The sequence below is a fragment of the Lactuca virosa genome, chromosome 5 (genome assembly GCF_052849685.1).
Source record: "Lactuca virosa cultivar CGN04683 chromosome 5, Lactuca_virosa_CGN04683_v6, whole genome shotgun sequence".
Classification (NCBI taxonomy): domain Eukaryota; kingdom Viridiplantae; phylum Streptophyta; class Magnoliopsida; order Asterales; family Asteraceae; genus Lactuca; species Lactuca virosa.
In genome coordinates this window covers 194512173-194584261 of record NC_136430.1, presented here as the reverse complement: position 1 = coordinate 194584261, position 72089 = coordinate 194512173, and positions in this window count along the sequence as shown.

Sequence of the window (72089 nt, the reverse complement as noted above, 5' to 3'; positions counted from 1 at the left end):
TCAAATCAATGAGGGTCACGTCGTGAATGATCGTGTAGTACTCTCTTACGAACTCACTATACGAATCAGTAAGTGACTGAAGAACCCAGTCAACAGCCAACATCTATGAGATATCGACACCCAACATCCTTAACCTATCAATGAGTGACTTCATCTCTAAGACGTGTGCACACACAGGTTTCCCATCTTCGTGCTTACTTGCCAATAGGGATTGAGTGAGCTTGAACGTTTCAAGCCTTTGAACTTGTGGGTCAGGGAGAACAATTGTAGGAGGTGGAGGAAGTGAAGCATGACTCTCATTTCCTTGATCGTATCTTGGAATGCCATCTTCATTTGGAAAGCTTGTTCCAATGGATTTTGGAAGACCATTGTTAGATTCAGACATCTAGAAAACGGGAGAAATTCAAGTCAAGTTGATTAGAATCCTTGATGTAACACCCAAACGAAACATCAAGGCTAGGATCCAACACAATACTCTTCAACCTAGAAGAGGGATGTCGTAATCTAGTTGCAGAATATTTGAAGGTAGGTAAATGACGATTTACCAATTTCCACCATGAAAAACGAAAAAGAAATTTAAGTTTTAAATGAATTGAAACTCCTAGATCTTTTGAGATTCATTGAACTTTTCAATGGCGTGTTTAATCTCGATTATGCCCTTCAGGTTTGCGACTGGGATGCCGAGGATCACAAACAAGGTGTGAATAACCGTGCGAATCACATGGTGCACCCAATGCTACTATCACCTAATCAATGTGCCGGTTAGTGACACACGCTCCATTGATCTACGATAAACACCGAGCCACCCTTCACCACCAATGTCAATCCCAAATTAGTGTGCCGGTTAACCACACACGCTCCACTAACGTTTGACAAGGGTACGAAGTGTAATTCCATCGATTAGCATACAATTTCACATTTTGCCTAAAGTAACTAGAATTTGGGAATTTGTAAAAGCATGTAGTTACTTTGTACTTCATTATACTTATAATGGAAGGTTTCGTCCTATCCTACCCGTTCGGCTAACGACCCTCCACTAGTCAAGTGTGCGGTGGGTAAGAGTGGATACTCATTCAATCGCCATTTTATAGGCAATTTCCTTAAATACCCCTTATAGACCAGCTTCGTGAATGAGGCCTACTAACGGTAAGACTGACTGTTTACTTATACATATATAATATTAGACTTTTAATGTCATATATACATAGTATAGGGTGTATTTTACACTTTTAAAATACTAGGTGGTCTAATTTAATAAATTATACTTTTAATTTAATTAAATGTAAATCAAAACTTTATGGATTTATTAACTCTCTTTTAGTTATACACTTTAATTAATTAACAAAACCATAAGGGTGTAATTTGACCTTTTCAAAATGCGAGGGTTTTAGAATTTAACATTTCAAAATCAAACTTTTAATCAACTTTTAAATTCCAAAACTTGAGGGCATGTTTTGAAACTTTTCAAAACATTTGGGATTAGAATTTAAATATTTCAAAATTAACTTTTAATCAAAAATTTAAATTCCAAAACTTGAGGGCAAGTTTTGAAACATTTCAAAACATTAGGGTTTAACTATTCAAATTTCAAAAAGAAAACTTTAAGGTCAAACTTAAACTATCAAACCTAAAGGGGAAAATTGAAACTTTTTCACAAGATAATTCAAATCTAAATTACAAATAATCAATCTTTATCCAATAAAACAAAAGATTATCTAAATTTTGACAATTATCTTCTATTTTGGCAAGGATAATGTCCAAATATTGATAAAAATTGGATATTATTAATAAAAAACGTTTTAGGTAATTATCCACAACCAAAACAGGTCAAAATCCCGATATCAGCTCCATCTGACTCTCTGACTCGTCGAGTCAGGCTTGGACTCATCGAGTTCACTATAGACTCGGCGAGTCAGCCAGTTGACTCGGCGAGTCAAGTCGAAAAACCTCAAAATTTTTGATTTTCAGCCATTTTTCGATCAAATAAGCATCAAATTCACTAACAAACAACCCTAGGCTCTGATACCACTGATGGGTTTTGAGCAATACATCAATCCTATGCTGTACATGCAAACCCTAATAGCTTTGGATCTAGTTTGTCTAGTGAACATGCAATTGATAATCCAAAGCCATAAAACCTAGATCTAATAAACTATATAACAGAAATTAGGGTTTAGATCTTACCTTTGATTGTCATATAGCAATAACAATCAATCCTTGGCTTTAGAAAGCTTAGTGCCTCAAGTGTTGCACCTCTAATGGAGTCACAAACACCACTAAGCAACTTGGATGAAGAGGAAGGAGAGAGGAGGCACCAAAAACGGATGGAAACCCTAAAGGAAGTATTCACCACGTTTTTGGGGCCATAGGGGTTCCTTACATATGTTGGCTATTAGGGTTAACAGCTAGGAAACCCTAATCTGACTGCTTAAGCCCTAAGCAGCCTATGGACTCCCTCTTTAGAAGCCTTGGACGATTTCTAATGGGTTTCCCCATAGAATTCGTCCACTCCAACTTCTATGGAGTCCATTAGCCCATCTATGTAATTATCTTATAATTATACAATAAGTCCCTTAAGTTTAATTAATCTCTTTTAGCCACAAAATTAATTCTTAATTAATTCTTGACTAATAATTAAACAATATGATTTCTCCTTTAATATATTATTCTCATAATATATTAATAAATCATAATTAAACCTTTCTCTTCTTAATTCATCCTATATATTGCTATGGTGAAGGCAACCCAAAAGGACCATGCTCATAATCGCGTCAAGTACATACCAAAATAGTTATGGACTTAGACACTAATCCAACAAAAGGCGTTGTTATAAGTCAATGGAATTTGTAATCCGAATTCCGCCAGGTCCTTCCGCTAGAGATAGATGTGACCTAACCGTACATACTTAAGATCTTTAGAGATGGTTGACTGTAGGGTTCTGTCCCAATCCCTATTCAGCCCAGGGACAGAAAGTAAGGCGGAATCGCATGGTCTTAGCTTGTGGAATCCTAACTATATACGATGCCAACATTCATATAGGACCATTCATGGTCCATTAGTAAGGATTCTCTAGCTTCCAGTGATTTACAGGATTGGCTCTAACGAGAAAAATAGTTTTTGGATTATATTTTTAATTAACAAAAACTTTTGTGATAGTTCGATGCTTAAGTTTATCGTGGAACATACCAAAAGCTGCAGTAGGGTTCCTTGTCATCAACTCATGTCTAGTCGTCGACTCCTTCGTTAGTCATCTCTGTTGGACAATCTCTCTTAAGATGTCCTGTTGCACCGCACTTGTGACAAGTTGGGCTTACTTCTGGGTTGGGAGTTGGGGTGACGCATGGGGCCGGGGCCCTACAATAGCGGGAGGTGCGCCCCATCTTGTTGCATCTTCTGCAACGAAATTTACGACAGGCTCCCCAATGATGGTATTTGCATTTTTTGCGGGGTGGATGGTTCCCAAGGTATGGTTGTATCGATGTGGGAGGAGTAGGGTTGGTAGGGGTAGGGACTGATCCCGCTTGTTGCCTTTTAGTAAGCCTCTGAGTTGAACTTCCTTCTTTTTCGTTTCCGATCTTTCGTTTCTTGTTGTTAGATTTAGGTTTTTGAGTGCATTTGTGAGTTGTCCTTCGTTGGTTTCCTTGGTTGTTGTTATGGTTGAAATTACTGACACTGCTTCCAACTTCGTTTGTGTTGTTGGCATCAAAGTATGCCATGGCGGCTGCCACAGCGGCTGTTACAGTGGCTTGGAATGTGGTAGGGTCTATTTGCAATACCGGTGCATCGTCAGGGTACTGGTTGTCTCCATGGGAAGATGTGACCCTGTTGCGCACGAAAGGTGAGCTCGTATGTACTTGTAGCTAGTTTCAAGTGGGTTTACTCCTATAATCTTAACGTACTGGTACTAATTGTGTCAACCTACATCCTCATGATGCAGTTACGGTATTGAGTGGGAACATGTATTGTCTAATGTAAAGTCCGTCAAAATAGCACATAGCTAGCACTATAGTTAACGGATTCGGTTGTATGGATTCTTGGAGGATGTACTCCTCTTGGTTACTACTACTGGTTGCGATTAAGGGCATTATGGACCTAAGGCGAGTAGTGTGGTGATCCTCTTTTGGCGCACAAAGTGCTTGGCCATTTCACTTATATTAAGGGTGCCCTTTTTGTGTTCCTTACGCTACTAAGGCCGTCCTAGCCTCGATAGCTATTAGTTGTGGTCTCCAAATGACCATTTCCTCTTTTAAGGAGTGTACATGGTCTGCCTAGTTTTCTGGTCCTACTTGTGGGTTTCCCAAAGGCTTTTGGAATGGTGTTCTTGTTACTTCTTGGGGGATCGGATTTACATTTCCATATATCGGGCTTTGTTTATGGTCTCCATTACTCCATGACAGAGGGTTGGAAACCGGGAGTCACTTTGGGTTACTAGTGGTTTAAACGGATGTCTGATTCGTGAGGGCGTTGGCTATCGGAGTTCGGTGCACATCGATTGTGGATCTGGTGTCTTTCGTGGGGATACACCTTAAATGGGGTAGGAGCCAATTTATCAACTTGTGTTTGCGTGGGTATCATTTTGTTTCTAGGTATGTCTATTCCAGGAGTACCTATATCGAGTGTTTATGTATCTGGGAAAAGAAAGGTGAAAGGGTCTCTGATCTACTATCAATTGGGTGGAGCTTCGCCAAGGGTTTCCTCGGCGCTTTTATCCTTGCTGGGTTCTTGTCGGAATTCTCCCTTTCACGATTCATCCCTTGGTGTTCCTTAGGATCCACTTCTGGATTTTTCCTCATGGACTTCCTCTGGTCTCTCCTTGCCCCATCTGTAATTTACCGTGACAAGGCAGTAGAAGTCTTGGCGAGGAATTTCAACTACTAGTTTGTGCGAGAATCGAGGTACGAGATATACGGGGAAAGTTTAGGTGTGGGAGGGGTTTATAGTGTCCTAAAATACTCCTATAGTATTTTAAACTTGATGTTCGATTCTAGTATTCTCTTGTACGCATGGTTGTTAGGTTTTAGGTTCGTTGCAACACCACCATCACTCCCAAGCACATGTTGGTCATATCTCAAATAAATATAGTTGATCAGGCTATATTGATCCCAGATTTGACTGTAGTATTCAACCTTTAGTTACTTTTGGTTTCTTCTCGTTATGATACTGTGTTAGTAGTTACGTATACTTTTATAGAATACTTGTCTTTTTAAAGTATACTTTCAGGCAGAGTTTGTTTTAGTCCCATTGTATTTATAGTTGTATATCTTGTATGGCTAGATATACCAGTTCACTATAAAAAATGCTCTGATACCAATCTGTCACACCCCCGGACCAGACGGCGGAAACGTCCGGAGGCGGGTGACTTCATTGTGCAGTATCATAACAATTGAATATAAATGAAACAAAGCAATCCAAACATCATACGTTGAGATAACAAACTTACATTGTTTACATATTGTATTTGTTCTTCGAGTTACATAAAAGAGACATAACCAGAATATAATCCAAGCTACAGCTAAAAGTCTTGCATCTGCGTCCCTTGTTACCTGCTTACTAGATCCCTGAGAATACAAGTCGTTTTGAAAAGCATCAACTAAAAAGTTGGTGAGTTCATAAGCATTTTTGTATAAAATCGTTTACACTTGTTTAGAATCGTTCTTATCGTAAATTCAGAAAATCCGATATTTTCTTTGAAATCGTTTGAAGTCTTGCCTTGAAAATCATGGATATGTGTGTGTATGACATCACTTTTGTTCATCCTTATAAGGAGTGATTTTGAAAAGTACTGTGATTTGTAAAAGCGTGTTGTGTCTGAGAATAGTTCTTTTGAATGGTAACAATCAACCGTTTCAAGAAAAATCCCTTATTTTCAAAAAGGAAATATGGTTGAAAATCTTGTTCCTCTTATCGAGTAAAATTGAGTTTGTGCGTTCTAGTTTATCGTTATCGATATCGTAGAAAAATCGTTTTCCCCAGAAAATCCTATATTTTCTGCTATAAAATAATCGTAAGTTCTAGTTTCCAACTATGTATATGTGTGGGTTAGTTTATCGTTATCAAATCGTTTACAAACGTTTTCCATAGAGTCCTACGCTTTTTAATTTGTAAAAATAGCAGTATTACGACTCTATACTTGTATGAGAAAGAATCAATATGGCTATTGTGGACATTCTACGCGATGAAGAAGGACAGTCAACACAACAAATGCGGAGCATCACCTATCACGTGTAGGACAGTCAACACAACGTGCCAAAATTTATTTATGAGGTTTTCCTTACATAAATTTCTAGTTAGTATAACATATTCTAGTGAGTCGTTATAACATACTAATCTGACGAAGTGCCTGTTTTGGCGTTTCTCAGGCGCCATCGGTTTGGATAAAGACATTTGTCACCCTAGACTGGCCTGTCTAGCTGTAGCAAACAGCGAAGGTGCGGGGTGTCAACCCCGTATAGATCTATACACAAATTCCGACTCTCCCTCCAGGAGACTCTGGCTAAACTCCTTACAGGACTTAGACGTACACTAATATTTTTATATTTAGGTACTTTTGAGATTTGTCTGACTAGAATATTAACAAACTTTTGAGAAATCGTTAGAGATCCATTATTTGTTAGATAAATAATGAAACTCGTACGCATTGAATACAAATATCGTTCTCGTTCCATATCGTTGATTGTGGTCGTTAACTAGGTGCTCGTGTTCGTTCCTTTTCGTTTATTGAAAAATAAGACATTTTAATCAAGAGAAAAAGTGTCAAGTTATAATTTATATAAAATTTATAACTACCGGTTATGACACGCATTTTCTGTTTTATGACATATATAACATCACTTATGTTCTTGGAGGTTTTATGACAGCAGTTTATGACATGAAAATATTTCTGTCATAAAGGCTCTATTTGTGTATTTTCTTGACGCAAACTTTTATATTGAATATTTTTAAAATACCCCCTGACAGTTTGCAAAATAGTTATAAAGTTCCCATTTTCGAAAATCACTAGAATAAGTGTCAACTTATCAAGGTTCCTTTTTATAAGTTTTATTTCTAGACATGAAAGCATAGATAAAGGGCTTAACTTGGACAGATCCAATAGTCGGGAGGCTCTTTTGTACAAAGTATCCTCTGTTCTCTATGAAATTGGGAATTCTTACGTTCATGAGTATATTACTAAAATATTAATTTAATAATATTTCACACACACATACAAACATGCGTATATAAGCAATCATTTAAGGATTTAGGCAAGATTTGACTTGTACTCTCCCCCAAAAATATTAAAACATTGAAAAGGTGGGGTATGAAGCTCACCTTGGTTTGTTTGTTGGGTGATTCGAAGAGTGATGAGGAAGTTTCCAAGCTCCAAACTTGAATGATTCTTAAATCTCTAGAGTATTCTAAGAACAATTTTCACGTGTAAATATGATGAAATCTTAGAATAATGTGAAGAATAATTGTTTTAAAGAGGATAAAATAATCACCCAAGAATTCTGGGAATTTCTCTTGAAGAGATGAACTTGAAGCTTGAAGGAGTTGAGAGCACTCTTAGAAGTTTGCTGGAGGTGAAAAATGAGAAGTGGGGAAAAGGAAGAAGAGGAGTTCACGTATTCTAAGTGGAGGGATAAGAGTGATATGACACTTGCTTGGAGGACCGGTGTACAATGCTTGGTTATCCATGGATATTTTGTGTTTAACTGAGATTTGTATGGGAAATGAGGAATTTCATCAAATCACAAAGTCAATCCCTTTGTCCTTTTCTTGATTTAGGATAAGGTTTTCCTAAATCCCAAACATTAATTTTTATGAAAAATATGCTTAAAATAATTAATTTTAGCATAAAATAAGGGTTTTAGGGGTCTTAGTTAAGAAAAACACGAGTTTGGGGGGATTCCCGACCTCAAAATACCTTAAAATGATAAAAAGGTCCGGAATAGTCCAAAATCCAGAGCTAAAAGGTAAAGTCATGAGCCATTATGCGAATTCCGAAGTCCTTATGGAATTTCTGGAGTAAAAATGCGATTTCCGGAGTAGGGAGCATTTTCCGAAGCAAACAGCACTTTTCCGGAGTCATCAGGCGGAGTTCCGAAGGCGCTGGGCGATCAGTGGTCCGGACCGAGGTGCGAAGAGGCTAGCAATTCCGAAGCGGTCACGATGTCTTCCGGAGCCATGGAGCTCTGAGGTGCGAGATTGTCTGGAGCCAGGAGTTCCGAGATTGAGAGATGGTCCGGATGAGAGGCTTACGAGATGAGCTTCCTCTTGGCTTCTTTAGGAGACATTCAGGACTAAGAGGTTTCGGACCAGAAGGGTTCCGGACAAAGAGGGTTCCGGCCAAGAGGTTCAGGACCAAGAGGAGTCCGGACCAAGAGGGTTCCGGCCAAGAGGTTCAGGACCAAGAGGAGTCCGGACCAAGAGGGTTCCGGACCGAGAGGTTCCGGACCAAGAGGTTCCGGACCAAAAGGGTCCTTTTGGGGGTTTCCTCTTCCGGTTTTGAGTTGTTTTCGACTAAGGAAGGTACTTAGGGAGATTTGAGAGAGATTTGAGATACGTGGAGAGATTTGAGAGAGATTTCACATACTTGGAGAGATTTGGGAGAGATTTCACAAACTTGGAGAGATTTGGGAGAGAATTCACATGCTTGGAGAGATTTGGGAGAGATTCACTATTCTTGGAGAGATTTCGCATACTGTAACATCCGGATTCCCAGGTATCCTATTTTAAGTATTTTATATTGGGTTTTAGAGGGGGGACTCGGCGAGTAGGCGCCCAGACTCGCCGAGTTGGATCGCGATGTGTTGGCCTGATTTAATGAAGGACTCGGCGAGTCCATGCTGTTTAATGTAACCCTAATTCCTCGGGTTTGGGACCTATTTAAGGACCCTTATAGCCACCGTTTGCGGCTACCAGACCCTTGAGAGAAACCCAAATAATGCTTGAGCGTTTGAGAGAGAGAAGAAGCCATTATTGGACCTTTGTGGGTTGATTTTGCAAGAAGAAGTTGATTCCAGCTTAGAGGTGGCCAAGGAGGTTGCACATCTGTGGTTTTCAAGCAAAGGGCATCATCTTTGAGGTAGCATATCGATCCTCTTTCTGTTTTGATAAAGAATCCATGGATCTAGGGTTTTCTATACCCTTTATTGGGATGATTTGTTGGAGTTATGGTCCCTTATCATGTTTAGGCTTCAGATCTGGACCCATAATGGTCCAGAGGAACTTATCCATCTTGCTTTATGATGAGATATGAAAGAAATGGACTTAGGATGTTGTATTTAGGTATAAATCATCAAGTAGAGTCATTTGGACGTTGCGTGAGTATCAAGTTCGAACCTTTATGTGTTTATTGAGCTTGGGAAGGTTAGATTTATGGATTAGAGGAACAGATATGACCTTAGAAGGTCATTTGAGTGTGAGCATGGAATGAACTCGCCGAGTCCATGAGCAGACTCGACGAGTCGACTCGGGTTGTCCCGCGACTCGCGACATGTGATGACCCGTGGAGTATAAGGTTGACTCAGCGAGTCAAGGGAGGACCAGGGGCGTAGAGGGCAGGCGTGTACTCGCCGAGTCACCCTAGTGCACTCGGCGAGTCGGGTCAAAGTTGACCGTTGACTTTAGGGTTCTGGTCAAGGCTGATTCAGGAGAGTTCAGGGAAGGGTAGAATGACCTTCTACCCAGTCTGTAGAGATGAGATCATGAGAGAGTATTGATCGGGAATGTTATTTGAATAATAGGAGGAGGCTAAGTCGGGACGTTGAGCACGAGAGGTTATCCGACTTTATTGAGGTGAGTTTTCTCACTATACTGTACCTGGAAGGGTACCTATGTGTGACCGGAAGGTCTTGTATGCTATGATGTATGTGCTATATGCGGTTATGTGATATGTATGTGTTATGTATGCTATGAATGATAAGGACCGGAAGGTCAAGATGATATGTATGTATGTGCTATGTATGTTACGTATGGTAAGGACCGGAAGGTCGAGATGATATGGGCCGGAAGGTCAAGAGGGTACGGACCGGAAGGTCTACCAGGATTTGGGACGGAAGTCCCTTGAGACACACGGATCGGAAGATCCTACAGAGTTGTGGCCTGGAAAGGCGTATGTGGGGTATGAGGTATTTTGGGGAACTCACTAAGCGTTTATGCTTACAGTTGTTGTGTGATGTGTTTCAGGAACTAGCGAGGATCGCGGGAAGGCGCCGGCATGATCCGTACACACTTATGGAGTTTATGATATCGAGATCTTGGGACATGTTTTGTTATGTTACAGTGGACACATTATGTTTTTATGATTATCGTGGGAATAAATGAATGTTTTTAAATGAAAAATTGTTTTGAAAAATTACGTTGTTACAAGTTGGTATCAGAGCCTTGGTTTGAGGGATTCGGGTGCATCTTCGGATGAATCTGAACTCAAACTGAGGAATTAAGGAAGTTTTTCATAAAATAAACAATTTTTCTAAAAGAGTAAAAGATTTTGAGAAAGGCAGAAGGAAGCAGTGTGTACGATCAGCCAGCGCCCGAACGGTGATTTCCCAAAATACCCTTACATTATGTGTTATGAGACATGTTATGATATGATATGCATGCTAGAGTTGGCTAGGTATTCATATTAGGACTAGAGTGGCCTGATTTTCTGATGCCTTCGCCTAGGAAGGATTTTGCTGCTATGTAATGCTTGAGAGCGAGTAGGTAGCAGTGAGGAGCTGATGAGAGGTCTATCGAAGGGTAGCCTATGCCAGTGAGATATAGAGTACTTGTGATTTGGGATCCAAGGAGGAGGACTTAGGGTGAATACTAATGCGGTGTGGACGGTAGTATAGGGCCCGTACTACTGAAGACACCGGAGCAGTGCGCACTCTAAGTAAGAATCCATTGGGTACCAAGGAACAAGTAGGGTTGAGTTATCGAGTGCGAGTATGCTCGAGCGAGTCTCTGATATTCTTATGTTGTATTTCAGAGACATCATGGTTGGGACACGCCACAGACCTGAGTCGAGCGGCGTGAGTGACGAGGAGCTCCGTCATATGATCCACGATGAGGTGGCGGCGGCGATCAGGGCCGAGATTCCGGAGATGTTTGGGTCTATCAAGACGACACTGCTTGAGACTTTCGATGAGCAGTACGCCGCGGTGACTGAGGCTGCTGCTGCTGCAGCTACTGCAGCTATGGTTGTTGCCAGACCTCAGGGAGGTGACTCGTTATTGCTTCGAGAGTTCAGCAACACGAAGCCACCAGAGTTTGATGGGACGCAGGATCCGATCGCTGGGATGAGATGGTTTGCTGATATCGAGGGATGCTTCTACAGGTGTTCATGTCTGGAGCATCTGAGGGTACGGTTCGCATTGAACCAGCTTCGCTTGAGAGCGAAGGAGTGGTGGAAGTTCGTGACGGCGAGCTTCACTCTTATAGAGGTTTCAGCGGTGACCTGGGAGAGGTTCACCACCATGTTCAGAGACGAGTATGTTCCCCTGGTGGAGAGGGAATGGTTGGTACAGGAGTTCTTGACCCTCAAGCAGGGTACTGATTCGGTTACTGTGGTTACGAGGAAGTTTCATGAGAGGGCGGTGTTCTGCCCTGAGCAGGTGTCTTCTGAGCAGGCACGTATGAGCCGGTATTTGGGCGTTTTGAGGAGGGATATATGGGAGTTCGTGTCGAACTCGACTTACCGGACATTACTGAGCTTCAGGCAAATGCCCGGAAGAGGGAGATTGAGTTGGAGACTCAGGCCAGGGAGGAGGCCGAGTCTCAGAGGATAGATCGGCGGCCAGCACAGTCTCAGCCGGCAGCCAAGCGGACCAAGTCCGCTGATACGAGATCTGGAGGCCAGAAGGGCCGCACTTGCGGAAAGTACGGCAAGGGACATGATGGGGTCTGTCGATCGGGTGCTTGCTACAAATGTGGCAAGGAGGGGCATATCGCCAAGGATTGCCCCAAGGGATTTATGGTTTGCTTTCATTGCAACCAGACTGGCCATCGGAAGGCCGAGTGCCCGCAGTTACATCAGGGATCAGCATAGGGATCTGCCCCTGCTGCTAGGGTTACCGAGGTTCGGCCAGTGAAGGCTGACGCACCGAAGGCTCGTGGGAGAGCTTTCCAGTTGACAGCGGAGGAGGTCCGCGCAGCGCCCGATGTTGTGGCTGGTACGTATTCCTTATTTATTTATGTTACGTTGAGATATTGTGCTTATATGATGATATGTGTAGGTACTTTTCTTGTGAGTTCTGTACCTGCCTTAGTGTTATTTGACTCGGGTGCGAGTCGATCGTTTGTGTCGATAGCGTTTAGTCGGCACATCAGTAGCAGGCGAGAGGCGTCGAGTCGACCTCTGCGAGTTTCCATAGCTGACGAGCGAGCGGTGTATGCTACGGAGGTGATTCGAGGATGTGTACTCAAGATCTTTGGTGTTGAGTTCCCGATAGATCTGGTCCCGTTAGCGATGGGCGACGTGTGTGTCATAGTGGGCATGGATTGGTTGATCCGATTTGGGGCTGTGATAGACTACGAGCGACAGTTGGTGACGATACGAGACCCTAGTGGGGGAGTACTTACGGTGTACGACAAGGGTACCCGATGTGGGTCAGCGTTCTGTTCGGCTGCCAGAGCGAGATAGAGTTTACAGCATGGCTGCAGCGGGTTTGTAGCCTATGTGTTGGACACAGGAGAGGCCGCTGGGAGGCCGAGTTCGATGGATGACGTTCCAATAGCGTGCGAGTTCCCGGATGTTTTTCCCGAGGAGTTGTCGGGGGTGCCTCCGGAGAGGCAGGTATAGTTCCGCATTGATTTGGTTCCGGGGGCAGCACCTATTGCCAAGGCGCCTTATCGCCTTGCACCGCCAGAGATGCAGGAGTTATCCTCGCAGCTTCAGGAGCTGCTGGGGAAGGGGTTTATTCGACCGAGTAGCTCGCCATGGGGAGCGCCGATCCTTTTTGTCAAGAAAAAGGATGGTTCACACCGGATGTGTATTGATTACCGGGAGTTGAACAAGCTGACGGTCAAGAACCGTTATCCATTACCGAGGATCGACGATTTGTTCGATCAGTTGCAGGGAGCGTCTTGGTTCTCCAAGATTGATCTGAGGTCTGGATATCATCAGATGAGAGTCCGTGATGAGGATATCCAGAAGACGGCGTTCAGGACTCGTTATGGGCATTACGAGTTCGTGGTGATGCCTTTCGGGCTCACCAATGCACCAGCAGCGTTCATGGATCTCATGAACAGGGTGTGTAGACCGATGTTGGATCGTTCGGTGATCGTGTTCATCGACGATATACTGGTGTATTCGAGAACTAGAGAGCAGCACGAGGAGAATCTAAGAGAGATTCTCGGGGTATTGAGGACGGAGAGGCTTTATGCCAAATTCTCCAAGTGCGAGTTCTGGTTATGGGAGGTCCAGTTCTTGGGACATCTCGTCAACCAGGATGGGATTTTGGTCGATCCGGCCAAGATTGAGGCGGTTATGAGTTGGGAGGTGCCGAGATCTCCCACCGAGATCAGGATTTTTCTAGGACTGGCCGGCTACTATCGGATATTTATCAGAGATTTCTCCAAGATTGGCGTGCCTCTCACCAGGTTGACACGGAAGGGTGTTGCTTTTTCATGGGGTCCGGAGCAGCAGACCTCGTTTGAGACACTTCGCCAGAGATTGTGCGAAGCCCCTATGTTAGCCCTCCCGGAAGGGATGGAGGATTTTGTGGTGTATTGTGACGCATCGATATCGGGGTTGGGTGCGGTGCTTATGCAGAGAGGGCATGTAATAGCGTATGCATCGAGGCAGCTGAAGCCTCATGAGACGAGGTATCCCACCCACGATCTGGAGTTGGGGGCAGTAGTGTTCGCCCTCAAGATTTGGCGTCACTATTTGTATGGGGTTCGGTGTACCATTTATACGGACCATAAGAGTTTGAAGTATCTGATGGATCAGCCCAATCTGAACATGCGTCAGAGAAGATGGTTGGATGTGGTAAAGGATTATGATTGTGAGATCCTGTACCACCCGGGAAAAGCTAATGTGGTAGCCGATGCGCTAAGCCGTAGGGCGGAGAGTGCCCCGATTCGAGGCACTTGTATGAGGTTGACAGTGATGACCCTGGTGTTGGACACTATTCGGGAGGCCCAGGCAGAGGCCGTGATACCAGAGAACCGCAAGAGGGAGCGGGTGATCCGGCAGGTGTCCAAGTTCGTGATGGATAGTCGAGGGCTGATGACCTTTCAGGGTCAGATTTGGGTGCCGTATGCAGGCGGGGCACGTACCATTCTGATGGAGGAGGCGCATAGATCGAGGTTCTCGGTCCATCCCGGGGCCACGAAGATGTATTTGGACCTGAAGAAAGATTATTGGTGGCCCTGTATGAAGAGGGATGTCACGTGGTTTGTTGAGAGGTGCTTGACCTGTCGCAAGGTTAAGGCCGAGCACCAGCGTCTGCATGGCAAGTTGCAGCCGCTTGAGGTTCCCCAGTGGAAGTGGGAACAGATTTCCACGGATTTCATCACCAAATTGCTAAGGATCGCAAGGGGTGTTGATGCAATTTGGGTGATCGTCGACCGGCTGACGAAGAGCGTGCATTTTCTTGCTATCAGTGAGGGCTCTTCTGCTGAGAAGTTGGCTGAGTTGTATGTGAGAGAGGTGGTATCGCGTCATGGAGTTCCGATCTTGATTGTGTTTGATCGAGATGTACATTTCACTTCCAGGTTCTGGAAGAAGTTCCACGAGGAGTTGGGTACGAGATTGCATTTCAGTACCGCCTACCACCCACAGACGGACGGGCAGAGTGAGCGGACGATTCAGACGCTCGAGAACATGCTTCGAGCATGTGTGATGGACTTCGGAGGAAGTTGGGACACGTATCTGCCATTGGCTGAATTTTCCTACAACAACAGCCACCATTCTAGTATTGGTATGCCTCCTTTCGAGTTGTTGTATGGGAGGAGGTGTCGGACTCCCAAGTGGGAGACTTCGTACTCCTGAAAGTATCTCCTTGGAAAGGAGTGATCCGATTCAGGAAGAGGGACAAGCTGGGGCCCCGGTACATCGGTCCATTCAGGGTGACCGCGAGGGTGGGCAAGGTAGCATATCGGTTAGAGCTACATGCGGAGTTGAGCCAGATTCATGATACCTTCCAAGTGTCCCAGTTGAGGAAGTGTATAGCCGATGAGTCGGCGATGGTACCACTGGAGGATATTTAAGTGGATGCGAGCCTGAATAATGCGGAGAGGCCAATCGCGATTCGGGATCGGAAGATCAAGGTTCTGAGGAACAAGGAGGTGTCACTGGTGCAGGTCCAGTGGCAACATCGGAAAGGGTCCGAGCTGACCTGGGAGCCGGAGTTGGAGATGCGGGAGCAACATCCGGAGTTGTTTGTCGAGCAGGACTTCGAGGGCTAAGTCTGATCCTAGTGGGGGAGAATTGTAACATCCGGATTCCCAGGTATCCTATTTTAAGTATTTTATATTGGGTTTTAGAGGGGGGACTCGGCGAGTAGGCACCCAGACTTAAAGAGTTGGATCGCGATGTGTTGGCCTGATTTAATGAAGGACTCGGCGAGTCCATTCATGGACTCGGCGAGTCCACTCTGTTTAATGTAACCCTAATTCCTCGGGTTTGGGACCTATTTAAGGACCCTTATAGCCACCGTTTGCGGCTACCAGACCCTTGAGAGAAACCCTAATAGTGCTTGAGCGTTTGAGAGAGAGAAGAAGCCATTATTGGACCTTTGTGGGTTGATTTTGCAAGAAGAAGTTGATTCCAGCTTAGAGGAGGCCAAGGAGGTTGCACATCTGTGGTTTTCAAGCAAAGGGCATCATCTTTGAGGTAGCATATCGATCCTCTTTCTGTTTTGATAAAGAATCCATGGATCTAGGGTTTTCTATACCCTTTATTGGGATGATTTTTTGGAATTATGGTCCCTTATCATGTTTAGGCTTCAGATCTGGACCCATAGTGGTCCAGAGGACCTTATCCATCTTGCTTTATGATGAGATATGAAAGAAATGGACTTAGGATGTTGTATTTGGGGCTAAATCATCAAGTAGAGTCATTTGGACGTTGCCTGAGTATCAAGTTCGAACCTTTACGTGTTTATTGAGCTTGGGAAGGTTAGATCTATGGATTAGAGGAACAGATCTGACCTCAGAAGGTCATTTGAGTGTGAGCATGGAACGAACTCGCCGAGTCCATGAGCAGACTCGACGAGTCGAGTCGGGTTGCCCCGCGACTCGCGACCTGTGATGACCCGTGGAGTATAAGGTTGACTCAGCGAGTCAAGGGAGGACCAGGGGCGTAGAGGGCAGGCGTGTACTCGCCGAGTCACCCTAGTGCACTCGGCGAGTCGGGTCAAAGTTGACCGTTGACTTTCGTTGACTTTAGGGTTCTGGTCAAGGCTGATTCAGGAGAGTTCAGGGAAGGGTTGAATGGCCTTCTACCCAGTCTGTAGAGATGATATCATGAGAGAGTATTGATCGGGAATGTTATTTAAATAATAGGAGGAGGCTAAGTCGGGACGTTGAGCATGAGAGGTTATCCGACTTCATTGAGGTGAGTTTTCTCACTATACTGTACCTGGAAGGGTACCTATGTGTGACCGGAAGGTCTTGTATGCTATGATGTATGTGCTATATGTGGTTATGTGATATGTATGTGTTATGTATGTTATGAATGATAAGGACCGGAAGGTCAAGATGATATGTATGTATGTGCTATGTATGTTACGTATGGTAAGGACCGGAAGGTCGAGATGATATGGGTCGGAAGGTCAAGAGGGTACGGACCGGAAGGTCTACCAGGATTTGGGACGGAAGTCCCCTGAAACACACGGATCGGAAGATCCTACAGAGTTGTGGCCAGGAAAGGCGTATGTGGGGTATGAGGTATTTTGGGGAACTCACTAACCGTTTATGCTTACAGTTGTTGTGTGATGTGTTTTAGGTACTAGCGAGGATCGCGGGAAGGCGCCGGCATGATCCGTACACACTTATGGAGTTTATGATATCGAGATCTTGGGACATGTTTTGTTATGTTACAGTGGACACATTATGTTTTTATGATTATCGTGGGAATGAATGAATGTTTTTAAATGAATAATTGTTTTGAAAAATTACGTTGTTACACATACTTAGAGAGATTTGGGAGAGATTCACTATTCTTGGTGAGATTTCGCATACTTAGAGAGATTTGGGAGAGATTCACTATTCTTGGAGAGATTTCGCATACTTAGGGAGATTTGGGAGAGATTCACTATTCTTGGAGAGATTTCGCATACTTACAGAGATTTGGGAGAGATTTCACATATTTGGAGAGATTTGGGAGAGATTCACTATACTTGGAGAGATTTGGGAGAGATTCACTATACTTGGAGAGATTTGGGAGAGATTCACTATACTTGGAGAGATTTGCATTTTAATACTTTCTGGCTCCTTAGGAACTCATATTGAACACTTAGGAGTGTTAGTACAATCTCACAATAGTCCTTACTTACCTGAGGACGGAGTTTCCTAGCCAAAAGTGCTAGTTGTGACATTAATTAGGTCGAGCACCACCCACTGCCACCTCCGGCGGTGATGGTCGACGGTGGCACCTGGCGGCAGCCACCACCTCACGGTGGTGGTTATGTTTCTAGTCCAATCATGTCCAAGCATCCCAAAAGCAATTTAAACACATGCAAAGCACACCGCCACCCAACACGGCGGCTGGTGACGGCTGATAGCAGCAGCCACCACCTCACGGTAGTGGTTACGAATTTCTTGATTATTCCAGTCACCAATGACAATATACAACACCATACAAATTAACAAACACACACACACACAAAATATAACACACACCCACACTCAGCCACTCTTGTGGCGGCCGGCGGTAGTAGAGAGTGAGAGCTACCACCTTACGGTGGTGGTGGTGGCGTTTCTCGTGAAATCCGGCCAAGCAACACCCAAACATCACACACACATGCTTTCTTCTTGCAAAATGGACCCAGCCACCCACCTGGTGGTGCACGATGAGGCCAGCAGCAGCAGCACTAGCGGGAACAACGACGGTCATGGCATTTGGCAGCAATGACGATAGCAATGACGATACCCAATAGCAGCAAACTCGACTGGTCTTCCCACGATCACAGCGTTGGTCTCTGTGGTTTTTCCCCAGCTACACACGACGTCCTGCAGCAGGAGCTGGAAGTAGAAGAAGATAAGGCGGCGAAGAAATAAGGGCAGCAATCGATCACAATCGTTCTGAGCCTCGAAGACTTCCCTTGCAGTGCTAATCGTCGCCGGTAGAAGAATGGTCGTGGTGGTCGGAGCCGATAGCAGCGGCTGGAGAATGAGGGTAGTGAGGGTGGCGGCTGGAGTGTAACGAACGACGGCCAATACGACGCCACTTCTTCTCCGGTCTTCAATTGATGCAGTGTCATCCCCTGGATTACCATCGGTCTTCGCTATAGCCGGCACAAGAGTCACCGGCGGCTGGAGGGGAGCGGGAGGTATAAGGTGGTGGCAGTTGTGTATCTTTTAGGGTTACGGTTACCGGGGTGACGGATTATATACCCCGATCCCCCATAAACTTCACTCCGTAATTACAACATTGGTCCCTCCCTTCTGAAATAATTTCGATTTAGCTCCAATATTTACCCATTATACCCCTGCTCCCATAATTCCTTTCATAATATGTCCAACAGTTACCAAACAGCCCCTCATTTACAAATTATTTTCAACTGAAGTCCATATATTACCATTCAGCCCCTTCGCCTCCAAAATCTCTTCAAATTAAGTCCCAATAATTTACCAAGCCGTCCCTGCCTTCATAAATATCTAGAAAACCAATCTGAAACTTACACTTATAACCCCCAACTTCTAAAATTATGATAGTTAACTCCTCGAAATCAACACCTTGCTAAATTATTATTGATTTTAGGGCTACTATTCATTCATAAATTTGTCTATTTATTTATTTAATAAACAGGGTGTTACAACTCTCCCCCACTTAAATTAGATTTCGTCCTCGAAATCATTCCTTACCACTCCTGACACGCCAAACAACTTGAGTAACATGACCGCAACCATAAGCATACCCTAGCCTTTCCAAGGAAACTAAAACCAACCTTCACAAGGTTCTAAACCCGAAGATGAACGAATTCCCTGCAACATGATCACATATACTCTGTATGAAATCTTGTTGGGTTTTAAGCACTATAACACTCCTATGGTGCACATGCAACTCTAAATGCTTTGGATCTATGTTTTCTCTAAATATACATGCATTTTGTTTTTTCCAAAGCATTCACCCTAGCTTGCATACAATTAAAGCTATATAATAAAAACTTAGTTTGGATGCTTACCTCATGAGTAGGGTAGAGTTCTTGACCTTTGAAAGCTTGAGCACCTCAAGTGTTATGCATCTAATGGTTCACAAACGCCAATATGAAAGAGGAGGATTTAAGAGAAGAAGTTACTTATCTTAAAGAGATGGGGTAACCGATTTTGGCTCATCAGGGTTCTATTTATAGTGTGGCAAATGCTAGGGTTACACTTTGTAAACCCTAATGCTCCATTACTTTCCACATTCTTATGCTCCATGGGTTTAACCTCCATGGACTATCCATACATTAAATTATTGGTTTAGCCCATCTAAATAATCATGGATCATTGGCCCACACTGCAAGAAGCATTGATTTACATAATCAATCCCCATATATTTAATTACTCTCTTTTGACCACAAAATTAATTCCAAATTAATTCTTCATTAATACTAATTAAATAATATGATTCCATATATTAATATATTATACTTGTAATATATTAATAAATAATAAATAACCTTATTCTCAAAAGAACATCCTATCAAATTACACTCGTGAAGGCAACCCAAAAGGACCATGCTACTATCGGGTCAAGTACATACCGGTTATAGTTATGGGCTTAGACACCAAATCCAATAATCTCCCACTTGGATAAGTCTAATAACTATAGCTGCCAATGTAACTTCAGGATCCGACTTAGCAATCGTAAGCTTTCAAAAGCCGTTGTCAACTCTGACCCAGTCAGTGATACATCCTTTAGATAAGGGATCATATAATCCTCTGTTCTCAAGATATTAGCTGGACGAATACATGGAACAATGTCATACTAATTGTCCAGCAGTTTGTTTCCCGATTTCCGATTCGTCTGACATAGAACATAACTAAACACATCAATTTAGTTCTTACTGGGCCCGACACATAAGTCAAAACAGAATCATCGAGGGGCCCAACATATCACTTTTAATCCTCTTAGGATAAAAGGGAACAAATAAACTTGGACATTTTATGCTTGTACTAAGTACTCATCAAATCATGCACAACGACACGTTTTATAAGACCAAGTTACTGATGTGTTTTTGTGCGATCAATGAACAACCAACTCGTAGTCAACAACTTATATATCTTGGTTTGAAGACTTATATGATATTATCTTCTCACGATCACTCGTGATAAATTGCATGAAGTGATTCAAGTGAGCGCGAGTTGATCCAATACTCAAATCTTATTTCTGAAGTACTCATGAATGGTGTAGCAAACTGTTGATATGCCTAACGCCTTAGACAATCTACGAGCCAACTCACGACAGTCTTCTTTCATACTTACTTCCAACGTATGATCGAACTGTGGATAGTTTAAATAAATCTTATTATTCTGGAAGTCAAAACATGCAAAGTGAAATAATAGTAAACGATTGACACAAGACAGTAACTTTACTTATAAATAAAACTCCTTTTATTCAATCATCAAATGTCAATTACAATTTAGCGATTACAAGTTTCAGTTTATCTAATCACTAAAACTAATATCGTCTGTTAGCCCAATGCCCCTTGCATGCTGCAAGTGCTTAATCCTGGTCAGTCCCTTTATAAGGGGATCTGTTGGGTTGTCCTTTGATGATATCCTCTTCACCACGAGGTGTCCTTCTTCTACATGATGTCTTATGAAGTGGTATTTTCTGTCAATATGCCTGGATCTTCCATGATCTCTCGGTTCCTAGGTTAAGGCAACCGCCCCTTCAATATCGCAGAAAATCTCCATTGGCTCCTTTATGGATGGAATGACTCCAAGGACACCGATGAAGGTTTTCAACTATATCGCCTCCATCGTTGATTCGCTTGCTGATATATATATTCTGATTCACACGTTGAATCAACTACAGTCTCCTGCTTGGCACTTTTCCATGTCATTGCTCCTCTATTCAAGGTAAATATCCAGCCCAACTGAGAGCGGAAATTATCTATGTCGGTCTGAAAGCTAGCATCGCTATACCCTGTCATTCTCAAGTCATCACTCCCACCGAGGGCAAGGACCCAATCCTTAGTCCTCCGTAGGTACTTAAGAATGTTCTTAACCGCATTCCATTGAGATTTACCAGGATTCCCTTGATATCTGCTGATCATGCTCAAAGAAAAGGCCACATCAGGGCGAGTACAAGTCATAGAATACATGATCGAGCCAACTGCAGAAGAATATGGTATTCGACTCATCTCTGCTATCTCAGCCTCTGTACTCGGACTCTGAGTCTTACTCAGTTTGGCATTGCCTTGGATAGGTAAGTCACCTTTCTTGGAGTTCTCCATGCTAAAGCGCCTCAACACCTTGTCCAAGTAGGTACTTTGACTATGTCCTATTAGTCTTTTACTCCTGTTTCTCAATATCGTTATCCCTAGCATGTAAGCAGCTTCCCCAAGGTCCTTCATAGAGAAACACTTCCCAATCCAAGACTTAACCTCCTACAAGGTTCGGATGTCATTTCCTATGAGTAGTATGTCATCCACATATAACACGAGAAATCTAACTATACTCCCACTAACCTTGACATACACACAGGACTCATCCTCGCTTCTCGAAAATCCAAACTCTTTGACTTTCTCATCGAAACAAAGATTCCATCTGCGAGATGCTTGTTTCAATCCATAAATGGATTTCTCAAGCTTACACACTCTATTAGGGTAATTTGCATTGAAAAAACCCTCTGGCTGACTCATGTAAACATCCTCAGCCAACTTTCCATTAAGGAAAGCGGTTTTGACATCCATTCGCCATATGTCATAATCATGAAATGCAGCTATGGCCAACATAACCCTTATTGATTTAATCTTCGCTACTGGTGAGAAGGTCTCATCATAGTCAACTCTATGAGTTTGAGTAAAGCCCTTCGCAACCAGTCGCGCCTTATATGTGTGTACTTTCCCATCCATGTCTGTCTTCTTCTTGAAGATCCATTTGCACCCGACTGTCTTACGACCCGGTACATTGTCAACCAAGTTCAAAACTTTATTGTCGTACATGGACTGAATCTCGCTGTCCATAGCCTCTTTCCATTTTGCAGACTTGGGGCCTACCATGGCTTCCTTGTAATTGTTAGATTCATCCAGATTTACCAGTGTGGTATCACTGATAAATGTATCACCTTCAGTAGTAATATGGAAACCATAAAACTCATGTGTATTTCTAACTTTACTGGAACGCCTCAGAGGTAAGGACTTGTCAATTGGATCAACTGGAGTTTCCTCCTAAGTTTGATTGCTAGTGCTTGAGGTTCCTTCACCGTTTGACTCTTGAATCTCGTCAAGGTCAATTTGCCTCCCACTGTTTCCTTGGCCTATAAGTTCTCTCTCACGAAAGACTCCTCTCCTCGCAACGAAGACAACATTGTCACTCGGTCTGTACAAGAGATATTCAAAGGATTTCTGTGGGTAGCCGATGAATATACATCACTCACTCCGAGGTTCGAGCTTGTCGTGAGTTTCTTTTCTCACAAAAGCCTCGCAACCCCAAACTTTGATGTGGTCTAATGTGGGAACTTTCCATGTCCACATCTCGTGAGGTGTTTTGGAAACCTTTTTGGTAGGGACTAGATTAAGGATATGGGTGGCAGTCCCTAAGGCATACCCCCAGAATGAGATAGGTAACGAAGCTCAACTCATCATGGAACGAACCATGTATAGAAAGGTTCTATTGTGCCTCTCAGCAACACCGTTGATATGTTGTGTCCTAGGTGGCGTCAATTGTCAAACAATTCCACATTCCTTAAGATAGTCAAGGAACTCGATACTAAGATCCTCTCCTCCATGATCGAATCGCAACATCTTTATCTTCCTGCCCAATTGATTCTCCACTTCTTGCTTAAACTCTTTGAACTTTTCAAAGGTTTCTGACTTATGCTTGATTAAGTAAATATATCCATATCTACTATAATCATAAGTAAAAGTCACATAGAAGCGGTTAGCATCTCTTGTTGCGGTTCTGAATGGTCTACACACATCAGTGTGTATGAGATCCAACAAACATTCACCCCTTTCACACGTACCAGTGAAGGGTGACTTGGTCATCTTTCCAAGTAAAAAAGATTCGCAAGTGTCATCCGACTTCAAGTCGAATGACTCCAAAACTCCATCCTTTTGGAGTTGGGCTATGCGCTTCTTGTTGACATGTCCAAGTCGACAATGCCACAAGCATGCTTTGTCCAAATCATTAGAAGAATCAATATTCAACACATTATTTTCTAAGTTATCTACAACCATCACAGTTTCATATATACCATTGCAAGGTAATGCTTCAAAATAAAATACACCATTACAATAAGCATAAATCCCACCATTTTCATTATTAAAAGAAAGGTAAAACCTTGTTTATACACACTGTGAAAGGAAATAACATTTCTCGCCATATCGGCCGAGTAACAACAATTATTCAAATCTAAATTTAAACCATTACTAAGCAATAAAGAATAAACTCCAATCTTGGTTACAAGTGACACTTTCCTATTTCCCATGATCAAGGTTATTTTCCCATGCTCCACATCCCTACTTCTTTTTAGTCCATGCAAATCAGAACAAATGTGAATACCACAACCTGTATCACGGACCCAAAAATTAGCATGTGATGAGTTATTAGACTGAATAGTGTAAATACCTCCAAAAGAGGGCTTGATCTTGCCATCATTTATGTCCTGCAAGTATTTGGGGCAGCTTCGTTTCCAGTGCCCTTTTTCATGACAATGGAAGCAGTCAGCATCCTTCGGATTGGAAGAGGGATTAGCAGAACCAGCCTTGGTCCCACTAGAAGAGGATCCATCAAGAGACTTTCCCTTGCGGCTCTTGGAGGGAGCCTTCCTCTTCTTTCCCTTCCCATGTCCGATTGCCAGAACATGGGCAGACATACTAGGAGTACGAGTAGACACAACCGCTTTGCCTTTCAGGTTGTTTTCTGCAGTCCTTAGAAGGCCTTGAGGCTTGCTAAAAGTGACCTCCTCCTTGTTCATATGATAGGTCATACGAAACTGATCATAACAAGAAGGTAAAGAGTGTAGAATAATATCTATGGCCAACTATTCATCAAAATTGACATTCAATTTTATCAAGCGGTCCACGAATCTTTGCATCTTCTGCAAGTGGGCCGTGATGGGTTCACCATCCTTTATTTTGGTTGTGATCATGGAGGCAATGATCTCATACCTCTCCTACCGAGCACTTTGATGGTATCTTTCCATCAAATCATGATACATTTCATAGGGATAGTAGTCCTCATAGGACTTATGCAGCTCAGCAGTCATGGTAGCAATCATTAGGCACGACACCTTTGTCGCATCCCTCTCATGAGTAGTGTGTTCAGCGATTTGTTCAGGAGTAGCAGTGGTGACATCAATCTCCTTGAGCTCTTTATCTAGGAAATATTCTTTGTCCTCATAGCGAATAGCCATTGTGATGTTTTGAATCCAATCATTGAAGTTCGAGCCATCGAAAATGACCCTCCCACATAGGTTTATGAGGGAGAAAGAGCCTGAAGGGATTGGGTTGGAAGCATTGTTTGGGATAGACATCTGAAAAGAAGAAGAACAAATTTAGGTTAGATGATAATCCTTAATATTACACTCAATATGAAATATTAAGGCCAGGACCCAACACAATATTCTACAATTACGAAGAGAGATGTTGTAATCCAATTGTAAAATATTTGAAGGTAGGTAAATGACGATTTACCAATTTCCACCGTGAAAACGAAATAGATTATTAAGTTTTAATTGGATTTGAAATTCCTCGAGATATGAGTTGTTGCCTATGAGTTGGTTGTGCATTGATTGTACGAAAACGCATCAGTAACTTGATGTTATAAAACGTGCATTTGTGTATAATTCAACAAGTAGTAGAACAAGCATATGAGTCAAAGTTTATCTGTTCATTTTGGTCCTTGGAGGATTAAAAGTGATATTTGGGCCCCTCGATGATTTTGTTTTGACCTATGTGTCGGGCCCGGTCAGGACTGAATTGATGTGTTCAGTTTAGTTCTATGTCAAACAAATCGGAAATCGGGAAACAAACTGTTGGACAATAAGTACGACATTGCTCCATGTATTTTTCCGGCTGATATCTAGAATAGAGGATTATATTATCAGTTATCGAAAATGGCACTTCATAGTTCAACAGAGTTTTAAGAGCTATGATTGTTGGTTTGTTCTTGAATTCATGCTTGCAACTATAGTTATCAGACTTATCCAAGTGGGAGACTGTTGGATAAGGTGTCTAAGTCCGTAACTATATTTGGTATGTACTTGACCCGACCCGGCATGGTCCATTTGGGTTGCACTTCACCGAAACAATTTCTATGGATAATCTTTTGAGAATAGTATACTTATGATTTATTAATATATTATAATTTATAATATATTAAGATGAAATCATATTATTTAATTAGTATTGATCAAGAATTAATTTAGAATTATTTTGGTGATCAAAAGAGACTAATTAAATATGGACTCTTATATATATAGAATGGGCCAATGTTCATTAAGGATGGGCTAAGCTTGCATGGATAGTCCATGGAGTTTTTAACCCATGGATCCTATGGAAATGAAAGGTCATGGGTATTAGGGTTTACATGGATGTAACCTTAATCCACCATACTATATAAGGAGGTCTTTGGCACATGAAACGACACTAGTGTGTGAGTACAAAGAGTGGGCCGATTTCTACTTGGTGCATACTATTCTCTCAAGTCTTCCAAGGTGTTTTGGTGATTTGTGATTCCACTTGACTATCAACTGGGCAGGAACATTAAGATGCTCCGATCCGATCGAGGAGGAAAGTATCTAAGTATAGAGTTCCTTGACTATCTTAAGGAATGTGGAATTGTTTCACAATTGACACCTCCCAGGTCACCACAGCTTAATGGTGTGACTGAGAGGCATAATCGAACCTTGTTGGACATGGTTCGTTCCATGATGAGTCGAGCTTCATTACCAATCTCATTCTGGGGGTATGCCTTGGAGACTGCCGCCCATATCCTTAATCTAGTTCCTACCAAGAAGGTTTCCAAAACACCTCACGAGATGTGGACTGGGAAAGTTCTCAGTTTAGACCACATCAAGATTTAGGGTTGCGAGGCTTTCGTGAGACGTGAGACTCAGGACAAGCTGGAACCTCGTAGTGAGCGGTGTATTTTCATCGGCTACCCATAGAAATCCTTTGTTACCTCTTCTACAGACCCAGTGAGAATATGGTCTTTGTGGCAAGGAGAGGGGTCTTTCGAGAGAGAGAATTTATAAGCCAAGGAAACAGTGGGAGGCAAATTGACCTTGAAGAGCTTCAAGATTCAAGTGGTAAAGGAACCTCAAACCCTAGCAATCAACCTGAGGAGGAAACTCCTGTTGAGTCAACTGACGAGCCCATACCTCTGAGGCGTTCCACTAGAGTTAGGAATGCACCTGAGCATTATTATGGTTTCCATATTACTACGGAAGGTGATACATTTATCAGTGATAGTACACTGGTAAATTTAGATGAACCTAACAGCTATAGGGAAGCCATGGCACGCCCCAAGTATGCTAAATGGAAAGAGGCTATGGACAGCGAGATTTAGTCCATGTATAACAATCAAGTTTGGAATTTGGTTGACAATGTATCGGGCCGTAAGACATTCGGGTGCAAATGGATCTTCAAGAAGAAGACCGACATTGATGGGAAATTGCACACCTATAAGGCACGACTGGTTGCAAAGGGTTTCACTCAAACTCGGGGAGTTGACTATGATGAAACCTTCTCACCAGTAGCAAAGATTAAGTCTATTAGGATTATGCTAGTCATTTTTGCATTCCATGATTATGAAATATGGCAAATGGATGTCAAAACCGCTTTCCTTAATGGAAAGTTGGCTGAGGATTTTTACATGAGTCAGTCAGAGGGTTTTGTCAGTGTAGAGTACCCTGATAGAGTGTGCAAGCTTGAGAAATTCATTTACAGATTAAAGCAAGCATCTCGCAGTTGGAATCTTTGTTTTTATGAGAAAATCAAAGAGTTTGGTTTTTCGAGAAGAGAAGTGAGTCATGTGTATATGTCAGAGCTAGTGGGAGTATAGTTGGATTTTTGGTACTGTATGTGGATGACATATTACTCATAGGAAATGACATCCTAACCTTGCAGGAGGGTAAGTCCTGGCTTGGGAAGTGTTTTGCTATGAAGGACCTTGGAGAAGCTACCTATATCCTAGGGATAAGGATATTGAGAGAAAGGAGTAAAATACTAATTGGACTTAGTCAAAGCACCTATGTGGACAAAGTGTTGAAGAGGTTCAACATGCATAATTCCAAGAAAGGTGACTTACGGATCCAGCATAATGCCAAACTGAGCAAGGCTCAGAGTCCGAGTACAGAGGCTGAGATAGCTTAGATGATTCGATTACCATATGCTTCCACTGTTGGCTCGATCATGTATGTTATGAATTGTACCCACCCTGATGTGGCCTTTTCTTTGAGCATGGTCAGCAGATATCAGGGGAATCCTGGCAAGGCTCACTGGACTACGGTGAAGAACATTCTCAAGTACCTGCGGAGGACTAAGGACTGAGTCCTTACCCTTGGTGGGAATGATGACTTGAGAGTAGTGGGGTATAGTCATGCTAGCTTTCAGACTGATAGGGATAATTTCCGGTCTCATTCGGGCTGGGTCTTTACCATGAATGGAGGAGAAATTACCTGGAAAAGTTCCAAGCAGGAGACAGTAGCTGATTCGACATGTGAATTAGAGTACATAGCAGCGAGTGAAGCGGAGAAGGAGGCGATATGGCTGAGGAAGTTCATCGGGGACCTTGGAGTTGTACCAGCTATAAAGGAGCATATGGAGATTTTCTGTGACAGCAATAGTGCGGTTGCCTTAGCCAAGGAACCGAGAGATCATGGCAGATCCATACATATTAACAGAAAATATCACTTCATAAGACACAAGATAGAAGAAGGACTCATCGTGGCAAAGAGGGTATCGTCAGATGAGAACCCAATAGATCCCCTCACAAAGGGACTGACTAGGGTTCAGCATTTGCAGCTTGCGAGGCGCATCGGGCTGAAGGACGATATTAATTTTAATGATTAGATAGCTATTTCTAAAACTTGTAAAATGTTATTGACATTTGATGATTAAATAAAATTTGTTGTTTATTTATAAGTAAGGTGTTGCTATCTTGTGTCAATCGTTTACTATTGTTTCAACTTTGCATGTTTTGACTTCCAGAATAATTTCTTTATTCAAACTCTCCACAGTCAGTCGTACTTTGGAAGTAGGTATGAATCAAGACTGTCATGAATTGGGCTTGTAGATGTCTAAGGTGTTGGACATAGCATGAGTTGCTACAACATTCATGAGTGCTCATAAGTTCTGAGTATTAGATTAAACCCACGCTCACTTGTATCACTTCATGGAATTTATCTAGAGTGATCATGAGACGGTAATAACATATAAGTCTTCAAACCTAGAGATATGAGTTGTTGCCTATGAGTTGGTGTGCATTGATTTTACGAAAACACATCAGTAACTTGATGTTATAAAACGTGCATTTGTGTATAATTCAACAAGTAGTAGAACAAGCATATGAGTCAAAGTTTATCTGTTCCTTTTAGTCCTTGGAGGATTAAAAGCGATATCTGGGCCCGTCGATGATTTTGTTTTGACCTATGTGTCGGGCCCGGTCAGGACTGAATTGATGTGTTCAGTTTAGTTCTATGTCAAACAAATCGGAAATCGGGAAACAAACTGTTGGACAATAAGTACGACATTGTTCCATGTATTTGTCCAGATGATATCTAGAACAGAGGATTATATGATCACTTATCTAAAATGGCACTTCACAGTTCAATAGAGTTTTAAGAGCTATGATTGCTGGTTGGTTCCTGAAGTCATGCTTGCAACTATAGTTATCAGACTTATCCAAGTGGGAGACTGTTGGATAAGGTGTCTAAGTCCGTAACTATATTTGGTATGTACTTGACCCAACCCGGCATGGTCCATTTAGGTTGCACTTTACCGAAACAATTTGTATGGATAATCTTTTGAGAATAGTATACTTATGATTTATTAATATATTATAAGTTATAATATATTAATATGAAATCATATTATTTAATTAGTATTTATCAAGAATTAATTTAGAATTATTTTGGTGATCAAAAGAGACTAATTAAATATGGACTCTTATATATATAGAATGGGCTAATGTTCATTAAGGATAGGCTAAGCTTGCATGGATAGTCCATGGAGTTTTTAACCCATGGATCCTATGGAAATGAAAGGTCATGGGTATTAGGATTTACATGGATGTAACCCTAATCCACCATACCATATAAGGAGGTCTGTGGCACATGAAATGGCACTAGTGTGTGAGTACAAAGGGTGGGCCGATTTCTACTTGGTGCATACTATTCTCTCAAGTCTTCCAAGGTGTTTTGGTGATTTGTGATTCCACTTGAGGCAAGAAGACTCCAAGCAATCAACCACAAGAAAAGGTATGTTATTCTACTAAGTTTTTTATATTACAAGTACCCCATAACATGCTAGTTAGGTTGAGAACCTTGGAAAATGATTATTTGCATGTATAATAGAGAAAACATAGATCCAAGGTTTCTAGGGTTGCATGTACACCATAAGAGTGTTAGAATGCTCAAAACCCTTCATAATTAACACCAAGCTACCCTTTGCCACACATTGTTAGTCCCAGATTAGTGTGTCGGTTAACCACACACGCTCCACTAACGACTTAACAAGGTGCAAAGTGTAATTTCATGGATTAGCACCATTTTCACATTTTTCCTAAAGTAACTGGGATTGGGAATTTAATAAAAGTTTACGTACTTTATGTTTATCATTATACTTTGAGTGAGGGAGAATTAATATCCTATCCTACCCGTTCGGCTCACGACCCTTCACCAGTCAAGGAAGCGGTGGGTGAGAGTGGACACCCATTAAACCACCATTTTATAGGCAGTAACCTTATACCCCCCCTCTTATATATTGGCTTCGTGAATGAGGCCTACTAATGGTAAGACCGACTTGACTTATACATATATATATTATTAAACTTAAAATATTATAAAGTATAAGGGTTGAATTTTAACTTTTAAAACTCTAGGGTTTGGAATTAAAGTTTCATTAGTGTGACTTTTCAAAGTCCAAAACTTGAGGGAAAGTTTTGAAACTTGTCAAAACTCTTCAGATTCATAACTTATGAGTTTAATTGGATTTTAATGTATGAGACCTTTTCATTTTCCATAACTTGAGGACAAGTTATGGAGGTCATTAAAATTTATCTAGATTATTTTTCGAACAACTAAATTTATCACATAATCTATGATCTAACTAAACTTATAATCAAGATAATTTCTAGTTAAAAATTTGAAAGCAATTTTGTTTATCATATAAAAACAATAATTATTTTAAAACTTTGACAATTATCTTTTGGTTGGATGAGTACAAGCACTACCATATCATAAAAAACATTTCCAATGATCCAAAACAGTTTGTGGTAGTGTTCTAAATCCAAACCATGCCAAGAAACTCGAAATTCTGCACAGAGAGCCTTCACCTCGTCGAGTGCATGAACTGGACGAGGCAAGTTGCTCTGGAACTGAGTGGACTCGTCGAGTCTGTTCATGGCCTCGGCGAGTTCACCAGTCATGGGCCAAAATTTCGACTTTTTCAGCTTTGAAAAACTAGTAGCATTAAATATAATAGAAACCAATCCTAGGCTCTGATACTACTGTTGGGTTTTGAGCACTATAACACTCCTATGGTTCACATGCAACCCTAAATGCTTTGGATCTATGTTTTCTCTAATTATACATGCATTTTGTTTTTTCCAAAGCATTCACCCTATCTAGCATACAATTGAAGCTATATAATAAAAACTTAGTTTGGATACTTACCTCTTGAGTAGGGTAGATTTCTTGACCTTTGAAAGCTTGAGCACCTCAAGTGTGATGCCTCTAATGGTTCACAAACACCAATATGCAAGAGGAGGCTTTAAGAGAATAAGTTACTTATCTCAAAGAGATGGGGTAACCGATTTTGGCTCATGAGGGTTCTATTTATAGTGTGGCAAATGCTAGGGTTACCCTTTGTAAACCCTAATGCTCCATTACTTTCCACATTCTTATGCTCCATGGGTTTAACCTCCATGGACTATCCACGGATTAACTTATTGGTTTAGTCCATCTAAATAACCATGGATCATTGGCCCATACTATAAGAATCATTGATTTGCATAAGCAACCCTCATATATTTAATTAGTCTCTTTTGACCACAAAATTAATTCCAAATTAATTCTTAATCAATACTAATTAAAGAATATGATTCCATATATTAATATATTATACTTGTAATATATTAATAAATCATAAATAACCTTATTCTCAAAAGTCCATCCTATCAAATTGCACTAGTGAAGGCAACCCAAAAGGACCATGCTACTGTTGGGTTTTGAGCATTCTAACACTCCTATGGTGTACATGCAACCCTATAAACCTTGGATCTATGTTTTCTCTATTATACATACAAATATTAACTATTCCAAGGTTTCATCCTAACTAGCATATTATGAAGCACCTATACTACAAAGTTCTAGTTAGATGACATACCTTTTGATGTAGCTTGATGTCTTCAAGCTTTAAGAGCTTAGCCCCAATAGTGTGGAAGCCTCAAATGGAATCACAAATCACCAAAACACCTTGGAAGAACTTGAGAGAATATGTATGCACACTAAAATCGGCCCACTCTTATTTTCACACACTTGTGCCAATTTTGTGAGCCAAGGACCCCTTTATATATTATGGAGGATTAGGGTTACATCCATGTAAACCCTAATACCCATGACCTTTCATTTACATAGGATCCATGGGTTAAAAGCTCCATGGACCATCCATGAAAGCTTAGCCCAACCTAAATGAACTTGGCCCATTCCATATATATAAGAGTCCATATTTAATTAGTTCTTTTTGATCACTTAATTAATTGTAAATTAATTCTTGATCAATACTAATTAAATAATATGATTCCATATTAATATATTAGAACTTATAATATATTAATATAAATCATAAATATACTATTCTCAAAAGACTATCCATATAAATTGTGTCGGTGAAGTGCAACCCAAATGGACCATGCCGGGTCGGGTCAAGTACATACCAAATATAGTTATGGACTTAGACATTAATCCAACAGTCTCCCACTTGGATAAATCTAAAACTATTATTGAGTATGACTTCAAAACCTAACTGGCAATCGTAGCTCTTAAAGCCGCTGTCGAACTCTGACCTTGTCAATGACTTGTCCATTAGATAAGGGATCATATATTCCTCCATTCTAGATATCATATGGACTGAGACATGGATTATAATCATTCTCTCTGTCCATTTGTTGTTTCCTGATTTTCAATTTATGATGACTGACTGATTGAACAAATCAAATCAGTCCTGGCTTGGCCAAGCACTCACATGTGTCATCGCTAAATCATTGAGGGGCCCACAGATATCGCTTTTATCCCGAAGGTAAAAGGAATGGATAAACTTCGACTCATATGGCTTGTTCTACTACTTGTTGAATCATACACAAAGGCACGTTTTATAACATCGAGTTACCAAATGCGTTTTCATGCAATCAACGTATAACCAACTCATAGTAACAACTCATATCTCTAGGTTTGAAGAATATAAGATATTATCGTCTCATGATCACTCGTGATAAAATCCATGAAGTGATTCAAATGAGCGCGGGTTGAATCCAATACTCAGAACTTATGCGCACTCATGAGTGTTGTAACACCACTTTGTCCACCAACTTGGACCTCTACAAACCAACCCATGACAGTCTTGATTCATATCTACTTCCAACATATGACCGACTGTGGATGGTTTGAATAACTTAATCATTCAGGAAAAGCGACTTAGTTATTCTGGAAGTCAAAACATGCAAAGTGAAACACAAGAATAAATGAATCAAATATGGTATCAAACCCTATGAATATAAATAAACACTTTTATTTATCACCATACTAATTACTCATTATTCATTGTTTCGGTTTTATCAACTTTATACTTGAATTAAAAACACTAGTTGTCCCATGCTCCAAGCATGTACACTATGTTTTTCTTAAACAATAGCTTTGCCATACACCAAGTATGCACTCTATGTTTGTCTATGATCCTTACTTTGTGAAATAAACCAATTGAACATAATTTCAATGATTCTAATTTCACACTCCCAAATCCTTATCGAAAAATGTGAGAATTTCAAATTCCTATCATTTATCGAAATCTGTTTAGATTTTAAACTTATATGCACTGACCCTCCTGTAATGAATATGTACAAAGTCACAAAGACTTGTCAACAGTCATTATAAGGTATTCCAATGGAGATCAACTCCATGGAAACTAAGTCTCATATTCAAAGTACATTGCTTTGGACATGCTTCTTGCATTAAGTTTTCTAATCTTACACAGATAACTTCCACCTATGGAGACAACTCCATATTCTCATTTTGACTATCACTTCTGAATAAGAGATGCCTCTTTTCAGAATATGTCAATATGGTCCTTTCAAAATTAGCACTATACTTCCAACTGTCCCTGAGCAACCAATCTTTGGTAAACCTCAGATTGTCCTCGACAATTGCTTAATCATTTTAGTCATATCCAATTCTAGACCTTTTCCCTTCTTAATGCCTCTGGGCATTTGGAAAAATTTAGAAATGACAAATATTATAGCACATGCAATCGATCCTGTACCCAAAGCAAATGGTACACGATTCATGATGTCTCACATAAAGACATGATTCTAGACCAGTCTTTTGCTACAATATATTTATTTGCCATGTTTTCAAAATTTGACTATGAAGAGGGATGTCGTAATCATAATCGAATTTTGAGAACGCAATATATAGAATTTCCTTAAGTTGAACCAATCCAACATGAAATTCATATATATATTCTTGACTAAAGATGATTAAGGTCTCAATCTAAGCCTTTAGAACTGAAATGAAGTATATCCTCTCCCCCTTAATTATAGCAAAACAACTTTTTCAATCCCTGCAGCCTCACGAATTGAAACTTTTGTTTTCTATAATTAACATTGCTAACTTGCAACACTAACAACAATTATCATGCTCCCACTAACATGATGATTATTAGCATAACACTTATGCTCCCACTAGCTTTGACATGTACTCAGAAATCAGCTGGACTTCAAGAAATCAATACTTTATTGACTTTCTTACCAAAGTTCAGATTTCTGATACGAGATGCTTTGATAAAACTTTATCAAAATCATACACCTTTCCTCAGATAGCATGCATGTGTGTCTAAATAATTTCAGAATTATGAAAAGGGATGCCGTAATCATAGTCTCAATTGCTTAGACCTTTTGCCATCTGCTTCAAATCTACTTGGTGGAAGTGTTTCCTCACCATCATTTTCATGAATCGGAGAGAAACCTTATGACCCTTAGATTTTATGGTGTATGTGTTCTTATCCATGTGAATCGTCAAAACCATAGTCACAAGACAAGGATAATGACAAATCCAAACTCATATGGACTGAACTTATGCAATCTTAACTTCTTGCCACCTGGCAGTACAGGGCCTGCCATTGCTTCCAAGTTGTTATGCAACCAATTGAGAACTTTCACAACTCCTATGCAAAGCCAACTTTAACTGGAATGGGCACAGAATATGTCAACACGATACGTTATAAACCTCAAGTTGTGTGCTAGTGAAGAACCTCAGGTTTTATTCTTGATTAGTTCTTGAAATTCTTTTTAGGATCTTTAAGACTCCCACTATCCTCTTGACATATAAGACTATCTTGCCAAATATTCAAGAGATAGTGCGGATTCTTTATCAAGACAAACACTTCACACAATTGGCCTTAGTTGGTCTTTGTTTTATCCAAAACATCACAACTTACCAATTTCAAATGTACAAGAGTAGGACACTTTTACTCTTACATTTGACAAGTGTTTTAAACCTTTCTTTAAGATATGTCACTCAAGTTACAATCTTGGAGTATGACTCTAAGAATTGTTTTGGAACGAAGTATGACTCATCTTCCTGATCTAACCATTTCAACAATTCATGACTCCTCTTCTTAGTCATAAGAATGCACTAAGATGACCTTTAGAGGACTAATTGTGATATGATTTCTAAATCATTAAGATGATCACAAACATGATACTAAAGTACTCTCCCATCTTTTCAGATTTGAGAAACTTTTATCTTTCTACCTAATTTGATTCTTCCCATTCGTTCTGCCATACATTGAGATTTTTCCAACGTTTCAGAATTATACTTAAACTTGTAAGTATAACCATATTTACTAAACTTTAGTAAATCAAATAGTCTTAACGAGCTTTGTGGTGGACATGACCAGTGCACAAGAATGTGTACTCGATCCCTTTAGTCCTTCACTTGACTCACACATCCATGTGAACAAGTAATTAGTCTTGATTTTCCAATGCTTGAAAGTTCTTATTCATCATACTATTCAACTTGCATGATTCCAAGTTTCGGTCCAATTGAAACTTGGGTGATGAGGAACTTTCCTGATTTGGTAAATTTAGACACTACCACAAACGAAAGAATCAAATCCATTTTCCAATATTGCTGTCAGTGGAATCATATAAGCAACAATTTTCCACAAATGCCATTGTAAGGATACTTCAAATAAACAAAATTAAACAATTTTCTTTTATTTTAAAACTTTGCGGAAAAACTTATCCTTACAATCCACATGGAAAATTGTTGTTATCTATTCCTTAGCAATATATCATAACTTCTTAAGCAACTGCTCAAAATTCTGATGCGATCGAAATCCACCTTCGCGATCAGAATCAGCATATACTTCCTTTAAGATTTCTCTCTATTCTTTGATTCTTAAAACATCAACATGTGACCCAGTCACATCATGTAATGAGGATCTCATAATAGAACTTAACATAGTTAGATAATGGGCTCTACCTGATGTAGAGTCAAACTTATTGACTTTAACATCCTTAGGTAAATTTGGCAGCTTTGCAATCAACGCCCCTTCCTTTGGCAAAATAAACATATGGACCCTTTGGTAATGGGACTATCTCAGACTTAACCTTTCTCTTTACCATTTGGTCAACCGGGTTGACTATGGCCAATCCCTTTACATTGGGAAGAGAATGCTTTTTCTGGATTTCCAGTGTCACCATTGTCACTGTCCATAAAGTTTTTAGGAAGTTGATCTTCTAATCAAATTTGCTTCACTATCGTTCCAAATCATTGCTGATTCAGCAGCACCAAGCAAATAGATATGATCATTAAGGTTCATGTCATAGTCTGTATCATAGTAGTCCCAAAGGAACTCACTATGTGACTTAGAAAGTGATTGAACATCCAACTTTCTCAAGACTTTGAAACCCAACTCTCCCGGCTTGTCAATATGTGACTTCATCTCTAAGATGTGATCACACATAGACCTTGCTTGCCATTAGGGCTTGAGTGACCTTGAACTTGTGGGTTAGGGAGAATAATTGGAGGAGGTGGAGGAAGTAAAGTTCCAAGAGATTTGGGAAGATCATAGATGTCTGAACTCGACATCTTTTGGGAGATATTCAAGATAGTTGATCTAAAGTCCTTAATATAACACCCAATATGAAATATTAAGGCTAGGATCCAACAACCTATTTATAACTGGAAGTGGGATGCCGTAATCCGAGTTATAAAATAGTTGAAGGTAGGTAAATGACGATTTACCAATTTCCACCATGAAAAACGAAATAATTTAATTAGGTTTTTTTACTTGGATTTGAAACTCCTAGATCTTTTGAGATTCATTGAACTTTTCAATGGCATGTTTCAATCTCGAGTGTGCCCTTCAGGTTTTGTGATTGGGATGCCGAGGATCACAAAACAAGGTGTGAAGTAACCATGCAAATATACTTGGTACCCTTAATATTTACCCCTCAATCGATGTGCCGGTTAACCTCACGAGCTCCACCGATACTATGATAAATATTAAGTTACCCTTTGCCTACTTTGTTAAATCCAGGTTAGTGTGCCGGTTAACCACACACGCTCCACTAACGGTTTAAACAAAGTGCAAAGTGTAATTTCATGGATTAGCACCTTATTCACATTTTCCTAAGTAACTAAGATTGGGAATTAATAAAAGGTTTAGTCACTTAGTATTTATCATTAATACTTTTAATGAAGGGAGAATTATAGTCCTTGTCCTACCTGTTCGGCTAACGACCCTCCACCAGTCAAGGAAGCGGTGGGTGAGAGTGGACACCCATTAAGCTTCCATTTTATAGGCAACAACCTTATACCCCCCTTATAGACCGGCTTCGTGAATGAGGCCTACTAATGGTAAGACGACTTGCTCTTATACATATAATATATTAAACTTTTAATATAATAATAGTATAAGGGTGTATTTTAGACATTTAAAATACTTGATGGTTTAATCTGTTAATTAAACTAGACTTTTAATTTAATTAAACTCAAACCATATATTTATGGATTTAATAATACTCTTTTAATTAAACGCTTTAATTAACTATTAATAAAGTCCATAAGAGTTAATTTGAACTATTCAACAAAACATCATAATTTCAATTATTAAACTCAAAATTAAAACCATTTAATTAATTGTTTAAGTTATGAACCCAAGAGTTTTAGAATTCAATTCTTTTTTTCATAAAAAACTTTTCTCAAATTCCAAAACTTGAGGGCAAGTTTTGTAATTCTTGAAAACCTTTGGATTCCATAACTTATGGAATTAATGGTGTTTTATGATGAAACTTTCCATGTTCCATAACTTAAGAACAAGTTATGGAATTCTTTAAAACATTAACACCAAATTTTGTAACTCCATAAAAACTTTGAATCAAAAAAAAAATTTTAAAAAAACTTTCATATCCATAACTTATGGAAGTTTCAAAAACCCTTAAGATCACAACTTTAAAAAAAACTTTTGAGCTCCAAAATTTTATGACAAAATTTGTAACTCCTTAAAACATTTAGATCAAACTTTTAAACCCAATAAAATAATCATATGATTTTATCTTTTACTAAATTTGACCTAATTCAACTCATATAACAAATGATTCAAATTTTACAAATAATTCGTTTTTCACAAAACAAGTAAATATCTTAAAATTTGACAAACGTCATGTTTTTTTTCCTTTTTTTTTCCAACTTGAAAATAAAACATTTGCATCAATATAACAGAAAACAACCCATGGCTCTGATACCACTGTTGGGTTTTGAGCATTCTAACTCTCCTATGGTGTACATGCAACCCTATAAACCTTGGATCTATGTTTTCTCTATTATACATACAAATATTAACTATTCCAAGGTTTCATCCTAACTAGCATATTATGAAGCACCTATACTACAAAGTTCTAGTTAGATGACATACCTTTTGATGTAGCTTGATGTCTTCAAGCTTTAAGAGCTTAGCCCCAATAGTGTGGAAGCCTCAAATGGAATCACAAATCACCAAAACACCTTGGAAGAACTTGAGAGAATATGTATGCACACTAAAATCGGCCCACTCTTATTTTCACACACTTGTGCCAATTTTGTGAGCCAAGGACCCCTTTATATATTATGGAGGATTAGAGTTACATCCATGTAAACCCTAATACCCATGACCTTTCATTTACATAGGATCCAAGGGTTAAAAGCTCCATGGACCATCCATGAAAGCTTAGCCCAACCTAAATGAACTTGGCCCATTCCATATATATATAAGAGTCCATATTTAATTAGTTCTTTTTGATCACTTAATTAATTCTAAATTAATTCTTGATCAATACTAATTAAATAATATGATTCCATATTAATATATTAGAACTTATAATATATTAATATAAATCATAAATATACTATTCTCAAAAGACTATCCATATAAATTGTGTCGGTGAAGTGCAACCCAAATGGACCATGCCGGGTCGGGTCAAGTACATACCAAATATAGTTATGGACTTAGACATTAATTACTAGTGGTCCGGCATTGGTGCCTTCGACCCACTTCTACTGGAAAGTAACTCACCTCACACTGCTGAAGTCCCGTGGACAAAACTCTAGTTGCTGGATGACATATTCCCGAACTGTCAACATCAAAACAACACCCAATTATTAATTGGGTTCCAACACATAAACATAAGTCCATGCTTGGGGTAAAAGACGACTTTACCCCCATCTTAGCTTGACTCAAGCTCAAGACCCAATCCAAAGGCACAAAAGTCAAACTATGAACCAAAGCCCAACATATGGCCCAATTTTCCAATTTGGGCCCAAACCTTTACATGGTCTTACCCTAAGGCCCAACCATTTATTCTAGTCCAAATATTTGGCATTCCAATGGTCTAACAACTCATAACCATCAAGGCCCAGTTATGGCCCATCTATGGCCCAATTTTCCAAATTGGGCCCAAACCCTCACATGGGCCTTACCCTAAAGCCCATTCAAATATTTTAGTCCATATATTTGTTATTGGATAGCCCATCAATAGCCCAATCACCAAAACCCAATAGAGAGGCCCAACTCAAGGCCCAATCAAAATTAGGGTTTACACATAAAATGACAATTAGGGTTAAGTGTTCTTACTTAACCCATTAAGGACTTAATCCATTAAGTCCATCATTCTACTAGGTAAATCATACGGTGTGATCGAGTGTAACTCATAATTTAATTCCAGTGGCCCAAAACGCGGGTCCTTATAATTCCAAACCAACAAATCCACAATTAGGGTTTTCTAAACCCTAATTAGGGTTTCCAACCCAATCACAACCCAATTAAACCAATGGTTAGATTTTTAGGTTAATTAATGTTTCATTAGGTCAACTAGGGTTTCCTTTGGTCAATTAGGGTTTCATTAGGTCGAACACCACCCACTGCCACCTCGGGCGGTGGTGGTCGATGGCGGCACCCGGCGGGAGCCACCACCTTACGGTGGTGGTTATGGTTCTAGTCCAATCATGTCCAAGCATCCCAAAAGAAATATAAACACATGCAAAGCACACCGCCACCCAACACGGCGACTGGTGGCGGCTGATGGGGGCAGCCACCACCTCACGGTGGTGGTTATGAATTTCTTGATTATTCCGGTCACGAATTACAATATACAACACCAAACAAATGAACACACACACACACACAAAATACCGCACACACCCACACTCAGCCACCCTTGTGGTGGCCGACAATGGTAGAGAGTGACACCCACCACCTCAAGGTAGTGGTTGTGGCTTTTCTTGTGAAATCCGGCCAAGAAACACCCAAACACCACACACACATGCTTTCTGTTTGCAAAATGGACCCAGCTACCCACCTGGTGGCACACGGTGTCGGCAGCAGCAGCACTAGTGGCAACAGTGGCGGTCATGGAATTTGGTAGCAACTCACGGTGGAACAACCACATGGCGGCAACAACAACAACGATACCCAACAGTAGCAAACTCGACCAGTCTTCCCACGATCACAACGTCGGTCTCTGTGGTTTTTCCCCGACTACACATGACGTCCGGCTGCAGGAGCTGGAAGTAGAAGAAGATAAGGCCTTTTTAATACACAAAATCCAAAAATAGACATGGAGACAATGGAATGGTCTTTTTACTTGTTTAATCTAAAGTAATAAAAAGCATGGGGGACAATCTAGCTAGTTGATTTATGGGGGCTTAACGGTCAAAGACTCATGTATATTTTTCATGCTTTATAGGATGAGAAAAGGCTTTCATTCATAACACTTTAGAAGTCTAAACCCGTAACATGCTCCATGCATGTTACTCTCTCCATTTTCTTCAACACTTTGAGTCTTTCATGTTTGTTTATGCTCTCTTGGATCAAATACTTGGGTATTTGCTTCAAGTTTAAGATATTAAGAGTTTTATACAAAACTAACTATCACTCTATATCAATTTGAGTCATTTTTGGTGTCTCTAGAGTTCTACATTCTTCATCAACTTCCAAGCCTCCCAAGAGGACCCAAAGAACTACAAAGGTTGTGATTTCTTCATCATTTCTTTAGTTGTTGTTTAAATCTTTCTATAACTTGCATGATAATCCTTTGTGGGTATAATTTGTTATGTTATTTTCAAAATTCATAAGTCTTCCATATGCCATTTTACTATTTCATGAAACTAATTTTGAAATAAAACCCAACAATTGGTATCAAGAGCCACTTGAAAGTTTGGTCATATTTTTTTATTTTTGGAAACTTAGTTTTTGGAGAATATGGACAACTTGTTTTTATATAAAAACAAGTTCATACATATTTTCTTTGACAACTTTATAATTGTTATTTTTTTATGTGACAAAAGTTTCATTCATCTTTTGTCATTTAAAGTTTTTTTAGAAAAACAAAGGTTGTTTTATGTGTATGTAAATATATATGATGTGCATGAAATAGCCAATGACCATTGTGTTTGTTGTGTTGTTGTGTTTGTTGTTTTTGTTATAAAATGGTTGTAATAATTTACTTATTCATATGGTATGTAATATATTAAATAGATTAGTTTTATTGGTTTATTTTTATAGGTAATAGATTGGTTGTTAGAAATAATTTATTTGTACAAAAATATAAAGGCAAGTTTCGAGGTTTTGAAGTGTGCATGGGCAAAGGCAACCCCTCTACAAGCTGTTGCAAAAGGTGTTGCTATTGGCAGCTTCCCTTGGAACTGTTGAACCTAATGCAACCTTATTTGTAGCCTCATCTGAAAAGTGTTGCATAATGTTGAATTATTGCATTTAAGAAGATTTTTCAATCTTTTGAAAGCAATGAGTGTTTTCTAAAGTGAGAGCTTCTACAACAACATTACAAGAAGATTTTTTGTTCCCTTTAAATGTCCCTTTAGGAATGGACTTTGAATCTTTTGTTTTTGCTCACAAAAAATGTCATTAAATGGTTATGTTTATGCACATATATTTTTTATGCATATTTGTGTTGTTTATTTTGTGCAATTATTATGTGTAGTGGGTAAATTAGTTTTTAACATACTAAAATAATTTTGGACAAAATAAACATCAAATGGAGTTTGTTTTCAAAATTTATAATATGGACATAAGATGTAACAAGTTATTGTTTTAAAATAAAATTTGGTTTTATAAAAACGTTAATAACGACAAATTTTTAAATGCTCAAATATAAGTTTTAAAATGGCGATATTTGTAATGTATACACACTCCAAATATATATAAGTAATAAAATGAAGTTTTATTAAAGATATAAAAGGTTCAAAAGCACTCAAACTTAATACTTTAATTATATGAAAACTAGCTTTTTATATAGAACCTTTAAAAAGTGCCTTTCTTTTGAAAATTGGCATCATGTATTATTATATACATGTAATAACCATGCTATCATATGTTTTCAAAAAACTAGAATTATAAAACAAAAAAAAGACCATTTGAAACCTCAAATCTATGCGATTCATTTTGAAGAGCACTTACACATCTCTTGCATACACTAGTGGGATAAAGGTCACCTAACCGCTCAATGTTATCTTTTGATGGCCGAGATGTATTCGCGATTTATATAACCAAGTTATAGGCCGATTACACATGTTTTTCAAATTGGATGATTTGATTGGAAATCTTTTGTGACATGGGTCACCTAAGCAAGAGAGTTCTGAGGCATTGATGCGATCAAACATGTCTAATTAAATTTTTTTTAGTGATCCCATAAATCTAGAAATTATATAGGAAGATATAATTGTTAATCGATATCTATCAGGTTGGATTAAAATGAATGGGATAAAGGTCACCTAACCATTCATTTGTTTTGCAACTTGGATCCTAGACTTTGATAATTAATGTTTATAGAAAGTACAAGGGTATTAATTATTAAAGAGTTTAAATATTGAAAATCCTAAATGAATTTTGTTAAAATTTTATAGACAAATAATCCATTCTCATTACAATGATTTTTCATTTTCTTTAATGACTTAATGAAACAACAACATTCACTAGATACAACTTCAATAAATGGGTTCATGTCTTAAACGACAATCTTGTGAAGATATGAAATAGAATACTTTAAAAAGTCCTAGTCCTAATGTAAGATCACCCCTTATGATCTGATGAGTCAAACACAATGACATGCTGACCACCAACGCCAGCACCAGCTTCAGCTCCAGAATGATCAGCGTCAGCGTGATCCCATGATCTTAGTGATCTTTGGATATTAGGAAGATATATGTGTATATTAGGAAGATATATTTTTAATACATAGAATAGATATTTGATCTGTAATCTTGGTGATTAGGATTAAATCTTTACTTAGATAGGTATACATTCCCAAAATAGTGGGATCTTTGTCATTGTGTAATACAGGGGCGGATTTAGGGGTGGTCCAGGGTGGCACCGGCAACCCCTAACTTTTCCGGCCGCAGTGGAAAATTTTTCGAAATTTTTCAAAATTTTTATTTTTTCTACTATCGTGCAACCCCTGAATCCACTGTAAATTTTCAAAACAACTTTTCATTTTTAAATCATACTTTCAATCACACGATAATCACAAAAACATAATGAATCCATTGTGTCATAACAAAACATGTCCCAGAATCTCAATAACATAATCTCTATGAGTGTGTACGGATCATGTCGGCGCCTTCCCGCGATCCTCGTTAGTACCTGAAACACATAACACAACGACTGTAAGCATAAATGCTTAGTGAGTTCCCCAAATACCACATACAACACATATGCCTTTCCAGGCCACAACTCTGTAGGATCTTCCGATCCATGTGTCTCAGGGGACTTCCGTCCCGAATCCCGGTAGACCTTCCGGTCCTACCCGTATCGACCTTCCGGTCCGTAACCACTTGACCTCCCGGTCCATATCATCTTGACCTTCCGGTCCATATCATCTTGACCTTCCGGTCCTTATCGTACATAACATACATAACACATACATATCACATAACAACATACAGCTCATACATCTCATAGCATATAAGACCTTCCGGTCACACATAGGTACCCTTCCAGGTACAGTATAGTGAGAAGACTCACCTCAATGAAGTCGGATAAACTTTCGTGCTCAACGTCCCGACTTAGCCTCCTCCTATTATTCAAATAACATCCCCGATCAATATTCTCTCGTGATCTCATCTCTACAGATTGGGTAGAAGGCCATTCTACCCTTCCCTGAACTCTCTTGAATCAGTCTTGGCCAGAACCCTAAGGTCAACAAAAGTCAATGGTCAAACTATGACCCGACTCGTCGAGTGCACAAGGGCGACTCGGCGAGTCCATGCGGGTCCTCTGAATCCTTTCAGCCTCTCTTGGCTCGTCGAGTCATCCTTCCACTCGACGGGTTACACCTGTCACGAATCGCGGGGCAACCCCGACTCGACTCGTCGAGTCCACTTATGGACGCGGCGAGTTGCTCCCATAACAACTCTCAAATGACCTTCTGAGGTCAGATATGCTTCTCTAAACTATATATATGGCCTTCAAGTGCTCAAAGGTCACGTAAAGGTGCAACCTTTACGTGCATGCAACCCACATCAAGTAATAAATGGAGAAATAACTCTAAAAATTGCAACCTAGTCTCTAATCCTCCATGAACAAGCATAAAGAAGAATGGGAAAGGTTCTCTGGACCTCTATGGGTCCAGATCTGAGGTCTAACCCAGCAAGGGACCATAACCTCAACCTTTCAAGCCTAAAAAGGTTTATAGAAAACCCTAAATCATAGATCTTAACCCAAAACAGAAGGGAAGTTCGATTTGATACCTCAATAGTGTAGATCTGAGCTTGAAAACCCTGGATCCACAGCTCCCTTGACCTCCTCTTGTTGGAAACTACTTCTCTTTTGCTGGGAATCCGGATGTTACAATTCTCCCCCACTAGAATCAAACTTCGCCCTCGAAGTCCTACTCGGCAAACAACTCTGGATGCTGCTCCCGCATCTCCAACTCCGGCTCCCAGGTCAGCTCGGACCCTTTCCGATGTTGCCACTGGACCTGCACCAGGGACACTTCCTTGTTCCTCAGAACCTTGATCTTCCGATCCCGGATCGCAATTGGTCTCTCAGCATAATTCAGGCTCGCATCCACCTGAATATCCTCCAGCGGTACCACCGCCGATTCGTCGGCTATACACTTCCTCAACTGAGACACGTGAAAGGTATCATGAATCTGTCTCAGCTCCTCAGGTAGCTCCAACCGATAAGCTACCCTTCCCACCCTCGCGGTCACTCTTCCTGAATCGGATCACTCATTTCCAAGGAGACACTTTCAGGAGTACGAAGTCTCCCACTTGGAACTCAAGCTCGGATCGTCGCCTATCCGCATAACTCTTCTGACGACTCTGAGCCGTCAATAACCTCTGTCTAACCTGTTGTATCTGCTCTGTCGTCTGAAGCACTATCTCAGTGCTACCCATCACACGCTGTCCTACCTCTCCCCAGCAAATGGGAGTCCGACACCTCCTACCATATAACAACTCGAAGGGAGGCATACCAATACTCGAATGGTGGCTGTTGTTGTAGGAAAACTCAGCCAACGGCAAATACGTGTCCCAACTTCCTCTGAAGTCCAACACACATGCTCGAAGCATGTCCTCGAGTGTCTGAATCGTCCGCTCACTCTGTCCGTCCGTCTGGGGGTGGCAGGCGGTACTGAAATGCAACCTCGTACCCAACTCCTCGTGGAACTTCTTCCAAAACCTGGAAGTGAAACGTACATCTCGATCTGACACAATCGAGATCGGTACTCCATGACGCGATACCACCTCCCTCACATACAACTCTGCCAACCTCTCAGCATAAGAGCTCTCACTGAAAGCAAGAAAATGCGCGCTCTTCGTCAGCCGGTCGACGATCACCCAAATTGCATCGACACCCCTCGCGGTCCTCGGCAATTTGGTGATGAAATCCATGGAAATCTGTTCCCACTTCCACTGGGGAACCTCAAGCGGCTGCAACTTGCCATGCGGACGCTGGTGCTCGGCCTTAACCTTGCGACAGGTTAAGCACCTCTCGACAAACCACGCGACATCCCTTTTCATACAGGGCCACCAATAATCTTTCTTCAGGTCCAAATACATCTTAGTGGCCCCGGGATGGATCGAGAACCTCGATCTATGCGCCTCCTCCATCAGAATGGTACGTTCCCCGCCTGCATACGGCACCCAAATCCGACCTTGAAAGGTCATCAGCCCTTGACTACCGGTAACGAACTCGGACACCTGCCCGATCACCCGCTCCCTCTTGCGGTTCTCCGGTATCACGGCCTCTGCCTGGGCCTCCCAAATGGTGTCCAACACCGGAGTCATCACTGTCAGTCGCATGCAAATGTCTCGAATCGGGGCACTCTCCGCCCTACGGCTCAGGGCGTCAGCTACGACATTAGCTTTGCCCGGGTGGTACAGTATCTCACAATCGTAATCCTTTACCACGTCCAACCATCTCCTCTGGCGCATATTCAGATTGAGCTGATCCATCAAATACTTCAAGCTCTTGTGGTCCGTGTATATGGTACACCGAACCCCATATAAATAATGACGCCATATCTTGAGGGCAAATACCACTGCCCCCAACTCCAGATCGTGGGTGGGATACCTCATCTCATGAGGCTTCAGCTGCCTCGATGCATACGCTATCACATGCCCTATCTGCATAAGCACCGCACCCAACCCTGATATCAATGCGTCACAATACACCACAAAATCCTCCATCCCTTCCGGGAGGGCTAACACAGGGGCTTCGCATAACTTCTGGCGAAGTGTCTCAAACGAGGTCTGCTGCTCCGGACCCCATGAAAAAGCAACACCCTTCCGGGTCAACCTGGTGAGAGGCACGGCGATCTTGGAGAAATCTCTGATAAATCTCCGATAGTAACCGGCCAATCCCAGAAAACTCCTGATCTCGGTGGGAGATCTCGGCACCTCCCAACTCATAACCGCCTCAATCTTGGCTGGATCGACCAAAATCCCATCCTGGTTGACGAGATGCCCCAAGAACTGGACCTCCCGTAACCAGAACTCGCACTTGGAGAATTTGGCATAAAGGCTCTCCATCCTCAATACACCGAGAATCTCTCTCAGATGCTCCTCGTGCTGCTCTCTAGATCTCGAATACACCAGTATATCGTCGATGAACACGATCACCGAACGATCCAACATCGGTCTATACACCCTGTTCATGAGATCCATGAACGCTGCCAGTGCATCGGTGAGCCCGAAAGGCATCACCACGAACTCGTAATGCCCATAACGAGTCCTGAACGCCGTCTTCTGGATATCCTCATCACGCACTCTCATCTGATGATATCCAGACCTCATATCAATCTTGGAGAACCAAGACGCTCCCTGCAACTGATCGAACAAATCGTCGATCCTCGGTAATTGGTAACGGTTCTTGACTGTCAACTTTTTCAACTCCCGATAATTAATACACATCCGGTGTGAACCATCCTTTTTCTTGACAAAAAGGATCGGCGCTCCCCATGGCGAGCTACTCGGTCGAATAAACCCCTTTCCCAGCAGCTCCTGAAGCTGCGAGGATAACTCCTGCATCTCTGGCGGCGCAAGGCGATAAGGCGCCTTGGCGATAGGCGCTGCCCCCGGAACCAAATCGATGCGGAACTCTACCTGCCTCTCGGGAGGCACACCCGGCAACTCCTCAGGAAAAACATCCGGGAACTCACGCACTATCGGAACGTCATCCATCGAACTTGGCCTCCCAGCGGCCTCTCGTGCGTCCATCACATAGGCTACAAACCCGCTGCATCCCTGATGTAAACTCTGTCTCGCTCTGGCAGCCGAACAAATCGTCGACCCACATCGGGTACCCTCGCCGTACACCGTAAGTACTCCCCCACTAGGGTCTCGTATCGTCACCAACTATCGCTCGCAGTCTATGACAGCCCCAAATCGGCTCAACCAATCCATGCCCACTATGACACATACCTCCCCCATCGCTATCGGGACCAGATCTATCGGGAACTCAACACCGAAGATCTCGAGTACACATCCTCGAATCACATCCGTAGCATACACCGCTCGCTCGTCAGCTACGGAAACTCGTAAAGGTCGTCTCAACGCCTCTCGTCGGCTACTGATGTGTCGACTAAACGCTATCGACACAAATGATCAACTCGCACCCGAGTCAAATAACACTAAGGCAGGTACAAAACTCACAAGAAAAGTACCTACGCATATCATAATATAAGCACATTATCTCATCTCAGCATAAATAAATAAGAATACATACCAGCCACTACATCGGGCGTTGCGCGGACCTCCTCCGCTGTCAACTGGAAAGCTCTCCCGCGAGCCTTCGGTGCCTCGGCCTTCGCTGGCCGAACCTTGGTAACCCTAGCAGCAGTGGCAGATCCCTGTGTTGATCCCTGATGTAACTGCGGGCACTCGGCCTTCCGATGGCCAGTCTGGTTGCAATGAAAGCAAACCATAAATCCCTTGGGGCAATCCTTGGCGATATGTCATTTCTTGCCACATTTGTAGCAAGCACCTGATCGACAGACCCCATCATGTCCCTTGCCGCACTTCCCACAAGTGCGGCCCTTCTGGCCTCCAGATCTCGTATCAGCGGACTTTGCCCGCTTGGCTGCCGGCTGACACTGTGTCGGCCGCCGATCCATCCTCTGAGACTCGGCCTCCTCCCTGGCCTGAGTCTCCAACTCAATCTCCCTCTTCCGGGCATTTGCCTGGAGCTCAGCAAATGTCTGGTAAGTCGAGTTCGACACGAACTCCCGAATATCCCTCCTCAAAACGCCCAAATACCGGCTCATGCGTGCCTGCTCAGTAGACACCTGCTCAGGGCAAAACATCGCCCTCTCATGAAACTTCCTGGTAACCACAGTAACCGAATCAGTACCCTGCTTGAGGGTTAAGAACTCCTGAACCAATCGTTCCCTCTCCACCAGGGGAACATACTCGTCTCTGAACATGGTGGTGAACCTCTCCCAGGTCACCGCTGAAATCTCTACAAGAGTGAAGCTCGCCGTCACGAACTTCCACCAATCCTTCGCTCCCAAGCGAAGCTGGTTCAACGTGAACCATACCCTCAGATGCTCCGAACATGAACACGTGTAGAAGCATCCCTCGATATCAGAAATCCATCTCATCGCAGCGATCGGATCCTACGTCCCGTCAAACTCCGGCGGCTTCGTGTTGCTGAACTCTCGAAGCAACAACGAGTCACCTCCTTGAGGTTTGGCAGCAGCTACAGCTGCAGTAGCTGCAGCAGCCGCAGCCTCAGTCACCGTTGTGTACCGCTCATCAAAAGCCTCAATCAATGTGGTCTTGATAGACCCAAACATCTCCAGAATCTCGGCCCGAATCGTCGCCGCCACCTCATCGTGGATCATCTGACGAAGCTCCTCGTCACTCAAGCCGCTCGGCTCAGGTCTGTGGCGTGTCCCAACCATACTACCTCTGAAATACAACATAATAATATCAGAGACTCGCTCGAGCGTACTCGCACTCGATAACTCAACCCTACTTGTTCTCTAGTACCCAAAGGATTCTTACTTAGAGTGCGCACTGCTCCGGTGTCTTCAGTAGTACGGGCCCTATACTACCATCAACACCGCATCAGTATTCACCCTAAGTCCTCCTCATTGGATCCCAAATCACAAGTACTCTATATCTCACTGGCATAGGCTACCCTTCGGTAGACCTCTCATCAGCTCCTCACTACTACCTACTCGCTCTCAAGCATCACATAGCAGCAAAATCCTTCCTAGGTTAAGGCATCACAAAATCAGGCCACTCCAGTCCTAATATGAATACCTAGCCAACTCTAGCATGCATATCATATGATAACATGTCTCATTACACATAATGTAAGGGTATTTTGGGAAATCACCGTTCGGGCGCTGGCTGATCGTACACACTGCTTCCTTCTACCTTTCTCAAAATCTTTTACTCTTTTAGAAAAATTGTTTATTTTATGAAAAACTTCCTTAATTCCTCAGTTTGAGTTCAGATTCATCCGAAGATGCACCCGAATCCCTCAAACCAAGGCTCTGATACCAACTTGTAACAACGTAAATTTTCAAAACAATTTTTCATTTTTAAATCATACTTTCAATCACATGATAAACACAAAAACATAATGAATCCACTGTGTCATAACAAAACATGTCCCATAATCTCAATAACATAATCTCTATGAGTGTGTACGGATCATGCCGGCACCTTCCCGCGATCCTCGCTAGTACCTGAAACACATAACACAACGACTGTAAGCATAAATGTTTAGTGAGTTCCCCAAATACCACATACAACACATACGCCTTTCCAGGCCACAACTCTGTAGGATCTTCCGATCCATGTGTCTTAGGGGACTTCCGTCCCGAATCCCGGTAGACCTTCCGGTCCTACCCGTATCGACCTTCCGGTCCGTAACCACTTGACCTTCCGGTCCATATCATCTTGACCTTCCGGTCCATATCATCTTGACCTTCTAGTCCTTATCGTACATAACATACATAACACATACATATCACATAACAACATACAGCTCATACATCTCATAGCATATAAGACCTTCCGGTCACACATAGGTACCCTTCCAGGTACAGTATAGTGAGAAGACTCACCTCAATGAAGTAGGAAAAGCTTTCGTGCTCAAAGTCTCGACTTAGCCTCCTCCTATTATTCAAATAACATCCCCGATCAATATTCTCTCATGATCTCATCTCTACAGATTGGGTAGAAGGCCATTCTACCCTTCCCTGAACTCTCTTGAATCAGTCTTGGCCAGAACCCTAAGGTCAACGAAAGTCAACGGTCAAACTTTGACCCGACTCGTCGAGTGCACAAGGGCGACTCGGCGAGTCCATGCGGGTCCTCTGAATCCTTTCAGCCTCTCTTGGCTCGTCGAGTCATCCTTCCACTTGACGGGTTACACCTGTCACGAATCGCGGGGCAACCTCGACTCGACTCGTCGAGTCCACTTATGGACTCGGCGAGTTGCTCCCATAACAACTCTCAAATGACCTTATGAGGTCAGATATGCTTCTCTAAACTATAGATCTGGCCTTCAAGTGCTCAAAGGTCACGTAAAGGTGCAACCTTTACGTGCATGCAACCCACATCAAGTCATAAATGGAGAAATAACTCTAAAAATGGCAACCTAGTCTCCAATCCTCCATGAACAAGCATAAAGAAGAATGGGAAAGGTTCTCTGGACCTCTATGGGTCCAGATCTGAGGTCTAACCCAGCAAGGGACCATAACCTCAACCTTTCAAGCCTAAAAAGGTTTATAGAAAACCCTAAATCATATATCTTAACCCAAAACAGAAGGGAAGTTCGATTTGATACCTCAATAGTGTAGATCTGAACTTGAAAACCCTGGATCCACAGCTCCCTTGACCTCCTCTTGTTGGAAACTACTTCTCTTTTGCTGGGAATCCGGATGTTACAATACCTGAGTGTATCTGATCGATAAAACTTTCAATTACTATCAGAGCGGGTTTTCTGATACATTCAAGTTACGATAGTTGGTTAGAATTTTCATTCTAAGATCTATTGATAAAAGGTTAGAATTTGTTTCTCTTGAAACCACGAAAATCAAAAGAAAAAGAAGAAATTTTCGTTATACAATCGTTTACCAGATCTGATGGCAATTACAAAGATGCAGATGAAGAAAAAGAAGAAGAAGAAAAAGTTTAGACATGTGAATTTAAATCAGATCAGAAATCTTAATAAAAAGCATGGTTGCAGAATTCGGGATTAATCGTGGATCAATCGCTTAGCGTTCTCGAACTGACTAGGATTAGTGTGTTTGACGGAAATTATGGATTAATCGGTATTGGCGGGATTAATTGATCTTGGCGGGATTAATCGGTCAACAAAAGTAAAAAAAAAATCATAAAAAGTTAAAAAAATTAAAAAAATTTTACTCGAAAATTTTCAAATTTCAAATATTATACCAAAATGTTCATATTTTCGTACTTTCAAATTTTCAAATTACAAATTGTCTTATTTTCTAATTTTGAAGTACTTATTTTTCTTGAAATATATTAATCTTTGATTAATTTTAATATTTTATTAGTAATCTATGGTCTCCGATTAATCCCCGCCAATACCGATTAATCCTTTAACACCGGTCAACTGTCGAGTTACTATCGGGCGATTTTTACAACCTTGATAAAAAGTAAGATTAAAATGGATCTCTTCAAGATTTGTTCAAACTCTGAAATATTGTGTTCGTTATTCTACTGTTGAAAGATACCACCAAGTAAGCGTTTCTAAACCAAATCTTCTTTTGATCGCTAAAAATCATTTGCTAAAATCTAAAGATGTGAGAAAGAACTGGAATCTTTCAAAGTTCTGGTTGGCAATCACTCTTCCTCACTCTCTGAGCAAATGTAAGATTTGTTGTATATTGTTTGTGTAAAGTTTTTTTTGTCCTTTATTTGATTTTTTTAAGTGTTGTGTATAGTTATTATTTTTGAAATCATTGTGTCTGGTTTGATGTCAAAAAAATACAAGAAACTCATTGCTCTTGAAGCTCAAAGCAAAGTCTACCGCACTCATTTCCTTTTCTCAAATGGTTGAAAAGAGACAAGTCAAAAGAAAGTTTTAAAGGGTATTTGGTGTCATATGGTTGGAGATTGTGTACAAGATTAGTTAGTTTTGAAATGATGGAGTTTAGGTGTGGTACTGCTCAAAGAATTAGTTTTCATCAAAAAATGAAAGACTCATGATTCAATGGAAAAGCATCATCCTCTGCTACCTATATGGCAGGCCTTCTAAAGCAAAGAAATGGTTGGGTTTTGTGTGTTATTCATGTGGTCTTGATAAAGGAAAGAAGTCAAAGAAAAGGAAGTTGTGTATAAATTTATTCAAGAATGGTTTCGAATTAAGACAAAGAAAGTAAAGGATGTTGACATATAAATAAATAAAAGGATTAGAAGAAAGCAAGTAAGAATTGTGTCATGACAGCTCCAACGTCACCAAAAATGGTGTGATCTCTTTATCTCTTTTTATAATGTTGACTTTTCGAAAAACTGCAATGAAAGTAAAAGAAGGTCCAGCTTGCTTAATTAGAATATATTTATATATATTTATTTTGGTAAACTTACTCATGCTTCTTTATCTCTACTTTTTCTTTCTTATCACGAGGATTCTCTTTCTAGAATTCAAGCATAGACTGCATGGTTCTGTCCAATGAAAACGATAGGGGTAGTTTGGTCAAAGTCCATGTATTATATCTTGTATATATCTTCTTGATATCGTGTGAAGGAATGTTTTAGAAGATGTAATTGTCTTGGCCCATCGATGTTTTTTTAATGAAGTACGTAAATTGTATAAAGGAACTTGTTGTCGAGATGCATGGGTTATAGCGATTATAATTGATACTGGAAGTGATAATATTGTATTCATAGATACGTATGCCTTATATATCCTAATTGTACAGTTGAGTCAACCTTATATACAGAAGAATGAATAGCAGCTAAACTAGGTATTTGACTATACTCTTGACTAAGTATTTACAACGTGAGTTAATCTATTTATTTATGTGAGTCTAATGGATTGGATAGTCCATTATCCTTAATACACCCCCGCAAGATGGAGGATCCGTCGGAGACACCAATCTTGGACCTGTTGCGGAGGAATGGAGCACGTGATAGAGGCTTGGTGAGCATATCAGCCAATTGATCTTGCGAGTGGACATGATGAACATGAAGGAGGCCAGCAGAAACTTGTTCCCGAACAAAGTGGTAGTCAAGTGCCACATGTTTCATCCGTGAATGGTAGACTGGATTAGCACACACATATGTCGCACCTGTGTTATCACAAAATAGAGTAGGAATGTTTTTAATGGTGATTCCAAGTTCAATCAGTAAATTCTTTAACCAACTAAGTTCGGCCGAGGCATTGGCTAGAGCTTTGTATTCCGCTTCAGTTGAGGAGCGTGAGACCGACTTTTGTCTTGTAGATTTCCAGGAGACAATATTGGATCCAAGATATAATATATAAGTTGTAGTTGACCTACCTGCATCATTAACACCAACCCAATCGGAATCGGAGAAAGTCGTGAGTGTGATAGGAGAATGGCGATTGAGGAATAACCCATAGTGAATGGTACCTTTGAGGTAACGTAGAAGACGTTTGAGGGCATGCCAATGAGATGGGCGAGGTGCATGCATAAACTGGGACAATTTGTTTATGGCATAGGATATGTCCGGGCAAGTGAAGGCTAGATATTGAAGGGAGCCTACAAGTTGTCGATAAGGAGTAGCATCAATTGTAGGAATGGATTCAATGAGAGTAAGAGAATCAGAGGTGCTAAGAGGGGTAGTGACGTCTTTCGCACCATCCATATGGAATTGAGTAAGAATGTCTTGAATGTGGCGATGTTGAGAGAGGAATAGGCCAGAAGAGGTAGGGGTTACCTCAACACCAAGAAAATGATGAAGTTGACCAAGATCTTTTAGAGAAAATTTGGCACTTAGGGCTGAGATAAACTGAGACAGGAATTCAGGGGTGTTTCCAGTGAGAACAATATCGCCTATGTACACTAGGAAGTAAGATATGATGCCATTGGAATTGTATATAAACAGGGAGGCATCAGCCAAGGATTTCCGAAATCCAAATTGAAGAAGAAAAGAGTCTAACTCGGTGTACCAGGCTCTAGGAGCCTATTTGAGGCCATAGATGGACTTTTTGAGTTTGCAGATGTGGTTAGGAAATGGTTGGTGAGTGTAACCAGGTGGTTGAGTCATGAACACTTCTTCATGAAGTGTTCCTTGAAGAAAAGCATTGTTGATGTCGAGTTGATGGAGCGGCCAATCATTCGAAAGGGCAATGGAGAGTATTGTGCGAATGGTGCGAATGGTAACAGGTTTGGTAACGGGACTAAAGGTGTCAAAATAATCCTTCCCGTATTGTTGGTGAAAGCCTTTGGCTACTAAGCAGGCTTTGTATTTATCAATTGACCCATCAGGCTTACGTTTGATTCTAAAGACCCATTTACAGCCAATAGGTTGATGAGATTTCGGAGGGACCAGCTCCCATGTTTGGTTATGGATAAGGGCATTGAACTCTGCCTCCTAGCTTGGCACCATTGTGGATATTTTCGAGCTTGGGTGTGGGTGGTAGGTTCAAGTGTATTGGGAATTGGGTGAAGTGTAGTGGTGTTCATGAAGTTAGGGTTGTAATATTTGCTGTTGCGTTTGCTGTTTCGATGAGATGGTAAGGGGCTGGAGGGTGGAGTTTGTGGTGAAGAGGGGCTGAATTGGGTTGTCGGTGTGGCTGGAGTTGAGGATAATGGCGAATCGGGTGTGGATGAAGAGGGTGAGGCTTCTACTAATTGAGGAGAGGATGGTGCTGAATGTTCGGGCGAGGTGCTTGGTGTGGTGGCTGTGGAGGATGGAGTGGGAATGGGTATAGTGGTTTGTAATAATCGGGTAGTAGTGGGTGTGTAGGTGATGGAGGGTGCTGGTCTGATAAATTCATCAAATGTGGGAAGTGAGACAGCTTCGGTAGAAAGGGTGTCATAAGGGAAAGTGTGTTCAACAAATTCCACATGACGGGAGTGATAAAGTTTATGAGAGGTTGGATCATAGCATTTATAAGCTGGTTTTGATGGAAAGTAACCGAGGAAGATGCACTTGGTGGAACGAGGGTCAAGTTTAGTGGTAGCATAAGGGCGTAGCCAAGGAAAGCACATACAACCAAAGGGTTTTAGTTTGGTATAGGTGGGTAGGGAATTGTATAGTTTTTGGTAGGGAGAGATGTTGTTGAGTATGGAGGTAGGCAGTCGGTTTATTAGGTAGACTTCGGTTTGGAATGCATGAGACCAAAAGGAAAGAGGTAAATGAGCGTGATGGAGTAGAGATAAACCAGGCTCAACAATGTGGCGATGTCACCTCTCTACAACTCCGTTTTGTTCAAGTGTGTGAGGTGGAGTTGTAAAGTGAGAAATGCCCTGTTCTTGAAGATATTGGGCGAGGGCTACATACTCACCACCGTTATCTGTGAAAAGAAAGACAAGAGAGGTGTTCTGATATTTTTCAGCTAAGGTTTTGAACTGAGGAAATAATTCAGAGACATCAGATTTATGTTTCATGGGATATAACCATGTGTACTTTGTGTAAAAATCAACAAAAATGACATAATAGCTATAACCATCATTTGACTTTTGGACAAGACCCCAGACATCAGAGTACACAAGTTCAAGTTGTTTGGAAACATAAAATGAATTACTACCAAATGGTAGTTTATGAATTTTATTAATGGAACATGCATCACAATGAAAAAAGGTAGTAGACACTTTATCAGACTCTAATTTTAAGCTTTGGAGAAGATGCTTAAAGACTTTGATTGATGGATGACCCAACTTGTGATGTCATGAAAGAAGTGAGCCATGTGAAGTTGTGAGAGTGTTTATTTGAGGAAGCTTCCGAAGAGATCTAATTGCAGCATAGTAGATGTCATTGACGTTCACCCCCCGCATTAGACACGCCCCCGTGCGTAGATCCTTGACAACAAAATGATATGGAAAGAATTCAACAGACACACTGTTAGTTTTGCAGAGTTTGGCTACTGAAACAAGATTAGTTCGTAATTTTGGAACAAAGAGAACATTGTTTAGGTTTAGAGAACGAGTATGAGTAGGGAGAGATGTTTGACCAGTATGGGAGATTGGAAGACTCGTACCATTGCCTAGCACAATTTCATCGGGTCCTCCATATTCCGATAGGGTGTGAAAAGAAGCAGGATTGGTTGCCACGTGATGAGAAGCCCCACTGTCAAACATCCATGGAGGTGTTGGTGAAGTTGATCCAGCAGCAGTGGTGTTGACTGTCGGAGATGATGCTGAGATGGTGATGTTGTTTTCCCTGAAAAATCTTGCTACTTTCCTGCAATCCTTGGTGTCGTGACCTGGGATGGGATGTTACAGTATTGACAGTAAGCAGAAGTTCTATTACCACGATTTGAGAAAGTATTGCCAGTAGGTGCAGATTGAAATCAATTTCCTGAAAAGTGAGATCCATAGTTGTTATTGTTGAATCTGTTGAATGGACGATTGTCTTAGTTCTGTTTGGATGTGTTGCGATTCTGAAATTTTTGGGTGTTGTTGATTGTGGCTATAATCGGTGAGGATGAGGTGGCTTTTAAGGTTCTCTCATGATCGACAAGCTTGTCGAACAAATCAGGGAAAGTGATTGTGGTGTCTCGAATCTTTAAAGCGGCAGATATGTAGGCATAGTCTTCACCAAGTTGGCCCAGAATGTGAACTATTAGGTCTTCTTCATCCACTGGGCTTTGAGTAAGGGTTAATTTATCTGCAATTGTTTTCATCTCATTGAGAAAATCAGCAACAGGCCTAGAGCCTCTTGGGTTATTTGCGAGTCTTGATTTAAGGGAAATAATTCGTGACCGAGAGACGCTTGCGTAGCTCTCACTCAGTCGTTTGAAGGCCTGACGAGAGGTTTCTGCAGAACAGACGATGGGTTGGATTGTATCTGAACGGCTTCCGAGTAGAGCACCAAGTAGAATTTGGTCTTGCTTGTACCAGGGTCGAAACTCTGGATTAGGTTTGGTAGCATCTGTGGATAGAACTTTGGATGGGGTTTCTTGTTACCCATCGATGAAATTGTCGAGGCCAAGGCCAATTAGAGTTGCCATGACCTGTTTACGCCAAAAAGGAAAATTGGTTGCAGTGAGTTTAATTGGGAAGTGAGTTTGAGCAGTGACTTTAATGACGGAAGACATGGTGAAAGCTAAGCGAACAGGAAAGAAGGTTTTTGAGAGTCGATTGAGAATTTAGGGATCGAGTAGGGCTCAGAGGAGCTTTTGATATCTGATACCATATAGCGATTATAATTGATACTGGAAGTGATAATATTGTATTCATAGATACGTATGCCTTATATATCTTAATTGTACAGTTGAGTCAACCTTATATACAGGAGAACGAATAGCAGCTAAACTAGGTATTTGACTATACTCTTGACTAAGTATTTACAACGTGAGTTAATCTATTTATTTGTGTGAGTCTAATGGATTGGATAGTCCATTATCGTTAATATGGGTCTCACTGTCTTATGCCATTCCTTTGTCCATTGGGTATAGCGATTAAAATAGGGACATGGATGTTGTTATAGAGCATGTGACATGGGACCAAAAAGTGGAAATAAGAACATGACAAGAGTAGTTACGAACATGGTTTGGTCTCGTCAAAAAGGGTGAAGGCAAAGAAAAACCCAGCAGTGGAATAATGGTCAAAGCAGGGTACATGGCACAAATTAGTTCAATAAGTGAAAGCATGAGTCTGAATAAAGAAAAAGGAAAGAAGGGGCAGCCTTCAAGGGAAATTATGTCAAGGGCATTTTGGGAAAGATGTGTAGAGGTCAGAAAGAATATTGAAGCTGATGAGACTCTCTCGTTGATGTCCTTTCTACTTGGATTTTTTATGCTGATTATTCAAGATAAAAGAGTGTGATTAGATCTTGTTTGTAGAAGAAGATAATGGGCGTGGGTATTCCAAGTAAAGAGGACAATAAGGGTCTTTAGACGATAAAAAGTGTCAAGTCTAACGATTTAGAAAAAGGGTATTGGATGTGAAAGTAGTATCGATGCGAAACAGGTTGAGAGAATGAATCAGGTTGCAATTGGATGCGATCAATCATAAGTCATCGCATTCTCTAATCTTTGGATACGAACGGATGCGATCTTATACGAGCGTCATTTCGACCAAACGAGAGGAGATCAGAAACAATATAAATCATAGTGATGCAATTGGATGCGAAAGCCAAGATTAGACGATTGGATGCGAAACAAAAGATTAGATTATTGGATGCTGATGTGATTGGATGTGAAAGTCCAGATTAGATAATTGGATGTGAAAGCCAAGAGTCGATGTGATTGGATGTAAAAGCCAATAGTCAATGTAATTGGATGCGAAAGTGAAATCGGTGCGATTGGAAGATAGGATGCGAACAAGGGTTCATTGCAAAAGGCTATAGACTGTTACTCAGGCTGACTACGAATCATTGACCCAATAACCATGTTTTGCACCACTTAAGGGAGGTGTTGCATCTGCTTCGCAGGTCTCTTTTTGCAGGTTGTGCCAACTTTAGCATCAAATTGGAAATGAAAAGGAACAAGTTGGAATTGTTCTTTTTATTTATGGTTTCAAGACATGAAGTCTCACACTGATTCATGGTTATGATAAGCTCCCTGATCGTATCATGTTTAGCAAACTCCTCGATTTCTTCATTTAAATTTGATAAAGGATTTCGCTTGATCAAAAGATAGCTCTTGTCTTTGAAGCAAAAGTCTCCATTTCGTAGTCATGATCGTGGGTTTGATTTGTGGAGGTGCTTGGGGTTTCAATCAGTATCATTGATGAACTTGTTCAAACAATCGAGGTAATGCTGGTGATGATGACTCAGGCTTAGGCATTTCATCGAACACTTTGTGTGCTAGACAAGTGAATCAAATTGGTTATTAAATACCAAATCAAGTTTTCACTTATGTACATGTTATAATCAATAATCATCGATTATCCAGAAAGCAACCAAATAGCTAAATTCAACAGTGGCTCAACTATGAGACTGATCAGTCAGGGGTGAAAATGGAAGTGCTAGCAGTCAATGATGATCGATCAGCGCAAAAACAACCGCCAGTGTCAATTTCAGGTTGAAGAAGTCGCTGGAGATGAAGGCCACTATTTGAGAGAAAGCGATCATCAAGAATGGTGATTATGAGGATTCAGTCTCATGGTGGGGATAAGGCTTTCTGATCAAACAACTGCAAGTGGGTTTAGTACAAGTAGAGCCTGATGCAGTGATTGGCAGTGAGATGATAAACAAAAGCCACGCTGATAGGAGTTGATACATACAGCCAGTGCCAAAGAGAATTATGTGGCCCATTGATCAACCAGGTCTAGGCAGTTTCAGCCTCTACGACTAGTTTCCATACATATCCTATTAATTTTGTTATATATTTTGTATATTCCAAATCTTTTTTTATCTTTTTTAAATGGTTTTTCTAAAATTCTTGAACTCTTTTTATTACCTTTTAATTGTGTTTGGTTGTACGTTTATTTTTAAGTTTTACAAAAAAGTTCTAATAATTGTCTTTCTATTTAAATAAAAAAATAAAATAAGAAATTCGTTTTTCAAAAGTTTTAAATGAGTTTTATTTTTAGTTTAAAAAAATAATAATAATAAGTTTTAATTCCTTTTCGTTTAAGCTTTAAATTTATTTTGTTTTAGTTTACTTAATTTATGTTTTTTTAAATCTAAACATCCAAAAATAAGTGTGTGCAAGTGTTCCAAGCAAGGTGTTTCGAGTATAAGGGGGAGAATGCTTGCAACAACAAAGGGAAGAACAATATAGAGTCAAATCAGCAGCTTCGGTGATAAATTTAACGATGTGTCTGATGTTCAAATTATCTATGAACATTATAACTTATTTAACCCCTAAAGTGTCTAACTGTCATATCTTTTTGAGTATTCAAAGTTTTTTGATTTCAGGCACTGATTTGAAGTTAAACGAGAGATATCACGAATGTTTGATCGTGTGATGTTTTTAGACAGTTTCAAGTGGGTCTTAGTGACGGTCTACCTAATGTGTCAATACACATATGGTTCAAGATTTGCAATGTCATTGCATCATTTTAATGAAACTAATAAGAAATGTCATGATTTATGATCATACATTGTGCTTACATTGGACTTTGGATTTTGGCAAAGTAAGGAAAGGGGTAAAATGGACTTTTACCCTGAAGGTTTGGGCATCGGACTAGAATTCTTGATTGGGTCGAGAATCAATTATTGATGGAATGTTATTTGATGATGTTAGTGTGAGGATTCCGATAGCAGCAGCTCGTGTGTTCGGTTATCTTGGATTGAGGTGAGTCTCCTCACTGTCCTATGGGTCGAAGGCACCAATGTTAGCCTATTGGCTTATGTATTATGGGAAGACCAAGGGGTGGCCCTTGGCATTTGTATGAAAGACCCGGAGGTGGCTCCTGGAAAATCTGTATGTAAGACCAGTGTTTGGACCCTGGCAGTTAAGTAGATAGTTAGTTGTAGATTGTATGCTAGTTGTCTTTATGATGCTTGCATGGAAGACCAAGAGGTGGCTCTTGGCACTTGCCTATAAGACTTAGGGTTTTAGCCCCATATTGGCAAGGAAAGACCATGATATGGCTCGTGGCATAATGGCAACACTATGGCTGGCGCATAGGATTCTCTATTGTATGTATGGTATGCGGTGTTTTGGGGAACTCACTAAGCTTTGTGCTTACGGTTTATTGTTTATGGTTTAAGATACTTCCGGTTAAAAAAGGAAGGGCCCGGCTTGATCGCAGCGCATACACCCATGTTTTTCTATAATTTTATGACTTTTGGATTGTACTCTGATAACTATTTTATTATGAAATACTTCTAAATGTTTGAGTAAAAGATAATTGGTGTTTTGATTGTACTAAAAATGAAATTTTTACCTTGAAAGTTTGGGGTTGTTACAAGTTGGTATCAGAGCCTTGGTTTGAGGAATGCAGGCATTCTCTCAGGGGTGTTTGGACTCAAACTGAGTGTTTGGTAAATTTTTCCTAAAATAAATGTTTTATTAAAGGGATTTCTTACAAAATAAAGGGGTGTGATGCGTGCAATCGACCGAAAGTGGTTCCCAAAATACCCATACATGGTTATTATGTTATATATTATGAGAATCGCATGCTAGATTAGGGTTAAGGATCTGCTCAGGATTTCATGTTGGGAGAGATGCCTTTATATGCCTGATTATTTGAGCTTTTAGGATTGCATGCTAGTATGGTTTTCGGATAATTGGATAGAATCGTTTGATTAGTTGGCACGCTGGTTAGATTTTTTGTGTCCCGAATGTTGCTTGCTTCGTGCTTTATGGGACTCTTAGTGATGTGGGTTAACTACTAAGTGAATATGTCAAGCCACATGTTGCATAAGTTAAATAATCTCAAAGTGATGGATTTCAACCTATTGTGTAGCTCTCGTTTGAGTCTAACCGTTTTAGGGATGAGTCTATTACTCGAAGGATTATTTAAGCTTTGTTACATGTGATTGCATTCATGAAGTAGTCAACTGACATTATTGGGAATTCTTCAGCAGCTGATGGCAGGGTGAGGTCAAGAACTTAGGAGAGCCTAGGAAATGATTTTAGTGGGGTGGTTGCAATGTGTAGCGAGCTTTTAGGATATCAGTTTGAGAAGGTGACTTAAAGGATTCGAGATGATTCTTGAGGAAAGTATGGGTAGGTGTGGAAGGTACTATTAGGCACGTACTACTGAAAGCACATGATCCATACTCAAATCAAGGAGAGTCACGAAGAGTCTAGGAAGCCGGTGGGATGAGGATTCGTGATTATGTTCTAATCAGTTGTATGATTATTATTTTTTTTAGAATGGTGATGAGCACATAGGAAGGAGGTTCAGGTTCTGGTTCAGGTGCAGGTGTCGGACCGATTGATGAGCGGATGTGGAAGTTTATCTCGTCAGAGATCACCCACGGTATTTTGGAGTAGACTCCTGTGATCTTTGGTATGGTCAAGGAGGGGATTATGGAGATTTTGGATGAGCGTCTGAGCGCGTTCCGTGCTGAGGTTTTGGTGATTATTGGAGCTCGCACTCTTTCCTTCCGTGAGTTTCATGCTTGTGGAGCTCCCGAGTTCTTTAGGGAGAAGGACCCCATTTCCAGTAGGAGATGGTTAGCGGATACGGCTAACGCTTTCCGTACGCGTTTCTGCCCTGAGGGGTCGAAGGTCAGATTCGCTTCCTGTCTTCTGAAAGGCAGAGCCCGAGATTGGAGGGAGGAGGTAGACTTCTCCTTGGGAGGCGAAGCCCTGGAGATGATGACTTGGGATGAGTTTGTGACCTGGTTTAGGGCTGAGTTTGCACCAGCTATTGAGGTGCAGCAGTTGGTGAGGGAGTTTCAGGACCTCCGTCAGACTACTAAGACTGTGGCAGAGATCACTGCCAAGTTCCGGGAGAGGGCTTTATTGGTCCCACGGTATGCAACGGATGAGGAGATGAAGAAGGTAAGGTATCATGACATTCTGAGGGATGACATCAGGGAGTTTGTAAGTATGTCAAGGTGCAAGAGACTGAATGATATGATTGCTAGATCACGGGAATGGGAGATCAATTTGGAGCACCCGGGGAAGAGGAAGCCAGAGCAGGTGCAAGCAGTTGAGGGTCCTGCGAAGAGACCCAAGATTTTAGATCAGCGGTTGAGGGGCCAGCAGGGTCGGGGTCAGCACGTGCGGGAAGCAGCACGATGGGGTTTGTCGGTCTAGGGGTTTTCATTGCTACAAGTGTGGCAGGGTTGGTCATGTCAGCAGAGATTGTCCTCAGGGGACAAGTCTGTTATGTTTTCACTACAACTAAGTGGGCCATAAGAAGGCTGACTGTCTGGAGATGATGAGCGGAGCAGTGAGTGCACCTGCTCCAGCCACTTTGAGGATTACAGATCGACGTGGTGGCATCGTGGAGGTTCGTGTGGTGAGGGGCCGAGCATTTCAGTCATAGGTCGAGGGGATCCGAGTCCCATCCGTTGATGTCGCAGGTGTGTATTACATTCTTTTCCTTCATGATTTTATTTAATTTATTTATGATTGTATATTTATATGTGAGATGCTATGTGGGTGTATCTAAGTCTCCATCTGGGATTATATTTTCTTCATGATGGTCTAGACATCTTATCTTCTGAATCTTCATATGCCATTTTGCATACCGAGAGCCGTGCTTATGGAATGATTAACTGGGCAGGCCAGATTTAGATTCCGATGTGGGAAGAGCTTGGGACTTTTGACACTGTTAAGATTTTAGGATGTATTCATCTAGTTTTAGGGAGGTGTGTGATCGCTAAGAGTGGCTAGTGGTGTAGTGATTGTTCTTGTAATATCAGGTTATCAGCAGCTTGAATTAGAAGGTTGTGAGATGGATTGCAAATCCATCGTATCTTGGGGATTGGAAAGGCGCAATCAAATCCAATTGGGGGAGAATCGTCGGTATAATGGATTGCACAAGGATGGATATTTGTGTTTCATTGCACTTCCGTGGTGACGTGGCGGGTATGTGGAAGGATCCAGGTCAAGGGTGGTGTTAGAGCCTCTCTGCCTGTTCGTGTCTGATTAAAGCTTTGGGGTTCGAAAAATGACCCGAACACCTGATTGGGGTATAGACGGATGCCTGTTCGACTCAGGATGAGTATGGATGGATTGGTAGATGAGCGTTAAGACCATGGGCGGTGGCCATGGCAAGATTAGAGTGTTGTAAGATTGAGGGGTGGTTGTAGCATTCACTAGGGTAGCGGGTAGTATAGGAGTTGTGACATCCCCATTTCCATGGCCAGAAAAGACTGATTTTGTTTATGCTTTGTTTAAAAATCAGAGTAACATTTTAAATAAAAGTGTTGTGGAATTTGTTCCCAAAATAAAATATGATAAAGATTTATCAAAGCATTTCCGTAGAAATGTATTTCATTAAAAACCTCGGGATGTCAAGTTCGATACAGATCAAAAGCATAAACGGTACAATATAAGCCTTACTACATTTGTTCATATCTACAGGCCTATATCCCTAATCCCTCATCCAAAACATCACATCTATTCTCGAACGCCACTACCTGTAATACATGAAACTGAGTGGGTCAGGCTTGGGAGCCTGGTGAGCACATAGGGTTTTCAACCCACAATAAATAAGTTATTCAATTTCATCAACCAACAATAACCCGATTACCCGTTCCCGTTATCCTCACTTTACGTCCCTAAACACCTATCATAAGGGACCTAGCCTAAGGATCATTATCGGGATGGACACTACTGCTAAGGGGATTCCTCAGCAATAAATGTCCCTAAGGCAACCATGAGGGGGATGGAGTACACCGGTGAACACATCGTTCACAAACACCTACAGGTTGCGAACTTCTAGCGTTCCACTGGACTGTCTAGAAGAGTTTGTGCTCGTCATCTATACTCCGCTAGATGACTGGACCGACATCAACATCGAGGCCTCTCATCATTTTATTTCACCACACCCGACTATTATATCTACTCATGTTTTACCCAACACATTTTGTAGATATAAAATACATATACAGTTTAAATCATTTAAAACATGTATAAAATCTTTCATCCAGCATAGACAGCAAGTACTCAGATGCATACATAGCATGTAATTTATATAAAATACTTCATATCTATGTGTAAGATGAAAGTAACTATGCACTCACCTGAAAAGGTGGTGATTCCGAACTCAGACAGCGCTTCGCTTCTTAAAAATAATTTCCTTCGACAAAACCTAGTATTATTACCACTAGATTTTAGTCTAATATTTACTGTGACTAATTATTAGTCTTATTATTATTATTATATAAGCGTTTAAACAATATTTTCCAACCACTATGTACAGACAGGGGCCAGACATGAAACACCGGAGGGCATGACCATTTTGGCATATAGCACTTCTGAAATCCAACAACCCTATGCGGCCCTTTACACCAGATTCCCCGTACCGTGAGTAGTTAAAAAGATATTATAACGACACTTATATAACTCATAATAATAGCCCAAATAATTATTATAAGGTCCTAATAACGTTACTATAATTAATTAAAAGCTATATTAAAAATAGCGTAGGCGTAGCTCACTTACAGCGGGTTTTCTCGAAAACCGGGCTTCGCTTGGAGCAGAGTTCCCGAGCCGAAAAGCTCTTCTTCTCGGAGCCGTCGAGCACTCCGGGGCTTTCTTCTAGCGCTAGGGGAGTTCCCTAGGGCTTAAGGGGGTGGGGGGGGGGGGGGTTGGGAGGTCTAGAGAGAGAGCAGAGAGAAGAAAGAATGGGAAAGGTGTGAAGGAAATGAGGGTGGGAGAAGTTCTATTTATAGGGTGAAATATGGCTGAACTTGGTGCCACATGTCACCATTTGGTAGCAAGACTTGGGGAGAAAGCAATGGCCAAGATTGTGCCACGTCACCCATTTTCGCACAGCACACTTCCGACTTCTAAAATACGTAACTTTCACATACAAGCTCCGTTTTTGACATTCTTTATATCCACGCGTAGGTCAAAATAATATCTACAACTTTCATTTTGAATCCGTCGGCTAATTCCCTACCGATCTTAAATTTAACAGTACGAGGAGATTATACTGCTAAATGTCCGCATAAAATTTATAACTTCTACATACGGACTTCGTTTTCGTCTGTCTTTTTACCATTGAGTTCCTATTAATGAGATCTTTAATTCTCATGTAGGTCGCGTAGGCCAAAAACCGCTCGATCTAAAATTCGAGTTTCGGATTGTGCACTGCTAAGCTAAATCTTAGAAAATTCATAACTTCCTCATACGAAGTCAGATATGGGCGTTCTTTTTATGCAGGCTCTCGGTTTAATGTATACTACAACTTTGGTTTAGATTACTAACGCCAAAAAGTCCTCTATCGTAAATTCACTATTTACGTCACACAGCGTGCCGGTTTTGTCGTGAAACTTCGACAGGTCGTAACTTCTTCGTTATAACTCGAATTTCGGCGTTCTTTATATGTCCGGAATCCTTGTCACGACTAATACAACTTTCTTCATCGATATTGGGTTTATCTAACACTTTATTTTTTACGCTTATTTTTATCATTTATTTATTATATCATTATAAACAAGTAATAAGCACACAAATTCACATAATTCACGTATTACTCAAATAATTCATCTTTATTACTTCAATATAGGTTACAATGGTTGACCTGACTATTACATCACTATAATAATGCTTAGCCCAGAAACACGGGCGTTACAATTCTCTCCCCCTTAGGATGATTCCGTCCCGGAATCATGCATCAGCAAACAGATGCGGATAGCGACTCATCATGTCACTCTCTGTTTCCTAGGTGAGATTCGGCCCATTCGAATGTTTCCAACGGACTAGCACTAAATCGACCATCTTGCGTCGTAACTTCTTAGTCTTACGGTCAACAATTGCCTCGGGCTCTTCGATTAGCCTCTTATTCTCATCCATCCTTAACTCTGAGATTGGAATTATGTAGGGAACTTCTCCCGTGAACTTTCTCATATAACACACATGGAAGGTGTTATGAATACCATCTAGTTCTTCGGGTAATTCGAGCTTGTAAGCTTGGTTCCCAATTCTCTGAAGAACTTTGAACGGTCCAATAAACCTTGGACTCAACTTTCCTCGTTTCCCAAATCTTATAAGTCCCTTCCACGGTGAGACTTTAAGAAAAACTGAATCCCCAACTTCGAATGTCATCGGTCGTCTCTTTTTATCAGCATAGCTCTTATGACGATCCTGAGTTGCTAATATCCTCTCCCTGATTACTTTTAACTTTTTAGCTGTCTCATGAACTATCTTGGGGCCCATAAACTGCTTTTCCCCAGCCTCAAGCCAACAAGATGGCGTACGACACTTTTTTCCGTACAAAGCTTGATAAGGTGTCAGCTTGATGCTCGAGTGGAAACTATTGTTGTAGGAAAATTCTACCAAAGGTAAGTGCCAATCCCAGTTACCTTGGAACTCTAGGGTACATGCTCTCAGCATATCTTCCAGTGTTTGTATTGTTCTTTCGCTCTGACCATCAGTTTGCGGATGGTAAGTTGTACTCAAACACAACTTCGTTCCCAATTCTTCTTGTAGACTTCTCCAAAACCGTGACATGAAACCACTATCACGATCCGATACAATCGTTAGAGGAACACCGTGAAGTCTTACCACTTCCTTCACGTAAGCATTTGCGAGCTTATCCATAGGCCACCTTTCGTTGGCTGCTATGAAGTGTGCACTTTTGGTGAAACGATCCACGACTACCCAAATCATGTCGTGACCGTTCTTCGTCCTGGGCAGTTTAATCACAAAATCCATGGTGATGTCTTCTCATTTACCCATGTGTATAGGTAAAGGTTCTAAACTCCCATACGGTTTTTGATGGTGTGCCTTAACTCTTGCACAGGTTACACACTCGGCCACATACTTTGCAACATCGAGCTTCATCGTCGGCCACCAGTAGTAGGGTTTTAGGTCCCTATACATTTTTGTGCTGCCGGGATGAATTGAGTACATGGTCTTGTGCGCTTCTTCCATCAGAAGATCTCTTATTCCTCCCGTCTTAGGTACCCAAATCTGATCTTGGAATACCTTCAGTCATTTACTGTTTGTACCGAACACTAACGTTTTGCCCAAACGTTCTTCCTTTCGGTCATCCTTCCCTGAAGCTTCTTCTTGAGCTTTCCTGATACTTTCCATAATCATCGAGACAACTTCTATTCTCAACTCTCTTGGCCTTTTCCTTTCAAGGTTGACTTTCCGACTGAGAGCATCAGCAACAACATTTGCTTTACCGGGGTGGTAAAGTATCTCACAGTCGTAGTCCTTGAGTAACTCTAGCCAACGTCGTTGTCTCATGTTCAATTCTTTCTGATTAAAGAGATACTGGAGACTCTTATGATCAGTGAAAAGCTTGCACTTCGTGCCATATAGGTAGTGCCTCCATATCTTCAAGGAAAAAACTACCGCTGCCAACTCTAGATCATGAGTGGGGTAGTTATTTTCATGCTCCTTCAATTGTCGAGATGCATATGCTATCACCTTTTCTCTTTGGGTCAGGACACAACCCAACCCGACTCCAGATGCGTCACTATAGACCGCGAAGTCTTCAACTCCATCGGGTAGAGAAAGAATTGGTGCTTCACACAATTTCTTCTTTAGCTTCTCGAATGCTTCTTCATGCTTCTCACTCCATGTATAAGTAGCTCATTTGTGGGTCAAAGCCGTCAATGGAGCAGCTATCGAAGAAAATCCTTGGATAAACTTTCGATAATATCCAGCTAATCCCAGAAAGCTTCGAATCTACGTGGGACTTTTCGTTCGTTCCCACTTCATCACAGCTTCGTCAACCATTATCCCTTCTTGGTTAACCACATGACCCAAGAATTGGACTTCTCAGATCCAAAAATCACATTTGGAGAACTTTGCATAAAGCTTCTCCTTCTTCAATACTTCTAACACTTCCCGCAAGTGTCTGTCATGCTCCTCTTGACTTTTCGAGTAAATCATAATGTCATCTATGAACACTCTCACAGATTTATCGAAGAATGGTTTACAAACCCTATTCATCAAATCCATGAATGATGTTTGAGCATTGGTTAGTCCAAACGACATAACCAAGAATTTGTGGTGTCCATATCTTGTTCTGAATGTAGTTTTCTCAATATCCTGCTCTCTCACCTTCAACTGATGATATCCTGACCTAACATCGATCTTTGAGAAATAGCTCGAACCTTGCAGCTGATCGAATAGGTCATCAATTCTTGGCAATGGGTACTTGTTCTTCACCGTTGCCTTGTTCAGTTCTCTGTAATCTATGCACATTCGCATGCTTCCATCTTTCTTCTACACGAATAGCACCGGAGCTCCCCAGGGTGATGAACTAGGTCGAATAGAACCGTTGTCCAACAACTCCTGAAGTTGTGTCATAAGCTCCTTCATCTCCTTCGGTGCTAATCGGTACGGTGCTTTTGCTATTGGTGCCGTCCCTGGTAACAAGTCTATTCGAAACTCTACTTGTCTATCAGGCGGTAATCCGGGAAGATCTTCGGGAAAGACTTCCGGATAATCACACACCACTGGTATATTCTGCACCTCCTTCTTTTCCTTCTTAGCATCGATCACAAATGTCAAATACGATGTGCACCCCTTGGACAAACATTTTCTGGCTTTCATCAGGGAGATGATTCCAGAATTCACTCTGTGTTTGTCCCCGTACACCATAAATGACTCTTTTCCGGGTGGGTTCACCCTTACTATCTTCTTCCTGCAAAGAATCTCAGCATCGTTGGCGCTAAGCCAATTCATTCCCAGAACGACGTCGAAACCATTCAACTCTATGGGCAACAGCTCTTCGTGGAATTCGTTTCCGTTTAGGTCGATGACGATGTTCCTAATACGATCACTAACAGGTACGAATTTGCCACTGGCAACTTCCACAATTAGGGCATTATCAAGTCTTTCTACAGGCAATGCTAGTTTCCCACCAAACTTATGTGACACAAAGGAGTAGTTTGCTCCGAAATCAAACAGTATATTGGCAGGCAAACCATTTACAAGAAAGGTACCTGAAGCGACATATGATGCCTCCTTTGCAGCCTCGAGCGTCATCTGGAAGGATCTTGGCTTCGGCTTTGGTGGAATGTTGGGTCTTCCTGCCTTCTTCTTCTTCGGGCAGTCCCTCGAAATGTGCCCTTCCTCGTTGCAATCATAACAGACCTTCTTAGTGAACGTGCACTCATTGGCATAGTGCCCGGGCTTTCCACACTTGAAACAGGTGACCCCTCCGTCACATTTTCCTTGGTGCTTCTTCTTGCATTTGTCGCACCATTTTCCTTCAGCTCCTCCTCCTCTCGAACCAGACTTCGAGAATTTACTCTTCTTGCTGGACCTCGAGGATCCATCAAATTTCCTTTTCTCATCAACCGCCGCTCTCTCCAGACCCTCTTCTCGAACCTGGGTCTCCACATTCTTAGCAGCCCAGATGGCGGCTTTCAGAGTGGTTGTTTGCTTGACCATCGGACCAAAGTCCGCTCGTAATCCGTGGGAAAACTTGTTAACCTTGGAGAGTTCGGTTCGAACTAGCTACGGAACAAGCTTCATTTTCTCTGTAAAACTTGCAGCTTATTCAGCGACGCTCATTCTTCCCTTCTTCAGATTCTGGAACTCATTTTTGATTTCCAGAAGATCCTGCTCCGAGCAGTATTGCATCTTCAGTTGCACCAGAAAATCCTCCCAAGACATCTTGCTTGCTTCACCCTTGGGCATTGAATCAGCTAGTAGCTTCCACCAGCTTAGTACTCCAGATTTTAATAGAGGAACTGCGAGAGCGGTCTTCTGTCTGTTGCTACACTCGCAACTCTCAAACATTGTCTCCATCTCAGAGATCCAGTTCATGACTTCCACCGGTGTTGGGTTTCCAGATAGACACGGTGGTTTGGATGCCATGAAATCCTTGTACTTGCATCCACATTCGTCATTTCCTCCATCCTAGTTGTTTCGTCTAACTATCGGTGGGTTGGCTTGACCAACAGTCCCACTGTAGTTCCTTCCTTCTGACTGCCCATCATTCAGCTCGGGCAGTTCGACCAGTATTGTAGCTTCTTCTCGATTCTGTTGAAGCAAACGTCTGGTTTCCTCCATTTGACTATCCAACATCATTTGGATCATCGCTTGTACTCCGGCCATCGTGATTGGCTCAGGAGCATCTGCTACAACAGGTATTTGCTGAATCACTGGGGGTTGATTCCTATTCCCATTTGCATTCCCAGCTCCACTGCGGGTTCTTGTCATTTTGATCTATACACCGAATAAGGTGAATTTAGATCTTTATTTAGGATAGACGATTAAATCATCTTTATCGCTCCGAAACATTTACATGCTAGTTCTAATATCGTAGTCGTACGTTTAGAATCCTAAGCACATCAGATTTCCAGATCCGGACGGCAACAAACCATAGATCCGAACAAATAACAGCATATACGGCATGAATCATTTAGCACATAAAGCATATTAGGCATACTTTCCTAAATAAGCTAGTTCTCACATCTCACAATCATCGCTTAGCATTCTAAGTTTAAGTCTAGAAATCCTACAAATTCCTAGTTCGCTTAAACTAATGCTCTGATACCAACTGTGACATCCCCATTTCTACGGCCAGAAAAGACCGATTTTGTTTATGCCTTGTTTAGAAATCAGAGTAACATTTTAAATAAAAGTGTTGTGGAATTTGTTCCTAAAATAAAATATGATAAAGATTTATCAAAT